Raw genomic sequence first — 72,089 nt, forward strand, 5'->3', positions numbered from 1 at the left:
CTTCAGACGCTGCCACGACCACACATCCCGATAAAATGCGTCCTGCGGCGCGTGTGTAGAAGATGGCGAGAGTTGCCGGGGTGTGGCAGTGGTAGAGAATGAGGTTAACACCCGCGCCAAAAAAACACGATCGAAAAACAATGACATTAAAAAATTAAAAGCAGACCCTTAAATCGGCAATCCCACTTTGAGAGTCGATCATGCTGGACATCTGATGACAATAGACAATAGATAATAGGTGCAGGAGGAGGCCATTCGGCCCTTCGAGCCAGCACCGCCATTCAATGTGATCATGGCTGATCATTCTCAATCAGTACCCCGTTCCTGCCTTCTCCCCATACCCCCTGACTCCGCTATCCTTAAGAGCTCTATCTAGCTCTCTCTTGAATGCATTCAGAGAATTGGCCTCCACTGCCTTCTGAGGCAGAGAATTCCACAGATTCACAACTCTCTGACTGAAAATGTTTTTCCTCATCTCAGTTCTAAATGGCCTACCCCTTATTCTTAAACTGTGGCCTAGTCGCTCCAGTCTTTCAACATATGATAGTCCCGCCATTCCGGGATGTGTGAAATTAAGTCTCCAGTCCGAAGCGTTTTGAATTTGTCCCTCTGCTACCCAGGTTAATGCTGTGAGTTAAGGGCCTGTCCCAGTTACGCGATGTTTAAGGCGACTGTCAAAGTCGTGGCAGATCGCCGAAATTTCCTTTTACCCGACGACAATGACCACGACAATGCCGAGTCAGGTCGATACAAGTCACTTTTCTTTGTGAAACTAGCACCTGGCTAAGAGATTACACCGTCTTCGGAAACATCGCCAAATCCCCACGCTCACCTGACCGTCAAACTGCCACCTCAAATCTACCCGTCAAATGTCCTGACGGTAAATAAATTGGTTAATAGACAATAGACAATAGACAATATGTGCAGGAGTAGGCCATTCAGCCCTTCGAGCCAGCACCGCCATTCAATGCGATCATGGCTGATCACTCTCAATCAGTACCCCGTTCCTGCCTTCTCCCCATACCCCCTAACTCCGCTATCCTTAAGAGCTCTATCCAGCTCTCTCTTGAAAGCATCCAACGAACTGGCCTCCACTGCCTTCTGAGGCAGAGAATTCCACACCTTCACCACCCTCTGACTGAAAAAGTTCTTCCTCATCTCCGTTCTAAATGGCCTACCCCTTATTCTTAAACTGTGGCCCCTTGTTCTGGACTCCCCCAACATTGGGAACATGTTATCTGCCTCTAATGTGTCCAATCCCCTAATTATCTTATATGTTTCAATAAGATCCCCCCTCATCCTTCTAAATTCCAGTGTATACAAGCCCAATCGCTCCAGCCTTTCAACATACGACAGTCCCGCCATTCCGGGAATTAACCTAGTGAACCTACGCTGCACGCCCTCCATAGCAAGAACATCCTTCCTCAAATTTGGAGACCAAAACTGCACACAGTACTCCAGGTGCGGTCTCACCAGGGCCCGGTACAACTGTAGAAGGACCTCTTTGCTCCTATACTCAACTCCTCTTGTTACGAAGGCCAACATTCCATTGGCTTTCTTCACTGCCTGCTATACCTGCATGCTTCCTTTCATTGACTGATGCACTAGGACACCCAGATCTCGTTGAACTCCCCCTCCTCCTAACTTGACACCATTCAGATAATAATCTGCCTTTCTATTCTTGCTTCCAAAGTGAATAACCTCACACTTATCTACATTAAACTGCATCTGCCATGTATCCGCCCACTCACACAACCTGTCCAAGTCACCCTGCAGCCTTATTGCATCTTCCTCACAATTCACACTACCCCCCAACTTAGTATCATCTGCAAATTTGCTAATGGTACTTTTAATCCCTTCGTCTAAGTCATTAATCATATCATATCATATCATATATATACAGCCGGAAACAGGCCTTTTCGGCCCTCCAAGTCCGTGCCGCCCAGTGATCCCCGTATATTAACACTATCCTACACCCACTAGGGACAATTTTTTTAAACATTTTACCCAGCCAATTAACCTACATACCTGTACGTCTTTGGAGTGTGGGAGGAAACCGAAGATCTCGGAGTAAACCCACGCAGGTCACGGGGAGAACGTACAAACTCCTTACAGTGCAGCACCCGTAGTCAGGATCGAACCTGAGTCTCCGGCGCTGCATTCGCTGTAAAGCAGCAACTCTACCGCTGCGCTACCGTGCCGCCCCGTATATCATATTAATGTATATCATAAATAGCTGGGGTCCCAGCACCGAACCTTGCGGTACCCCACTGGTCACTGCCTGCCATTCCGAAAGGGACCCATTTATCCCCACTCTTTGCTTTCTGTCTGTCAACCAATTTTCTATCCATGTCCATGTTAAACAGAACTATCTTCTGGTATCTTCAAATGCCTTTTCTTAATTTAATATTACGTGCTTCTAAACGCATCTGCAACAACCTGGCAAACCTGGGGACAGCGTGCGACAGACAGCGCCCGCAATAAGCTACGATACCTGGCGACAAGCCAGCTGTCGCCCAGAAATTTCTAGCAGGTACTTTTTTCCGCGACGCTCCGAGAGCCGCTTCGATTCATTGAAGACTCCTCACGATCAAGCCTGCGACACCCCGTCTGCCTAGTCACCGGCAGTCGCCTTAATATCGCCGCCATTGGGTGGAGCGGGAGCGCGTGGCTGATCATTCTCAATCAGTACCCCGTTCCTGCCTTCTCCCCATACCCCCTGACTCCGCTATCCTTAAGAGCTCTATCTAGCTCTCTCTTGAATGCATTCAGAGAATTGGCCTCCACTGCCTTCTGAGGCAGAGAATTAATCCCACAGATTCACAACTCTCTCACTGAAAAAGTTTTTCCTCATCTCCATTCTAATTGGCCTTCCCCTTATTCTTAAACTGTGGCCCCTGGTTCTGGACTCCCCCAACATTGGGAACATGTTTCCTGCCTCTAACGTGTCCAACCCCTTAATAATCTTATACGTTTCGATAAGATCATGCCAATATATATTTGTAAAGACAGATTAATAAAGCTATTCATTTCAATCCTGCTGAAGGCTGTTTTATTCCAAGAATTCACCCCTCTGTGTGAATTATATGTTGTGATAACTGCTAATATTAAGGATGGCAGTAGCACACTGACATTTTGACAAGTATTTGCTCAATTTACGAGTGTTTGCTAATTCAGTGGCCTGCCTTCATGAGTTCCTTCTTTGCTACAGTACCTGTACTCTAAACGCACAGTGTCTCTTGCCCAGAGTAGGGGAATCGTGGACCAGAGGACATGGGTTTAAGGTGAAGGGGAAAAGATTTGATCGGAATCCGAGGGGTAACTTTTTCACATAGTATGATGGTGGGTGTGTGGAACGAGCTGCCGGAGGAGGTAGTTGAGGCTGGGACTATCCCAACGCTTAAGGAACAGTTAGACAGGTACATGAATAGGACAGGTTTAATAATAATAATAATAATCCATTTATTTTATATAGCGCCTTATCGCATGCTCAAAGCGCTTTACAAAAACAATTAACATAGAAACAAACAGACAAACTATCCTGACGGAAAAGCGGCGAATACACAACGCCAGCGTCCTCTCACGTCAGGGTCCGGCAGTAGACATTAAAAAGCACAAGACACACAGATATAATTTTTTACACAAAACAGCCATCACAGTGATTGCTCTAGGCATACCCTCACTGTGATGGAAGGCAATGTCTTATCTCCTCCTCATTCTTCTCCCGTGGTGCCACGAGGTGATCGAGGCTCCCAACTTTTTGAAGCCCCCACCGGGCGATGGAGAGTCCCAGGGCCGAGCCGAGCAGGCCGATGAAAGTCCTGAGCCCCCACCGGGCGATGGAAAGTCCCAGGGCTGAGCCGAGCAGGCCGATGAAAGTCCTGAGCCCCCACCGGGCGATGGAAAGTGCTGCGGCCGAGCCACGCAGGGCGATGAAGGGCCTGCGAGCGGGTCGATCGTACCTCGCGCTTCGGGGCGGTCGAAGCTGCTACGGCTGGAGCTCCCAAAAACCGGTCGCCAGCCAGGGACCTGCGAACTCCCGATGTTGCGGTCTGCAGGGCCCACGGCCGAAGCCTCCGAGATGGTAAGTCCAGGCCCTGCGACCGAAGTCTTTGAGGTCGATCCCAGCTGGAGGCCGCCGACTCCACGATGTTAGGCCGTAGCGCGAACGGAGATACGACACGGTAAAGGTCGCATCTCCGTTGAGGAGGAGATTTGAAAAAAGGTTTCCCCCAACCCCCCCACCACCCCCCTACATACACAGAATTAAAAATAAAACAAAACGTACATTTAGCAACGACAATGACAAAAAAACCCCCAAAAAAACAGAGAGACTGCCGGTGAGCCGCAGCTGCAGAACACAGCCACTCTGTGGAGGGGTATGGACCAAACGCAGGCAGGTGGGACTAGTGTAGCTGGAATATGTTGTGGGCAAGTTGGGCCGAAGGGCCTATTTCCATACTGTATCACTCTATGACTCTAAATGGTATATTTTGTGGATTACAAAGGACATTAAGATGTTCCAAAATGATGGTGAAAGCTGCTACAGAAGTGGAAACTATTTTAGTTGAACTTAGTTTAGTTTAGAGATACAGCGCGGAAACAGGCCCTTCGGCCCGTCGAGTCCACACCGACCAGCGATCCCCACACACTAACACTATCCCACACACCCTAGGGACAATATTTACATTTACACCAAGCCGATTAACCTACACACCTGCACGTCTTTGGAGTGTGGGAGGAGACCGAAGATCTCGGAGAAAACCCACGCAGGTCACGGGGAGAACGTGCAAACTCCCGCGTACAGACAGCGCCCGTAGTCGGGATCGAACCCGGGTCTCCGGCGCTGAGAGGTAGCGACTCTACACGCTGCGCCACCCAACACTTACATAGAACACAAATCGCTGGAGGAACTCAGGCAACGTCTCGGTTTATAGAAGATAGACACAGAGTGCCAGAGTAACTCAACGGGTCAGGCAGCATCTCCGGAGAGAAAGGATGGGTGACGTTTCGAGTCGGGACCCTTCTTCAGAGTGCTGAAGTGTCTTCTGAAGAAGGGTCCCGACCCGAAAACGTCACCTGTTCCTTTTCCCCCGAGATGCTGCCTGACCCGCTGAGTTACTCCGGCACTTTGTGACTCTCTCCGGTGTAAAGCAGCACCTGCAGTTCCTTCCTGCACATGGTGGAGATGAAGCGAGTTTGATACCTTGTCCTGAGACACCATCTAGCCCATAAATTACAGCAATTATGCACAGCAATAAAGAAGAAATTTTGAGATAATTAAACTAACGATAAGTGAGTTATGGCAAAAATTAGGATCATCAACATTCCTCAAGGAACAGGTTGATTTAATTACTTTTCCCCCTCGTTTGAGATAACGGAGGTATATCTAGTTCAGTGAAAGTAATTTAAAGAATGTGTCGGAAGGAACTGCAGACGCTGGTTTACACCGAAGATAAACACAAAATGCTGGAGTAACTCAGCGGGACAGGCAGCATCTCTGGAGAGAAGGAATTCTAAGAATAAAGGGGAGGCCATTTAAAACTGAGGCGAGAAAATAAACTTTTCCACCCAGAGAGTTGTGAATTTGTGGAATTCTCTGCCACAGAGGGCAGTGGAGGCTGATTCACTGGGTGAATTTAAAAGAGAGTTGGATAGACCACTAGGGGCTAGCGGAATCAAGGGCTATGGGGTGAAGGCAGGCACGGGTTACTGATTGTGGATGATCAGCCATGATCACAATGAATGGCGGTGCTGGCTCGAAGGGCCAAATGGCCTCCTCCTGCACCTATTTTCTATGTTTTATATGGGTGACGTTTCGGGTCGAGACCCTTCTTCAGACTGAGAGTCGGCAAGGGGGGGAGAGGGAGACTAGGGGTGTGAAGAGGTACACAGAGCAAATTAATGAAAGACAGGTCAAAGCCAGCAATGACGGCCGAGGAAAGCTGGAGCCCACAATGGTGCATTGTTGGCTGCGGGGAAGGTGGTGACGAGTGGATGCAGTGGAACTCAAGAGGGTGACAATGAAACTAGTACGACGACTAGGGATGGGGGAGGGACGGAGAGAGAGAGAGAGAGAGAGAGAGAGAGAGAGAGAGAGAGAGAGAGAGAGAGAGAGAGAGAGAGAGAGAGAGAGAGAGAGAGAGAGAGAGAGAGAGAGAGAGAGAGAGAGAGAGAGAGAGAGAGAGAGAGAGAGAGAGAGAGAGAGAGAGAGAGAGAGAGAGAGAGAGAGAGAGAGAGAGAGAGAGAGAGAGAGAGAGAGAGAGAGAGAGAGAGAGAGAGAGAGAGAGAAAGAGAAAGGGGATGCAAGGGTTACTTGAAGTTAGAGACATTAATATTCATACCGCTGGTCGACACTAATGCTGGAGTAACTCAGCAGGGACAGGCAGCATCGCTGGAGAGAAGGAATGGGTGACGTTTCGGGTCGAGACCTTTCTTCAGACCTCCTCCAACCTCATCTATTGCATCCGCTGCTCTACATGTCAACTTATTTACATCGGCGAAAACAAGCGCAGGCTCGGCGATCGCTTCGCTCAACACCTTCGCTCAGCCCGCCTTAACCAACCTGATCTCCCGGTGGCTGAGCACTTCAACTCCCCCTCCCACTCCCAGTCTGACCTTTCTGTCATGGGCCTCCTCCAGTGCCATAGTGAGGCCCACCGCAAATTGGAGGAACAGCACCTCATATTTCGCCTGGGCAGCTTGCAGCCCAGCGGTATGAACATCGACTTCTCCAACTTTAGATAGTTCCTCTGTCCCTCTCTTCCCCTCCCCCTTCCCAGATCTCCCTCTATCTTCCTGTCTCCACCTATATCCTTCCTTTGTCCCGCCCCCCTGACATCAGTCTGAAGAAGGGTCTCGACCCAAAACGTCACCCATTCCTTCTCTCCTGAGATGCTGCCTGACCTGCTGAGTTACTCCAGCATTTTGCGTCTACCGTCAAATTAAACCAGCACCTGCAGTTCCTTCCTACACGTTCATGCCTCTGGGTTGTAAACCGCCCAATTTGAAGAACGTTTATTGTGGAAAGAAGGGTTTGTGAACTTTGACAAGTTCGTGGACGGATGAAAGACGAGGGAGAGATACAATACAATACGATAGAACTAATTCATCACGGAAGGGAAAGTGTTCTGCCAACAGTCATAGAAACACAAAATACATGAAGCATGATACCAAACATGAGATCAGGGCGGTCACGGTGGCGCAGTGGTAGAGTTGCTGCCTTACACCGAATGCAGCGCCGGAGACCCGGGTTCGATCCCGACTACGGGCGCCGCCTGTACGGAGTTTGTACGTTCTCCCCGTGACCTGCGTGGGCTTTCTCCGAGATCTTCGGTCTCCTCCCACACTCCAAAGACGTGCAGGTTTGTAGGTTAATTGGCTTGGTGTAAATGTAAAAATTGTCCCCAGTGGGTGTAGGATGGCGTTAGTGCACGGGGATCGCTGGTCGGCGCGGACCCGGTGGGCCGAAAGGGCCTGTTTCCGCGCTGTATCTCTAAACTAGGTGCGATAGAAATTAATTTGTCCCAGGAGGGAAATTGGTCTGCCAACAGTCATAAAGCCACAACAAGACACATGAAACGTGAAATGAAACATGAGGTCACCTCCTCTTCACTCAAAGGGAGATGCATGTTCCAGATACCAGTCAACGTGACATCAGCCACAATGGAGGAATCCAACCAAACCCACATAGGACACTATGTGCTGGAGTAACTCAGCGGGTCAGGTATAGGGGTTGCCAACTTCCTCACTCCCAAATAAGGGGCAAAGGGTGGCATCATCGCCCCGTGCCCCACGTGACCTCACCCAGCCAGCGGCCACGTGCTCCCGCTCCACCAATGGCGGCCACCCGGGCCGGGAGGCGGGTTGCTACGCAACTTCCGTTTGGCGGCGCCCGGGCCTACACTGTCCGGGACTACAGCGGCCCCCCGGGCTACAGTGTCCTAACACGGGACAAGGGCGGTCCCGTACGGGACAAACCAATTTAGCCCAAAATACGGGATGTCCCGGCTAATACGGGGCAGTTGGCAACCCTAGTCAGGCGGCATCTCGGGAGAACATGGGCAGCAGAAATTTCAAGTAGGAAACCCTTCTTGAGTCTGAGTTTGAGTTTATGTTTAAGTTCAATTTATTGTCATGTGTACCGAGATACAGTGCAATGATTTAGTTGCGTGCTAACCAGTCAGCGGAAAGACAATACATGATTACAATCGAGCCGTCCACAGTGTACAGACACACGCTCAAGGAATAATGTGAATAACGTTTAGTGCAAGGTAAAGCCAGTAAAGTCCGATCAAAGATAGTCCGAGGGTCTCCAATGAGGTAGATAGTAGTTCAGGACTAGAGTTCAGCTCTAGTTGTTGATAGGATGGTTCAGTTGCCTGAATCTGGAGGTGTGCGTTTTGTCCCCCCCCTCGCCCTTCCAAACTCCAGCGAGTACAGGCCCAGTACCGTCAAATGCTCATCCTACGTTAACCCAGGATCGTTCTCCTCTGGGCGCTCTCCAGAGCCAGCACATCCTTCCTCAGATACGGGGCCCAGAATTGCTCACAATACTCCAAATGCGGACTGACCAGCGCCTTATGGAGCCTCAACGTCACATCTGAAAAAGGGTCTCGACCCGAAACGTCACCCGTTCCTTCTCTCCACAGATGCCGCCTGTCCCGCTGAGTTACTCCAGCACTTGGTGTCTGTCTTGGGTGTAATCCAGCATCTGTAGTTCCTTCCCACGCGTTGTAGTTCTGCGGTCCGACAGGTGATGCCTGCCCTGGACAGCCTGACAATCTATCTGCCTCTTCGCAGCGTTCCCCAAGCAAGCAGCAATCTCCTGCAGACTGATCATTAGGTTTCAATCCCTGTTAACATCGCATGCCCAACAAATTGAAAATCGATCTTTGTTCAAGAGAAAAACCAACGGCAATTTGCGATTAAGGAACCGTGAGCCAGTTTAATTGGAAATTATGGGACTGACAAGCGAAGGTGTGAGAACGTCGGAAGGAGAGTCCCGGCCTGAAATGTCACCTACCCACAGGGCTGCCAACCTTCTCACTCCCAAATAAGGGACAAAAGGTGACGTCACCGACCCATGCCCCACCCAGCCAGCGGCCACGTGCTCCAGTTCCACCAATGGCGGGCGCCCGGGCTGGCAGGTGGGTTGCCATGCAACCACCGTCAGGCTTTGCCCAGGCCTCCGGGCCTACACTGTCCGGGCCTACAGCGGTCCCCAGGCCTACAGTGTCCGGGCCTACAGCGCCCGGGCCTACAGCGCCCGGGCCTACAGTGTCCGGGCCTACAGTGTCCGGGCCTACAGTGTCCGGGCCTACAGCGGTCCCCGGGCCTACAGTGTCCGGGCCTACAGTGTCCGGGCCTACAGTGTCCGGGCCTACAGCGGTCCCCGGGCCTACAGTGTCCGGGCCTACAGTGTCCGGGCCTACAGTGTCCGGGCCTACAGTGTCCGGGCCTACAGTGTCCGGGCCTACAGTGTCCGGGCCTACAGCGGTCCCCGGGCCTACAGTATCCGGGCCTACAGTGTCCGGGCCTACAGTGTCCCGGCCTACAGTGTCCGGGCCTACAGTGTCCGGGCCTACAGTGTCCGGGCCTACAGTGTCCGGGCCTACAGTGTCCGGGCCTACAGCGGTCCCCGGGCCTACAGTATCCGGGCCTACAGTGTCCGGGCCTACAGTGCCCGGGCCTACAGTGTCCCGGCCTACAGTGTCCCCCCGGGCCTAATACAGGACAAGGGCGGTCCCGTACGGGACAAACCAATTTAGCCCAAAATAAGGGATGTCCCGGCTAATACGGGACAGTTGGCAACACTACCTACCCATGTTCTCGAGATGCTGCCTTTAGACATTACGTTAGACTTTAGTGATACAGCGCGGAAACAGGCCCTTCGGCCCACCGAGCCCGCGCTGACCAGCCACACACTTGGGACAATTTACAATTTGACCAAAGCCAGTTAACCTACAAACCTGTAAGTCTTTGGAATGTGGGAGGAAACCGGAGCACCCGGAGAAAAAAAACATGCGGTCACACGGAGAAGGTACAATCAGTCTGAAGAAGGGTCTCGACCCGAAACGTCACCCATTCCTTCTCTCCCAGAGATGCTGCCTGTCCCGCTGAGTTACCCCAGCATTTTGTGGGGCCTGTCTTCGGGGAGAACGTACAATCTCCGTACGGACAGCACCCGTGGTCGGGATCGAACCCGGGTCTCTGGCGCCGTGGGGCAGCAACTCTACCGCTGCGCCACCGTGCTGTGCTATATCTGTGGACCTACACACGGGATTCAGGGACATGGGTTACTGGGGGGGCAGAGGGCCACAGATACGGTACAATGGAGGAGAAAAGAAGATTAGGCAGGGACATGGAACAGGATTTTTAACACGGTGCTGTGCATGAATAATGTAGGCGTGTACAGGCTATCCAACAGACTGTCACCATTACACCAGAGGACATAGCTGCAAAATTAACCAGCTTCGAGCGAGACAAGATATTACAACAAGTCAAATGCAGTCATGCATGGAGCAAGTACAGGAGCAGCAGAATCTCGCAGAAATAGATTTAACTTACAGCTCTCGTGAGGCAAAGGGACAGGCGATATACTGGGACAGGCTGGAGTAACTCAGCGGGTCAGGCAGCATCTCCGGGGATGTGGTTAGTTGGCGTTTCAGGTCGAGACCCTTCTTCAGACTGATTGCAGTATGCGGGGGGGGAGGGGAGGGGGAGAGAAAGCTGGAAGGAAGAGAGGCGGGGGGTGGGTCAAAGCCTGGCGAGTGATGGGTGGACAGGGCGGCACGGTGGTGCAGAGGTAGAGTCGCTGCCCCACAGCGCCGGAAGACCCGGGTTCGATCCCGACCGCGGGCGCTGTCTGTACGGAGTTCGCACGTTCTCCCCGTGACCCGCGTGGGTTTTCTCCGAGATCTCCGGTTTCCTCCCACGCTCCAAAGACGTGCAGGTTTGTAGGATAATTAATTGGCTTGGTATAAATGTAAATTGTCCCTAGTGTGTGTAGGATGGTGTTAGTTTGCGGGGATCGCTGGTCGGCGCGGACCCGGTGGGCCGAAGGGCCTATTTCCTCGCTGTATCTCTAAACGAAACTAAACCAAACCCGCTGCACTCCAGTCTGAATGCGACTTAGAAATGTTTCGCTGTTAACGTTAAGGGGCATCTCGGTGTCAAAGGCAGTTACAATTAAGCTCCTTAGCTTGTGAATGAAACACCACCAAGTTGTGCAGCTGGGCTTACAGAGGGGATATTTAACACTAATAGACAGAACCCGCGAATTGATTGGACATGGGTCAACTTGCACTTGGTATTTTGCACTGCGGATGTGGGAGACACAGTGGAGCAGAACGTTATTTTCTTTTCGTTTCGGAGAGCTCTGGTTGAATGCCATAAGAAGACTCCCTCTCTCCGCCCCCCCCCCCCCCCCCCCCCCTGCCTAGACCCCCAGTGAAATGAGTTTGACCCAGCCCCCTCCCAGTTCCCATCCAGCAACGCTTCGAAGCACAACACATTATTATTATCTGCATATTAAACTCTCGTTTGTTTGTCTGTTTGTTCCTGAACTACAGCCAAAACGGTACACCATAGCGCGACAATTCTAGGCCCATCTTACTCACCGTCATCCCTTTGGTGCTGATGGAAGAAGTTTCATTGAAATCGGTGTGATAATTTTATGGTTATTTAAAGTTTTTCACATTTTAAAATTTAAATCTATCTCCTAGGGAGGGGGGGGGGGGGGGGGGGGGGGGGAGGATAAGGGGGGGTTGAGGGGGATGGAGTGAGGGGGGGAAGGGGGGAAGGGGAAGAGGGTGGAGGGAGGGGGGAGGATGAATATGAATAGAATGAATAGTTCCTTTATTGTCATTGTAACATGAGCCATGTACAACGAAATTGTAAAATGTCAGCCAGTCAGTGCACCATTCAAACATTTCTAAAAGCTAACGATACATACAAGGTAAAATATTTTAAAAAAGATAAACAACTAAAATAAATATCATGAAAATAGCACGCATAAACACCCAACCCTACATCCTTCTGTCGATTTCACAGTCTCTTATTATGTATCGCCCCTGCGTTCCTTGGCGGCTACATTCCTGCACCAATGCAGGAGAGGTTTGGGCCCAACGGGTCCACTTGGTCTAGTTATTATGGAATGTTGGCCTTCATAACAAGAGGAGTTGAGTAAAGGAGCAAAGAGGTCCTTCTGCAGTTGTACAGGGCCCTAGTGAGACCGCACCTGGAGTACTGTGTGCAGTTGTACAGGGCCCTAGTGAGACCGCACCTGGAGTACTGTGTGCAGTTGTACAGGGCCCTAGTGAGACTGCACCTGGAGTACTGTGTGCAGTTGTACAGGGCCCTAGTGAGACTGCACCTGGAGTACTGTGTGCAGTTGTACAGGGCCCTAGTGAGACCGCACCTGGAGTACTGTGTGCAGTTGTACAGGGCCCTAGTGAGACCGCACCTGGAGTGCTGTGTGCAGTTGTACAGGGCCCTAGTGAGACCGCACCTGGAGTACTGTGTGCAGTTGTACAGGGCCCTAGTGAGACCGCACCTGGAGTACTGTGTGCAGTTGTACAGGGCCCTAGTGAGACCGCACCTGGAGTGCTGTGTGCAGTTTTGGCCTCCAAATTTGAGGAAGGATATTCTTGCTATTGAGGGCGTGCAGCGTAGGTTTACTAGGTTAATTCCCGGAATGGCGGGACTGTCGTATGTTGAAAGACTGGAGCGACTAGGCTTGTATACACTGGAATTTAGAAGGATGAGAGGGGATCTTATCGAAACATATAAGATTATTAAGGGGTTGGACACGTTAGAGGCAGGAAACATGTTCCCAATGTTGGGGGAGTCCAGAACAGGGGCCACAGTTTAAGAATAAGGGGTAGGCCATTTTGAATGGAGATGAGGAAAAACTTTTTCAGTCAGAGAGTTGTGAATCTGTGGAATTCTCTGCCTCAGAAGGCAGTGGAGGCCAATTCTCTGAATGCATTCAAGAGAGAGCTAGATAGAGCTCTTAAGGATAGCGGAGTCAGGGGGGTATGGGGAGAAGGCAGGAACGGGCTACTGATTGAGAATGATCAGCCATGATCACATTGAATGGCGGTGCTGGCTCGAAGGGCCGAATGGCCTCCTCCTGCACCTATTGTCTATTGTCTATTATTATTATTCACAGTGTTTTAGGAAGGAACTGCTGATGCTGGTTTAGACGGAAGATAGGCACAAAAACACAGCGGGACAGGCAGCATCTCTGGAGACAAGAAATTCTCTGAAGGGTCTCGACACGAAACGTCACCCATTCCTTCTCTTCGGTGATGCTGCCTGTTCCCGCTGAGTTACTCCAGCATTGTGTGTGTCTACCTTCCATTATTATTCATCGCACAAGTTCACGCTGAGAGTGTCATTCGGAAACCCAGTTTCAGTTTAGTTTCGTTTATCGTCACGCGTACCGAGCGAGGTACAGTGAAAAGCTTTTTGTCGCGTGCTATCCAGCGAGCGGAAAGACAACACGTGATTGCAAACAAGCCATTTGCAGCCTACATTTACATGATAAGGTAATAACGTTCAGTGCAAGGTAAAGCCAGCAGATGTCAAATGTTGGCAAGGAGAGTTAAAATGGTGGAATATTTATCAGTTTAGGGGCATCAATAAATGCTGCTTTAGTTTAGATTAGTTTAGCTTGGAGACACAGCTCGGAAACAGGCCCTTCGGCCCACCGAGTCCGCGCCGGCCAGCGATCCCCGCACGCTAACGCCATCCTACACACACTGGGGACAACTATACCAAGCCAATTAACCTACAAACCCGTGCATCTTTGGAGAGGAAAACGAAGATCTCGGAATAAAACCCCACGCAGGTCAGGGGAAGAACGTACAAACTCCGTACAGCTGTCTCTGTGGGCATGCAAGATGCAAATCTTCCCACCTGCAGGCCAAAAATGGGACTAAGGTTCTGGCCGCCTATTGTCTACTGTAAAGTTCACAAGTTATAGGAGTAGAATTAGGCCGTTCGATCATGGCCGAACTTGTGCCTCCTGATCCCATTCTTCTGCCTCACCTCCTTTCTAAAAGAGCCCCCTTTAACTAGGCCGGCAGAATCCGATCAAGGATAGATAGTCCAAGGTTCACCAATGAGGTAGATTTCCAAGTCAATTGCCCAAGGAGAGGGTGAAGGGGGACATCAAGGGTTAAATGGCGCCATTACACCGACTCATCAGAGTCTGTCATTGAAGATTGCCGGGCGGTGTTAGATGGCCACCTAATCTGACCTGCTTTCATTTGCTCCCCTTTCCCACTGTCTCCATTACCAGACTGAAACAATGAACAATATCTGGAACGCAAATGTGGAGCAGTTTTTGTCTCCGAATTTGAAACGCTCAGTTACATAGCGGATGAAAGATCTCATAGAAACATGGAAAATAGGTGCAGGAGGAGGCCATTCGGCCCTTCGAGCCAGCACCGCCGATCACCCAAAATCAGTACCCCGTTCCTGCTTTCTCCCCACATCCCTTGATTCCGTTAGCTCCAAGAGCTCTATCTAACTCTCTCTTGAAAACATCCGGTGAATTGGCCTCCACTGCCTTCTGAGGCAGAGAATTCCACAGATCCACAACTCTATGACTGAAAAAGTTTTTCCTCATCTCCGTTCTAAATGGCCTACCCCTTATTCTTAAACTGTGGCCCCTGGTCCTGGACTCCCCCAACATCGGGAACATGTTTCCTGCCTCTAACGCGTCCAATCCCTTAATAATCTTTAACGTTTCGATAAGATCTCCTCTCATCCTTCTAAATTCCAGTGTATGCAAGCCTAAGGTCGAGGGGGGGGGGGGGGGGGGAGGACCCTGACAAAGAGCGATCCAACCAAGACCCCAACGGTGGAACAGGCGGAGGATGACGGCTGACTTTAGTGGGAGCGTCACAACGGCTGGGAAGGTGGACGGATGAAGGGTCTCCGGTCGTCTTGGACTCCGTGCCACTGGATCCTGACCCAGATCTGTCAAGGCCCGTGCGGTGGCTGTCTGTGTCCAGTCTCCCCGCGTGAGACCAAGTCACGCACAGGCGTCCGACCCTAAGGAGAGCACGGTCACACTCGCTTCCAGTGACCGCCGATGATCTCTGCTGTCTAAAGTCCCACAAGATCTATGAACGGTCGACTGAGAGCAAGCAGCTGGAGAAATGATAGTGCCCTCAATCCATCTGCAGTTCTTTGCAATGTCAAAGTTATCTCAAGCAGTAATTAACTTCACAAATTAATCACGGTACGTAATTGCGGTTCATTGCCAGTGTCTGTTGCTTGTTGAAACAAGTAGGTCATTGTGTTTCCCCTCCCCCCCCCCCTCTTTGGGGGCCTACAAACACTAAGGCACAAATTGAACGCTGGAACTAAGTTTTACATTTACATTTTGCTGCCTTAACCGTTGAGTTACTTCAGCACTTTGCGTCCTTTCCAACAGAACCAGTGGCTTCAGTTCTTTGTTTCTGAAAGGAAATGTAAACAGATGTGGAAGAGACAATGGGAGGCGGTCACGGTGGCGCAGCGGTAGAGTTGCTGCCTTACAGCAAATGCAGCGCCGGAGACCCGGGTTCCATCCCGACTACGGGCGCCGTCCGTACGGAGTTTGTACGTTCTCCCCGTGACCTGCGTGGGTTTTCTCCGAGATCTTCGGTTTCCTCCCACACTCCAAAGACGTGCAGTTCTGTAGGTTAATTGGCTGGGCAAATGTAAAAATTGTCCCCAGTGTGTGTAGGATAGTGTTAGTGCGCGGGGATCGCTGGGCGGCGCGGACCCGGTGGGCCGAAGGGCCTGTTTCTGCGCTGTATCTCTAAAAAAAGAATTTGTTTCTAAAAGACCCGGGTTCCATCCCGACTACGGGCGCTGTCGGTACGGAGTTTGCACGTTCTCCCCGTGACCCACCCACGTGGGTTTCCTCCGGGCGCTCCGGTTTCCTCCCACACTCCAAAGACGTGCGGGTTTGTGGGTTAATTGGCTTCGGTAAAATTATAAATTGTCCCGAGTGTGTGTCGGATAGGGCTGGTGTACGTACGGAGTGGTCGCCGGTCGGCGCGGACTCGGTGGGCCGAAGCGCCCATTTCCGCGCTGTGTCGCTAAACTCTACCGCTGCGCCAACGTGCCGCCCCGTGTGAAAGGCACATGCACCGGTACATGGATGGGAAAGGTTTTTTCGGGATATGGGCCAAACGTGGGCAAATGAGGCTGGCGTACACGGGCCATCTTGGCTGGTACGGACTCGGTGGGCCGAAGGGCCTGTTTCCACGCTGTATCTCTGAACTAAGCTTAAAAGAGTTACGGGGAGAAGGCAGGAGAATGGGGTTAGGAGGCAGAGATCGGCCATGATTGAATGGCGGAGTGGACTCGACGGGCCGAATGGCCTAATTCTATTCCGATAACTTGTGAACTTAAAACTCAGCGGGTAAGGCAGCATCTCTGGAGAACATGGATGGACGAGGTTTTGGGTTGAGACCCCTCTTCAGACTAAACATTCCTTGCCTATTCCGAAATGTCCTCTTTCATTCTCTCACTGTGCCTTCTCTCTCTATTAAATTTCCCTTTATCCTTCATTTGCTAATTTCCCAGTTTTCAGATCTACCATTCCTTCCCTTAGTTTAGTTTAGAGATTTTAGTTTAGAGATAGAGCGCGGAAACAGGCCCTTTCGGCCCACCGGGTCCGCGCCGACCAGCGATCCCCGCACACTAACACTATCCTACACCCACTAGGGACAATTTTTACATTTACACCAAACCGATTAAACTACAAACCTGCACGTATTTGGAGTGTGGGAGGAAACCGAAGATCTCGGAGAACACCCACGCAGGTCACGGGGAGAACGTACAAACTCCGTACAGACGGCGCCCGTAGTCGTGATGGAACCCGGGTCTCCGGCGCTGCATTCGCTGTAAGGCGGCAACTCTACCGCTGCGCCACCGTGACTGCCCCTCTTTCTATCTAATAGACAATAGGTGCAGGAGGAGGCCATTCGGCCCTTCGAGCCAGCGCCGCCATTCAATGTGATCATGGCTGATCATTCTCAATCAGTACCCCTTTCCTGCCTTCCCCCCGTACCCCCTGACTCCGCTGTCCTTAAGAGCTGAGCCTTGGGTGCCAATACTCTTCACAGACGATGTCTGAACTGCTGAGTTATTTTCAACATGTTGTCTTTTGACTTCAGCTCTTCCTTCCTTTCGGAATTAATAGCCACTTGGAAGATCAAACCAGCTGCACCCACAACCTTTGCTTCGTGCGAGATATATTCCCATTTATAAGAAGAGATGAAAGCATAGGTACTGCCACAGGCGGAGTTAAAAGCTGTATCGCAGTTCAACGACTCAACCATACTTTATTGCCGCATGCACCTGGGTGAAGCGGAATGCTTTGTTTTACACAACGCTGTCAAATGGCGGCAGCGGTAGAGTTGCTGCCTCACAGCGCCGGAGACCCGGGTTCCATCCCGACTACGGGCGCCGTCTGGGCGGAGTTTGCACGTTCTCCCCGTGACCCGCGTGGGTTTTCTCCGGGTGCTCCGGTTTCCTCCCACACTCCAAAGACGTGCGGGTCTGTAGGTTAACCGGCTTGGTGTAAGTGTAAAGTTGTCCCTAGTGGGTGTAGGATAGTGTTAGTGTGCGGGGATCACTGGTCGGCGCGGACTCGGTGGGCCGAAGGGGCCTGTTTCCGCGCTGTATCTCTGAACTAAACTAAACTAAAGTAAATCGTACAGCAGACCGCACCTCGGCAGTTCACAAGAATCGCCATGGTTCTGGCACCAACAAAGTTACAAAGATTTAGCTTTAAGAGAGCCGATAAGTTCAATGGGAGGGGGAGCAATGGGTCAAAATTGGGCATCTTAGTTTAATTTAGTTGACCTTAGAGATACAGCGTGGAAACGCTGGTATGGGGAGAAGGCAGGAACGGGGTACTGATTGAGAATGATCAGCCATGATCACATTGAATGGCGGTGCTGGTTCGAAGAGCCGAATTGCCTACTCCTGCACCTATTGTCTATTGTCTATTGTCTATTGAAACAGGCCCATCGGCCCACCGAGTCCGCGCCGACCAGCGATCACCCCGTACACTAGCACTATCCTACACACACAGGGGACAGCTTACAGAAGCCAATTAACCTACAAACCTGCACGTCTTTAGAGTGTGGGAGGAAACCGGAGATCTCGGAGAAAACCCACGCAGGTCACGGGGAGAACGTGCAAACTCCGTACAGACGGCACCCGTAGTCGGGATCAAACCCGGGTCTCTGGCGCTGTGAGGCAGCAACTCTACCGCTGTGCCACCGTGCCGACCAGAGAGAAAAGAATAGGATAGATACACCGATCAGCCAAAACATTATGCCCACCTGCCTAATATGCTGTTGGTCCTCCGTGTGCAGCCCCATACGCAGCAGGGTGCGATGCACTGTGTATTGTGACACATTCCTCCCGTCACCACCGTTAACATTTTCTGTGACTTGTGCAACAGTCGACCTTCTGTCGGTTCGGACCAGACGGGATAGCCTTCGTTGCCCTCGCGCATCGATGAGCCTTGGGCGCCCAACACCCTGCCTGTCGCCGGTTTGTGGTTTGTCCCTCCTCGGACCACTGTCGGTCGGTACTCACCACTGCTGACCGGGAGCACCCCACAAGCGTTGCCGTTTCAGAGATGCTCTGACCCAGTCGTCTGGCCGTAACAATTTGGCCCCTTGTCAAAGTCGTTCAGGTCTTTACTCCTGCCCATTTCTCCTGCATCCAACACATCAACTTCAAGAACTGACTGTTCACTTGCTGCCTAATATATCCCACCCCTTGACAGGTGCCATTGTAACAAGATCATCAATGTTATTCACTTTGCCTGTCAGTGGTCATAATGTTTTGGCTGATCGTTGTATTCTTGGATATGTTACAAAGTGGCTCATAGATTATTTGAGCCTGGTAATTTAGGGATTCTAATAGTATTGAAGCAACTGAGGTTTGATTTAATGACTTCCTTGCATCTGTGTGCTGGCTACTGTAAAAGATTCACATTTACATAACTCTTCTTACATGCCTCAGGTGCTCCCAGTCAATAAACACTTCCCAGATTCTATTGTGCTGGTGACAAATAAGATGGCCAATTTTTTCAAAGCCTGCTGCTGAAAACATAGCAGTCAGTGCTACCTTAGACATCGGAGATACAGCACGGAAACAGGCCCTTCTGCCCACCGCCGTTCGGCGAACACACTCGGCCCTGCTCTCCGAAAACACTCTGTTAACCTACACTGCCCGGGCATACAGTGTCCAGGTCTACAGTGGCCCCCGGGCCTACAGTGTCCGGGCCTACAGTGTCCGGGCCTACAGTGTCCGGGCCCACAATGGCCGCCGGGCCTACAGTGTCCGGGCCTACAGCGGCCCCCGGGCCTACAGCGACCCCTGGGCCTACAGTGTCCGGGCCTACAATGTCCGGGTCTACAGTGGCCCCCGGGCCTACAGTGTCCAGGCCTACAGCGGCCCCCGGGCCTACAGTGTCCGGGCCTACAGCGGCCCTCGGGCCTACAGCGACCCCCGGGCCTACAGTGTCCGGGCCTACAGTGTCCGGGCCTACAATGTCCGGGTACGCAGCCCCATATGCAGCAGGGTGCGATGCACTGTGTATTGTGACACATTCCTCCCGTCACCACCGTTAACATTTTCTGTGACTTGCGCCACAGTCGACCTTCTGTCGGTTCGGACTAGACGAGATAGCCTTCGTTGCCCTCGCGCATCGATGAGCCTTGGGCGCCCAACACACTGTCTGTCGCCGGTTTGTGGTTTGTCCCTCCTCGGACCACTGTCGGCCGGTACTCACCACTGCTGACCGGGAGCACCCCACAAGCCTTGCCGTTTCACAGATGCTCTGACCCAGTCGTCTGGCCACAACAATTTGGCCCCTTGTCAAAGTCGCTCGGGTCTTTACTCCTGCCCATTTCTCCTGCATCCAACGCGTCAACTTCAAGAACTGACTGTTCACTTGCTGCCTAATATATCCCACCCCTTGACAGGTGCCATTGTAACAAGATAATCAATGTTATTCACTTTGCCTGTCAGTGGTCATAATGTTTTGGCTGATCGTTGTATTCTTGGATATGTTACAAAGTGACTCATAGATTATTTGAGCCTGGTAATTTAGGGATTCTAATAGTATTGAAGCAACTGAGGTTCGATTTAATGACTTCCTTGCATCTCGGTGCTGGCTACTGTAAAAAGATTCACATTTACATAACTCTTCTTACATGCCTCAGGTGCTCCCAATCAATAAACACTTCCCAGATTCTATTGTGCTGGTGACAAATAAGATGGCCAATTTTTTCAAAGCCTGCTGCTGAAAACATAGCAGTCAGTGCTACCTTAGACATCGGAGATACAGCGCGGAAACAGGCCCTTCTGCCCACCGCCGTTCGGCGAACACACTCGGCCCTGCTCTCCGAACACACTCTGTTAGCCTACACTGCCCGGGCATACAGTGTCTGGGCCTACAGTGGCCCCCGGGCCTACAGCGGCTCCCCGGGCCTACAGTGTCCGGGCCTACAGTGGCCCCCGGGCCTACAGTGGCTCCCCGGGCCTACAGTGTCCGGGCCTACAGCGGCCCCCGGGCCTACAGTGGCTCCCCGGGCCTACAGTGTCCGGGCCTACAGTGGCCCCCGGGCCTACAGTGTCCGGGCCTACAGTGGCCCCCGGGCCTACAGTGTCCGGGCCTACAGTGGCCCCCGGGCCTACAGTGGTCCCCGGGCCTACAGTGGCTCCCCGGGCCTACAGTGTCCGGGCCTACAGTGGCCCCCGGGCCTACAGTGTCTGGGCCTACAGTGGCTCCCCGGGCCTACACTGCCCGGGCATACAGTGTCCGGGCCGACAGTGGCCCCCGGGCCTACAGTGTCCGGGTCTACAGTGGCCCCCGGGCCTACAGTGTCCCGGCCTAGAGTGTCCAGGCCCACAGTGTCCGGGCCTACAGTGTCCGGGCCTACAGTGTCCGGGCCTACAGTGTCCGGGCCCACAGTGGCCCCCGAGCCTACAGTGTCCAGGCCTACAGCGGCCCCCGGGCCTACAGTGTCCGGGCCTACAGCGGCCCCCGGGCCTACAGCGACCCAGGGCCTACAGTGTCCGGACCCAAAGCGCCCCCCCAGGGCCTAATACGGGACAAGGGCGGGTCCCGTACGGGACAAACCAATTTAGCCCAAAATACGAGATGTCCCGGCTAATACAGGACAGTTGGCAACCCTACCTGCGTGGATTTTCTCTGGTTGCTCCGGTTTCCTCCCAAACTCCAAAGACGTGCGGGTTAATTGGCTTGGTATGAGTTTAAATTGGCCCTAGTGTGTGTGTGTGGGGTGGGGGGGGGGGGGGGGGGGGGGGGTAGTGTTAATGTGTGGGGATCGCTGGTCGGCGCGGACCCAGTGGGCCGAAGGGCCTGTTTCTCTAAAGTAAGTTAAACTAAATGAACATTGAACAAGCAGCCTCTGTTGACACTGAGCCTCTCAGCTCGACAGCAAATGCAACGAAGGAGTCAAACTGTGGAAAAGTCAGCCACAGTAAGCAGAATTATTTCTCCGGCAAGCTTTGTGTTTGCAAGCTATCCAATCTGCACAGATAATAAAAGGTTTTATTAAATCTCCATGAAGTCATTCCTGTGCCTCTATCACTCCATCCTATGGAGCGGGCGGGCACGGTGGCACAATGGTAGAGTCGCTGCCTTACAGAGCCTGCAGCGCCTGAGACCCGGGTTCGATCCCGGATACGGGTGCTGCCTGGGGTGGGGTGGGACTCGGTGGGGCCGATGGGCCAGTTCCCGCGCTGTATCTCTAATCTAAAACTAAAACTATCGCTGTAGGCCCGGGGACTACTGTAGGCCGGGACACTGTAGGCCCAGGGGTCACTGTAGGCCGGGACACTGTAGGACGGGACACTGTAGGCCCGGGGGGCCACTGTAGGCCGGGACACTGTAGGCCCAGGGGTCACTGTAGGCCCGGGGCCCACTGTAGGCCGGGACACTGTAGGCCCGGGGGCCACTGTAGGCCAGGACACTGTAGGCCCGGACATTGTAGGCCCGGACACTGTAGGCCCGGACACTGTAGACCCGGATGCTGTAGGCCCGGGGCCCACTGTAGGCCTGGACACTGTAGGCCCGGGGGCCACTGTAGGCCCGGACACTGTAGGCCCGGACGCTGTAGGCCCGGATGCTGTAGGCCTGGGGCCCACTGTAGGCTAACAGAGTGTGTTTGGGGGGCGGGGCTGAGTGCGTTTGCCTAACGGAGGTTGCGTAGCAACCCGCCTCCCGGCCCGGGCGGCCGCCATTGGTGGAGCGGGAGCACGTGGCCGCTGGCTGGGCGAGGGTCACGTGGGGCGTGGGGCGGTGACGTCACCTTTTGTCCCTTACTTGGGGGTGAGGAAGTTGGCAACCCCTAGTGCCTGTGTACGGGGTGATCGCTGGTCGGTGCGGACTCGACGGGCCGAAGGGCCTGTTCCACTCTGTGTCTCCAAACTGAACCAAACTAAACAAGTGCTGGAACAAAGATTGTGGATGCAGGAGACAGCAAAGTGAAGCCCTCTCTCTCTCACAGACCCAAATAGGAGAGGACACACTGTGCATATCAATGGAACTCATTTGCATTTTAATAGCACTGAAAAAATATTCAAGGTCTCTTTAGATTTAGCAAGCACTGGAGATTTATGATGAAGTCTTCTGTAAGTTACTTTTATCGTGTCATTTTCAGTCTAGTGTTTTCTAACAAACAGGTAGAACAGCCCAGAGGTATGAATATTGATTTCTCTAACTTCAATTAACCCTTTGTATCCCCTCTCTCTCCGTCCCTCTCCCAACCCAAGTCTTTGCACCAGGTTCAGTCGTCTTGTTGAGTCTCGTTGTCTGTGACTCGTTTTCACCTCGCCCACAGCTAACGACGGCCTCCTTCCTTTATCATCGTTTTTCTTTTGCCTACCTTTCATTCATCACTTCCAGATCTCTGCACTTCACCGTCTAAGGTGCCACAATAAGCTGGAGTAACTCAGCGGCTCAGGCAGCATCTCGGGAGAGAAGGAATGGGTGACGTTTCAGGTCGAGTCCCCATCAGTCTGAAGAAGGGACTCGACCTAATCTGAAGAAAGACATTCTTGCCATAGAGGGAGTACAGAGAAGGTTCACCAGATTGATCCCTGGGATGGCAGGACTTTCATACGAAGAAAGACTGGATAGACTCGGCTTGTACTCGCTGGAATTTAGAAGATTGAGGGGGGATCTTATAGAAACTCACAAAATTCTTAAGGGGTTGGACAGGCTAGATGCAGGAAGATTGTTCCCGATGTTGGGGAAGTCCAGAACAAAGGGTCACAGTTTAAGGATAAGGGGGAAGTCTTTTAGGACCGAGATGAGAAAGTTTTTTTTCACACAGAGAGTGGTGAATCTGTGGAATTCTCTGCCACAGAAGGTAGTTGAGGCCAGTTCATTGGCTATATTTAAGAGGGAGTTAGATGTGGCCCTTGTGGCTAAAGGGATCAGGGGGTACGGAGAGAAGGCAGGTACGGGATACTGAGCTGGATGATCAGCCATGATCATATTGAATGGCGGTGCATACAGGCTCGAAGGGCCGAATGGCCTACTCCTGCACCTATTTTCTATGTTTCTATGTTTCTATGTTTCTAAGATCTCTAATTACTTGGTATCTGTAGACTTCAATACATCGCCAACTATTGGAAGTCCTGACTCTGCTACATTTACTTACATTAAATAATGTGTGCGGTGGATATTTTCTACACCTCAGATCAATGCTGGCTGGAGTAGATTGCAATTGTCGATAATTTAGATTTGAAATACATGGCCGATTATTAATCACAGTGGCAGCACATTTTTTGCACATACCAATGGAGCGAGAAATCTATGCGCCTGAAATTTGTCACGGGGAGGGGGGGGGAGGGATGGGGGGGAGGGATGGGGGGGAGGTGTCTAATTTGGGTTCAAATGCAAAATCATTGAACGTAAAATGTAAAATCAAATGTTAAGTCCTCACCAGCAACGGAGACGGACACAGAATGCTGGAGCAACTCAGCGGGTCAGGTAGCGTCTCTGGAGGGAAGGAACGGGTGACGCTTCGGGTCGAGACCCTTCTTCAGACTATGAGGGTCAGGGGAGAGATGTGGAAGGGTAAGGTGTGAAAACACAGATCAAAGGGGAGGGTGGTTGAGAAAAATGTGCAATGGTTCATTTTTAGCTGAGGGGAAGGTGACTATAGATAATAGACAATAGACAATAGGTGCTGGAGGAGGCCATTCGGCCCTTCGAGCCAGCACCGCCATTCAATGTGATCATGGCTGATCGTTCTCAATCAGTACCCCGTTCCTGCCTTCTCCCCATACCCCCTGACTCCGCTATCCTTAAGAGCTCTATCTAGCTCTCTCTTGAATGCTTTCAGAGAATTGGCCTCCACTGCCTTCTGAGGCAGAGAATTCCACAGATTTACAACTCTCTGACTGAAAAAGGCACACAATCAGTAGCATTAAATCAGGAGGACAGTGAAACTAGCCGGAGAACTAGGGTGGGGGAGGGACGGAGAGAGAGGGAAAGCAAGGGTAACTTGAAGTTAGAGGAATCAACGTTCATACCGCTGGGTTGCAAGCTGCCCAAGCGAAATATGAGGTGCTGTTCCTCCAATTTACATTGGGCCACCCTCAGGCTAGAACTCTAAAGAGCAAAGTGCATTCAGAGTCATAGAGTTATTGAGTCATAGAAACATAGAAAATAGGTGCAGGAGGAGGCCATTTGGTCCTTCGAGCCAGCACCGCCATTCATTGTGATCATGGCTGATCATCCACAATCAGTAACCCGTGCCTGCCTTCTCCCCATATCCCTTGATTCCACCAGCCCCTAGAGCTCTATCTAACGCTCTCTTAAATCCATCCAATGATTTGGCCTCCACTGCCCTCTGTGGCAGAGAATTCCACAAATTCACAACTCTCTTTGGCGAAAAAGTTTTTTCTTATCTGAGTTTTAAATGGCCTCCCCTTTATTCTTAGACTGTGGCACCTGGTTCTGGAGTCATAGAGTGATACAGCGTGGAAACGGGCCCTTCGGCCCAACTTGCCCACACCGGCCAACATGCCCCAGCTACACTAGTCCCACCTGCCAGCGTTTGGTCCATATCCCTCCAAACCTGTCCGATCATGTACCTATCTAACTGCTTCTTAAACGTTGGGATAGTCCCTGCCCGAACTACCTCTTCTGGCAGCTTGTTCCATACACCCACCACCCTTTGTGTGAAAAAGGTACCCCCCCAGATTCCTATTAAATCTTTTCCCCCTTCACCTTAAGCCTGTGAGTCATAGAGTCATGAAGTTGGATGCAAGGAGGATCATAAGATCATAAGGGATAGTAGCGGATGAGGCCATTTAGCCCATCGAGTCTACTCCACCATTCAATCATGGCTGATCTATCTCTCCCTCCTAACCCCATTCTCCTGCCTTCTCCCCATAACCCCCGACACCCGCACTGATCAAGAATCTATCTATCCAGGAAGGAACTGCAGATGCTGGTTTAAACCGAAGATAGACACAAAATGCTGGAGTAACTCCGTGGGACAGGCAGCATCTTTGGAGAGAAGGAATGGGTGACGTTTCGGGTCGAGACCCTTCTTCAGGTCTGAAGAAGAATCTATCTACCTCTGCCTTAAATATATCCACTGAATTGGCCTCCGCAACCTTCTGTGGCAAAGAATTCTACGGCACGGTGGCGCAGCGGTAGAGTTGCTGCCTTACAGCGAATGCAGCGCCGGAGACCCGGGTTCCATCCCGACTACGGGCGCCGTCTGTACGGAGTTTGTACGTTCTCCCCGTGGGTTTTCTCCGAGATCTTCGGTTTCCTCCCACACTCCAAAAGACGTACAGGCTTGCAGGTTAATTGGCTTGGTGCACGTGTGAATAAAATGTCCCCACTGCGTGTAGGATAGCGTCGGTGTGCGGGGATTGCCGGTCGGCGCGGACCCGGTGGGCCTGTTTCCGCGCTGTATCTCCGAACTGAACTAAACTAAACTGAACTCTATGGATTGACAGGTTGGCACAGATTGCACGCGAGAGAGCCGTGCCGTGCGTAGATGGCGTTAGGAACCGTGTGCCCGTGAGCTGCCCAAATGGAGAGATCAACCGTGCAATGTTCCGAGAGGTTGTGAAGCGGAACTCTGTTCATCTCCCCTAAATTGCCGGTGTTACAGACGCGCAGAGCCATCCACCTATTCAATCTTATCAACTGGTTTGTCCGTGTCAGGGGAAATCAACTGCGCCGGAGTGATTTCTGGATTGAAGTGGAAAAGAAATTGAAGGGTTATTGCAACGGCCTCGGGCATCAAGCATCATCTCAGGGACAGCTTCTGGCCAGATTGTGCCTCTGACATAACGTGACACCCATTTTAGCTGGCTGCCTTCGAAAGCCAACGTTTATCTTTTCTTATCCAGATACTATTTCTTCCGCCTCGTGACTTTCCCCTTATTTTTACTTCTTGCTTTCTGCACGTCTAAAAACCTCCGCTTTTTAAGTTCAGTTTTCGTTTCGTTTATTATTGACGCGTGTGTACCGAGAGTTTGGAAGGATGAGAGGGGGGGTCTTGCAGAGACGCATAAAATTATAAAAAGGACTGGACAAGCTGGATGCAGGAAAAATGTTCCCAATGTTCGGGGGGAGTCCAGAACCAGGGGCCACACACACACAGTCTAAGAATAAAGGTGGCAGCCATTTAAAACCGAGGTGAGAAAAAAAAACTTTTTCACCCAGAGAGTTGTGAATTTGTGGAATTCTCTGGCACAGAGGGCAGTGGAGGCCGATTCACTGGATGGATTTAAAAGATAGTTAGATAGAGCTGTAGGGGTTAGTGGAATCAAAAGAGAAGGGATGGGTGACATTTCGGGTCGAGACCCTTCTTCAGACTGAAGGTATCACAAAACGCTGGAGTAACTCAGCAGGTCAGGCAGCATCTAGAGAGGAAAGAACTGGGTAGGAATGGGTGATTTTTTGGGGGTCATAGAAACATAGACATAGAAAATAGGTGCAGGAGTAGCCCCTTAGACCACATCTTGACCTCAGTACCCTTTTAGTTTAGTTTCTGTTTCTGTTTCTGTTTCTGTTTTCCGCTGCACATCCGCCAACAGCAGGGCTAATCTCGTGCAGGTTTTGCCGGCGTGGGTATTGGTTGCAAAAGGGTCGTTTAGATTTTTTATGTGGGCACGTTTGGTGAGATGATCCGTGTCCAAGTTGTCGAGCCGTGACTTGAAGAGTTGACAAGGTTGGTGCACACCTGGCGGTGTCGGGAGGTTTCGAGATACGGCGCGGAAAAACAGGCCCTTCGGCCCACCGAGTCCGTGCCGACCAGCGATCCACCCTGCACCAACACTACCCTACACAAACCGGGGACCATTCACAATCACACCAGAATAATTGGGCGGTCACGGTGGCGCAGCGGTAGAGTTGCTGCCTGACAGCGAATGCAGCGCCAGAGACCCGGGTTCCATCCCGACTGTGGGCGCCGTCTGTATGGAGTTTGTACGTTCTCCCCGTGACCTGCGTGGGTTTTCTCCGAGATCTTCGGTTTCCTCCCACGCTCCAAAGACGTGCAGGTATGTAGGTTAATTGGCTTGGTAAATGTAAACAATGTCCCTAGTGGGTGTAGGATAGTGTTAATGCGTGCAGGGATCGCTGGTCGGCGCAGACCCGGTGGGCCGAAAGGGCCTGTTTCCGCGCTGTGTCTCTAAACTAAACCAAGCTAAATTAATCTACGAACCTCCACGCCTTTGGAGTGTGGGAGGAAACCGGAGCACCCGGAGAATACCCACGCAGGTCACGGGGAGAACGTACAAACTCCGTACAGACGGCGCCCGTAGTCGGGATCGAACCCGAGTCTCTGGCGCTGTGAGGCAAAAACTAAAATTGGATGCTGAAAAAAAGCCCCTAAAATGAACTCAAAGTGCTGCAGTAACTCAGCAGGTCAGGCAGCATCTCTGCATAACGTGGATGGGTGATGTTTTGGGCGAGAGGAGTTGTGAATGGAATTAGTTTGAGTCGTCAATCCACGTTCCTCAGAGATGCTGCCTGGCTGGAGTTACTCCAGCACTTTGTGTCTTTTTCTTTCCGGAAACCAGCATCTGCAGTTCAATAGACAATAGACAATAGGTGCAGGAGTAGGCCATTCGGCCCTTCGAGCCAGCACCGCCATTCAATGTGATCATGGCTGATCATTCTCAATCAGTACCCCATTCCTGCCTTCTCCCCATACCCCCTGACTCCGCTATCCTTAAGAGCTCTATCTAGCTCTCTCTTGAATGCATCCAGAGAATTGGCCTCCACTGCCTTCTGAGGCAGAGAATTAATCCCACAGATTCACAACTCTCTGAGTGAAAAAGTTCCTCATTACTACATATCCCTCTTAACCTTTTCTATCTATATATCTGTCCAAGGTGTCACAACATGCTGGAGTAACTCAGCAGGTCAGGCAGCATCTCTGGAGAGAAGGAATGGGTGACGTTTTGGGTCGAGACCCTTCTTCAGACTGATGTCGTTCGATTTGTACCAGCAGCTGCAGTTATTTTCCTATCTCTATCTTAGAAATGCCGTTAAAGTCCCTGCCTCAACTACCTCCTCTGGCAGCTTGTTCCACACACCCACCACCCTTTGTGTGAGAAAGTTACCCCTCAGATTCCTATTAAATCTTCCCCCCCCCCCCCTCACCTTAAATCTGGCAACATCCTCTTGTTGAGAAGATTTAGATTTTTTTTTATTCCTCTAAAATCGTCTTTAGATTTGCCTCCAACCAAATATTTAGTCATCATCTTGCTGTGAGGAGCCTCAGGATATGTTCCTGTGTTAAAGCACATCTTAAATGCAAGCTGTGATCGGGAGTCGAGAGTCAAGAGTGTTTAATAGTCATCTGTACTGAGAAATGAGCAGTGCAGATAGCCACAAAATGCTGGAGTAACTCAGCGGGTCAGGCGTCATCTCTGGAGAGGAGGAATGGCCGACGTTTCGGGTTGAGTCCCTGCTTCAGACCCGAAACGTCACCCGTTCCTTCTCTCCAGAGATGCTGCCTGTCCCGCTGAGTTTAGTTTAGTTTAATTTAGTTTAGTTTAGTGATACAGCCCGGAAACAGGCCCACCGACTCCGCACCGACCAGCGATCCCCACACACTAACACTATCCTACACACACACTAGAGAGAGAGAGAGAGAGAGAGAGAGAGAGAGAGAGAGAGAGAGAGAGAGAGAGAGAGAGAGAGAGAGAGAGAGAGAGAGAGAGAGAGAGAGAGAGAGAGAAAATGTGGGAGAGAGAGAGAGAGAGAGAGAGAGAGAGAGAGAGAGAGAGAGAGAGAGAGAGAGAGAGAGAGAGAGAGAGGACGAGGTCACAGACATGGAGAGGCGATCCTCTCATTTTTACTTTACATCCTTTAAGATTAAGAATGAATTTGTATTGATTTCAGGCAAACAGAACTGTAAATTACAGGCGCTGGCAGCTTATGTTGTAGGGAGAAGTGGTGGGATATTGATTGGAGGTAGACATAAAAAAGGTGAGGTAACAAACGAGAGAGCAAAGCCTGCAAGGGCCCATAAATAATCAAGGTCGAAGCCACCACATTTCACTCAAGGAGTGAAGATTAAAACACACCGACCATCGGAGAGTTAGGGGGAGTTTAAAGCCCAGGTGACAAAAGAGAGTGAACTCCCTCAATAAAAGCAGATACGGAGTTTCAGAATCTGTCATTATGGGGAGAAGGCAGGGGGGAATGGGGTTGAGAGGGGAAGGTAGACCAGCCCTGGGTAGTCGCCAACAGTTGACAGTTGCCAACTGTCCCGTATTAGCCGGGACATCCCGATATTTTGGGCTAAGTTAGTTTGTCCCCGTACGGGACCCCGTATTAGTATGTGGTTGCCAACTTCCTCGCTCCCAAATAAGGGACAAGGGGTCACGTCACCGACCCCGCGCCCCCACGTGACCCTCACCCAGCCAGCGGCCACGTGCTCCCGCTCCACCAATGGCGGCCGCTCATCCTCCTGCGCTCCATGGAATGGAGACCCGGCCTACTCAACCTCTCCCTGTAGCTCACACAATACACAATAGACAATAGGTGCAGGAGGAGGCCATTCGGCCCTTCGAGCCAGCACCGCCATTCAATGTGATCATGGCTGATCATTCTCAATCAGTACCCCGTTCCTGCCTTCTCCCCATACCCCCTGACTCCGCTATCCTTAAGAGCTCTATCTAGCTCTCTCTTGAATGTATTCAGAGAATTGGCCTCCACTGCCTTCTGAGGCAGAGAATTCCACACCCTCTAGTCCTGGCAACATGGGGGTATGGGGAGAAGGCAGGAACGGGGTACTGATTGAGAATGATCAGCCATGATCACATTGAATGGCGGTGCTGGCTCGAAGGGCCAAATGGCCTCCTCCTGCACATATTGTCTATTGTCTATAACATCCTCGTAAATCTTCCTCTGAACCCTTTCAAGCTTGATTTCGTTCAATTTAGTTTAAGTTTAGTTTAGAGATACCAGTGTTGGAATAGACCCTTTGGCCCACCGAGCCCGTGCCTACCAGTGTTCACTCGCGCCCTAACGTTGTCCTGCATACAACAGGGCCAATTTACAATTATTACCGAAGCCAATCAACCGACCAAACTGCACGTCTCTGGAGTGTGGGAGGAAACCGGAGCGCCCGGAGAAAACCCACGCAGGTCACGGGGAGAACGTGCAAACTCCGTACAGACAACACCCGTAGTCGGGATCGAACCCGGGTCTCCGGCGCTGTGAGGCAGCGACTCTACCCGCTGCGACTCTACCCACTGCGCCACCGCGCCGCCCAGATTTGATCCACCCCTGACACCCATAATAATCAAGAATCCATCTATCTCCATTAGACTTGGACTCCACAGCCTGGTGTGGCAATGAATTCCACAGTGTGCAGGATATCAGTGTCAGTTTAGTCTATTGTCACGTGTACCGAGGTACAGCGAAAAGCTTTTGTTGCGTGCTGACCAGTCAGCGGAAAGACAACACGTGATTATTGTATCGGCGCGGACTCGATGGGCCGAAGGGCCTGTTTCCACGCTGTACTTCAAAACGAAACGAAACTGAACTAATCTAAACTAATCTAATCTAAACTAAACTAAACCATTCTATGTTACATGAGTTCATAAGCTCTAGGAGTAGAATTAGGCCATTCGGCCCATCATGTCTACTTCGCCGTTCTATCACGGCTGATCTATCTCTCCCTCCTACCCCCGTCCTCCCGCCTTCTCCCCGTACCCTCTGACGCCTGCACTGATCGAGAACCCGTCGGTCGCTGCTTGCTTCTGTTTCCGCACGGTGTTTAGATTTAGAGATACAGCGCGGAAACAGGCCCTTCGGCCCACCGAGTCCGCGCCGCCCAGCGATCCCCGCCCACTAACACAACCCTACACACCCTAGGGACAATTTTTACATTTGCCCAGCCAATTAACCTACATACCTGCACGTCTTTGGAGCGTGGGAGGAAAACGAAGATCTCGGAGAAAACCCACGCAGTTCACGGGGAGAACGTACAAACTCCGTACAGACGGCGCCCGTGGTCGGGATCGAACCTGAGTCTCCGGCGCTGCATTCGCTGTAAGGCAGCAACTCTACCGCTGCGCCACCGTGCCGGTGAAGCCTAAAGTTTAAAGTGGTCAGATTATTAACTTGCGAAAAGTTTTCCAGGAGAGGCAGCAAACACTCAGTGTAGTCAGGGGTCACGGTGGAAGTGGCTGGGGAAGTCACAAAAGAGTCGCACACATTTGGAGCTGTCAGACCTCCTTATTTCTGCTTGAAGCAAAGTAGACCAGTGGCCCGGAAAGTGAAGAGACGAGATCGTGCATTTACTTACTACACGTAGGGACTCCATTCATCCCTGGAGATGGCGTGACGCACGACAGGGCGCGGAAAGTGCCGTGTGAAAAGCACACAGTGACGTCAGGAAACCCCCACGCCGACAATCTTAGGACCGAGATGAGGGAAAGACTTCTCCACCCAGAGAGTTGTGAACTTGGAGAGAGTTACAGTAGATATAGCTCTTTGGGGGTTAACGGAATCAAGGGATACGGGGAAATGTTCCCCGATGTTGGGGGGGGGGGGGGGGGGAGTCCAGAACCGGGGGGGTCACACAGTTTAAGAATTAGGGGGGTAGGCCATTTAGGACTGAGATGAGGAAAAACGTTTTTCTACATTCCAAAGACGTGCACGTGTGTAGGTTAGATGTGGTCTGAGGAGGGGTCTTGACCCAAAACGTCGCCTGTTCCTTTTCTCCAGAGATGCTGCCTGTCCCGCTGAGTTACTCCAGCATTTTTGTACCTATCTTCAGTGAAAACCAGCATCTGCAGTTCCTTCCTGCAGGTTTGTAGACTAATTGCCTCCGGTACAATTGTAAATTGTCCCTCGTGTGCAGGATAGTGCTAGTGTACGGGGTGATCGCAGGATCGGTGGGCCGAAGGGCCTGTTACCACACAGTATCTCTGAAGTCTAAAGTCTAACCTTCTCCAATCCAGGCACCATTCCTGTAATGGTGTAGGAAGGAACTGCAGACACTAGTTTACACCGAAGACAGACACAAAATGCTGGAGTAACTCAGTGGGACAGGCAGCATCTCTGGAGAGAAGGAATGGGAAGGGTCTCAACCCGAAACGTCACCCATTCCTTCTATCCCGAGATGCTGCCTGTCCCGCTGAGTTTAGTTTTTTAGTTCAGTTTAGTTTTAGTTTAGAGATACAGCGCGGAAACAGGCCCTTCTGCCCACCGGGTTCGCGCCGACCAGCGATCCCCGCACACTAACACCATCCTACACCCACTAGGGACAATTTTTACATTTACCAAACCAATTAACCTACAAACCCGCACTTCTTTGGAGTGTGGGAGGAAACCGGAGCACCCGGAGAAAACCCACGCAGGTCACGGGGAGAACGTGCAAACTCCGTACAGACAGCAGCCGGAGTCAGGATGGAACCCGGGTCTCTGGCGCTGTGAGGCAGCAACTCTACCGCTGCGCCACCGTGCCACATTTTGATCTATGTAGAGTAGTGAAGTGCGGCTTTTTGCTTACACAAGCTAATGTATAATTAAATCAGGGCTGCTATTTCATTCCCCAGCAGAATATTATTAAGATTATCCCTCCGGCCCCAATGAAGTTACTGCCTGGTGCAGTGTGAATGAGGGGCAGCCATTGTGTACGCGGTCAGCCCAGACCATCACACAACCTCCCTTCCATCGACTCCATCTACACATCGCGCTGCCTCGGCAAGGCCAGCAGCATCATCAAGGACCAGTCTCACCCCGGCCACTCCCTCTTCTCCCCTCTCCCATCAGGCAAAAAGTACAGAAACGCACACCTCCAGATTCAGGGGCAGTTTCTTCCCGGCTGTTATCAGGCAACTGAACCATCCTACCACAACCAGAGAGCAGTGCTGAACTACTATCTACCTCATTGGTGACCCTCGGACTATCTTTGATCGGACATTGCTGGCTTTACCTTGCACTGAATGTTATTGCATGTATCTGTACACTGTGAACGGCTCGATTGTAATCATGTATTGTCTTTCTGGTTAGCACGCAACAAAAGCTTTTCACTGTACCTCGGTACACGTGACAATAAACTAAACTGTACTGTAACAGTCGCAGCTACTGGGAAGTCTTTGCCTCCACTCGTGAGGTGTTTAGTTTTGTTTAGTGTCGAGATACAGCGCGGAAACAGGCCCTTCGGCCCACCAACTCCACGACGACCAGCGATCCCCGCACACTGACACTATCTTGGGAGTTTTGGTCTCCAAATTTGAGGAAGGATATTCTTGCTATTGAGGGCGTGCAGCGTAGGTTCACCAGGTTAATTCTCGGAATGACGGGACAGTCGTATGTTGAAAGACTGGAGCGACTGGGCTTGTATGCACTGGAATTTAGAAGTATGAGAGGAGATCTTATTGAAATATATAAGATTATTGAGGCCTACAGTGTCCGGGCTGACAGTCCGAGCCAACAGTGTCCGGGCCTACAGCGTCCAGGCCTACAACGTCTGGGCCTACAGCATCCGGGCCTACAGCGTCCGGGCCTACAGCATCCGGGCCTACAGCGTCCGGGCCTACAGCGTCCGGGCCTATAGCGTCCGGGCCTACAGCATCTGGGCCTACAGCGTCCGGGCCTACAGCGTCCGGGCCTACAGCGTCCGGGCCTACAGCGTCCGGGCCTACAGCGTCCGGGCCTACAGCGTCCGGGCCTACAGCGTCCGGGCCTACAGCGTCCGGGCCTACAGCGTCCTGGCCTACAGCATCCGGGCCTACTGTGTAATACGGGACAAGGGCGGTCCCGTACGGGGACAAACCAATTTAACCCAAAATACAGGATGTCCCGGCTAATACGGGACAGTTGGCAACTCAACCTTCTTGCGACCTGCCCATTTCAAAGCATCATCAGTGTGAAAATTGCTCCATTTGCGTTAAGTGGCAGCGTTGGGTGAGAGAGCAAGTGGAGGTGACAGTGTTTCATTGGGTCGCTGCAGCCTGGAATCATCTGGCAAATTGGTCCTGAGTGTGCAGCCATCTCCAGTTCATTACTGAACCTGACTTCACTCATCTCCCTCTGTTACCCCTCTAATTTCTCCCAGAGCTTGTTGGTGTAAAGGAGACCCGAGTCGGCTTTGTGTAGGAAGGAACTGCAGATGCCGGTGGTTCAAAGCCGAAGGCGGACACAAAACGCTGGAGGAACGCAGCGGGACAGGCAGCATCTCTGGAGAGAAGGAACGGGCGACGTTTCGGGTCGAGACGTTTTGTACGAAGAAGGGTCTCGGCCCGAAACACCACCCATCCCTTCTCTCCAGAGATGCTGCTAGTCCCACTGAGTTCCTCCAGCGTTTTGTGTCTACCCCTCGTCTGTACTTGCAGCATTTGGAAGCATGGAAGTCATCCATTTAACTTAGCCTCTGCTTACAACCCAACGGAACAATCATTGAAGTTTAATTTAGAGATACAGCGCGGAAACAGGCCCTTCGGCCCACCGAGTCCGCGCCGACCAGCGATCCCCGCACACTCACACTATCCCACACACACTGGGGACAATTTACACTTACACCAAGCCGATTAACCTACAAACCTAAGGTATTTATTCACAAAATGCTGGAGTAACTCAGCGGGTCAGGCAGCATCTCAGGAGAGAAGGAATGGGTGACGTTTTGGGTCGAGACCCTTCTTCAGACTGATGTCAGGGGGGCGGGACAAAGGAAGGATATAGGTGGAGACGGGAAGATAGAGGGAGATCTGGGAAGGGGGAGGGGAAGAGAGGGACAGAGGAACTATCTAAAGTTGGAGAAGTCGATGTTCATACCACTGGGCTGCAAGCTGCCCAAGCGAAATATGAGGGGCTGTTCCTCCAATTTCCGGTGGGCCTCACAATGGCACTGGAGGAGGCCCATGACAGAAAGGTTAGACTGGGAGTGGGAGGGGGAGTTGAAGTGCTCAGCCACCGGGAGATCAGTTTGGTCAAGGCGGACCGAGTGCAGGTGTTGAGCGAAGCGATCGCCGAGCCTGCGCTTGGTTTCGCCGATGTAAATAAGTTGACATCTAGAGCAGCGGATACAATACATGAGGTTGGAGGAGGTGCAGGTGAACCTCTGTCTCACCTGGACAAGACTGTTTGGGTCCTTGGATGGAGTTGAGGGGGGAGGTAAAGGGACAGGTGTTGCATCTCCTGCGGTTGCAGGGGAAAGTGCCCAGGGATGGGGTGGTGCAGGGGAAAAACCTGCACGTCTTTGGAGTGTGGGGGGAAACCGAAGATCTCTGAGAAAACCCAGGTGGGTCACGGGGGGAGAAGGTGCAAACTCCATACAGACGGCGCCCGTAGTCGGGATCGAACCCGGGTCTCCGGCGCTGTAAGCGCTGTAAGGCAGCAACTCTACCGCTGCGCCACCGTGCTGTCTGTATTGCATATAAAAGCAGGGTAGCCATGCTAAACCTTCATTGAACTTAGCCTCAGCTTAGAACCCAACGGTGGGATCATTGAAGATAGACGCTGGGGAAACTCGGTGGGTCAGGCAGCATCTCTGGAGAAAAAGGATGGGTGACTTTGAATCCTCCAATTTTAGTTGCTAACCAACAACCGTGGAACCGAACTGTTAAATTGAGATCAGTTTAACTTGGGCATCGTGGTTGGCACAAGCATTGTGGGCCGAAGGGCCTGTTCCCGTGCTGTGCTTTTCCATGTTCTATGTTCCGTGTTCGAACAGAAGAAGGGTCCTGACCGGAATAGTCAGCTGTACATCTGTCCTCCTGACCCGCTGAGTTACTCCAGCACTTTCGTGTCGATCGTCAGTGTAAACCAGCACCTGCGGTTCCTTCCTCAGCCACAGCCAAGCAGGTTTCACGCGGGTCACGGGGAGAACGTGCAAACTCCGCACAGACAGCGCCCGTAGTCGGGATGGAACCCGGGTCTCCGGCGCTGTGAGGCGGCGACTCTACCCACCGTGCCACCGTGGCCATAACAGGGCCGGTTTTCTTCCGGTGATAACATCTCGTAAGAAGATTCTACCAAAATGGTCGCAGTAAAATCTCCACCTCCCATTCAGAGAGGAACAGACAGAAACGGCGGGGGTGGGGGGAGGCGGGGGGGGGGAAACGCGGGGGACATTTTAATTTATTGACGTCTCTTTTGAATGCATAAATGCCACTGATTTCTGAACATAACAGCGGGGATAATGAATAGCTTCAGCCAGTACAAGTCACGATCTTGTTTCCCGAGCGTGCCGAATCATTTGTGCATCTGGCTGTAGCGTGCGTGGGCGGCACGGCGGTAGAGTCGCTGCCTCACGGCGCCAGAGACCCCCGGGTTCAATCCCGACCGCGGGTGCTGTCTGTCACGGAGTTCCTTCCTCGGCCACAGCCAAGCGGGTTTCACGGCTGAGTGATTTGACAAGGGGCCTGGAAGTGCGGTGCGATCCAAGACCTTGGACCCATTAAGGAGCGTGAGGCCTCATCTTCCCACATCGTCCGGACACGATTACCGCACCAAATTATTCACAGGTTGGCTTTTACGAGATGCTCCATCACACTATCAGTTTTATGGCATAATTGCTGTCAAATTGCAGATCAGAAATCTATTACAAAATGCTGGAGTAATTCAGCAGGTCAGGCAGCATCTCAGGAGAGAAGGAATGGGTGACGTTTCGGGTCGAGACCCTTCTTCAGACCCGAAACGTCACCCATTCCATTGGAGATACAGCATGGAAACAGGCCCTTCGGCCCACCGAGTCCGCGCCAACTAGGGTGCCATCTGTCCCGTATTAGCCGGGACATCCCGTATTTTGGGCTAAATTAGTATGACCGCCCTTGTCCCGCATTACTAGGGGTTGCCAACTTCCTCACTCCCAAACACGGGACAAAGGGTGGCGTCACCGTCCCCATGCCCCACGTGACCTCACCCAGCCAGCGGCCACGTGCTCCCGCTCCACCAATGGCAGCCGCCCGGTCTCACACACTTGAGGCAATTTGCAGAGGGCCAATTAACCCGCACGTCTTTGGGATGTGGGTGGAAACCGGAGCACCCGGAGGAAACCCACGAGGGCCGCAGGGAGAAACATGCAAACTCCACGCACACACACACACACACACACGCACACGCACAGACACACACACACACACGCACAGACACACACAGACATACACACACACACACACACACATACACACACACACACAGACACACACACAGACATACACACGCACACACACACACAGAGACACACACACACACACACACACACACACACACACGCACACACACACACGCACAGACACACACACAGACATACACACGGACACACACACACACAGACACACACACACACACACACACACACACACACACACACACACACACACACACACACACACACACACACACATACACACACACACACACACACACACACACACACAGACAGCACCCGTCCCGCCCCCCTGACATCAGTCTGAAGGGTCTCGATCCGAAACGTCGCCCATTCCTTCTCTCCTGAGATGCTGCCTGACCTGCTGAGTTACTCCAGCATTTTGTGAATAAATACCTCCGATTTGTACCAGCATCTGCAGTTATTTCCTTATACGATAGAAATCTATTACAAATCATTTCCCTTTTCGCCTCTTTTCTCCGATCCGTTTGCCTCACAAAATATATATAAACACACTTGGCCGCCCAGATATTGAAGGGTTTGATCCAGGAACGCGTAAATCCAGCGCCTGTCCCATCGGTCTTTCGCTGGCTTAAACACCAGCGGGTACTGACAGACATTAAGTTTCACGTCCCGCCCCTAAAGCCAGCCCTTACACAATGTGATTGGAATTGAATGGGATTGAACTGAGTACTTTATTGCCGCACGTGACAAGCCACAGCGAAATTCTTGGCCTGCGCTCCTTGCCGAGGTATACAAATGGCCGCCACCTAAAGGGCGTTGACAAAGTTAAGCAGTATCCCACCTACGCTGGGTCCCCCTTTGTTCTCCCCCCCCCCCAGTTGTCCCCTCCCCCCCCCCTCCCCCATGGTGGTCCCCGCACTACGGGTCCCCATTGTCCATTGTTCTCCCCCCCCCCTCCCCCAGGGCGGTCCGTCCCCCCACGGTGGTCCACCGCACTCTGGGTCCCCATTGTCCATTGTTCTCTCCCCCCACCTCCCCCACGGCGGGCCCCTCCCCCCCCCCCTACCATGGCGGTCCACCACACTCCGGGTCCCCATTGTCCATTGTTCTCCCCCCCCCCACGGCGGTCCCCTCCCCCCCCCCCCCCCCCCCCACGGCAGTCCCCTCCTCCCCCCCCCACCCCACACCGGCTCCTCCTCTCTTCCTTCCGCCCGGCAGCGGCGTCCTCACTTCCCACGTGGTCCGTTCCTCGTCAGTCGGTCGGCGTCGTCATCGACCGCCTCGCCGACCTCTCCACTATCGCCGCCGGGTCCTCTCTCCGGGCGCCTCTCGCGGCGCCGACGCGGTCCCCAGGGGCCGATGGGCCCTGACATCTCCGCGGCCCGACGGTGAAGGGTTAAACTCTTCAGGCAGAGCATCAAATTGCGCGTCAATGTGCCCGAAGAAGGGGGGGTCTCGACCCGAAACGTCTCCCATTCCTTCTCTCTCGGAGATGCTGCCCGTCCCGCTGAGTTACTCCAGCACTTTGAGTCCATCGTCGGTGTAAACCAGCATCTGCAGTTCCTTTATCTCATAGAAGTATTCCGTTTGGTTTATTAATGTCACGTGTACCGAGGTACAGTGAAAAGCTTTTCTCGTTGCGCGCTATCCAGTCAGCGGAAATAATATACACGGTTGCAATTTCTCCGGGCGCTCCGGTTTCCTCCCACATTCCCAAAGACGAGCAGGTTTGTAGGTTGATCGTCTTCTGTAAACATTGTCCCTGGCCTGCTGGACGTAGAACAAGCGTGAACAAGTGATCAATGGTCAGCGTGGACTCGGTGGGCCGAAGGGCCTGTTTCCGCACTTCATCTCCAAACTAAAAATAAATAGTGCTCAGCCATTTCGTCTAATATCCTTGATCTCCACCCCCTTTGATGTCTCGTTCTCACACCTTACACTTCCTTACCTCTGCATCTCACCCTCTCCTGACCCGCAGTCTGAATGTCCTGGGATGGCAGGACTTTCATATGAAGAAAGACTGGATAGACTCGGCTTGTACTCGCTGGAATTTAGAAGATTGAGGGGGGATCTTGTAGAAACTTACAAAATTTTTAAGGGGTTGGACAGGCTAGATGCAGGAAGATTGTTCCCGATGTTGGGGAAGTCCAGAACAAGGGGTCACAGTTTAAGGATAAGGGGGAAGTCTTTTAGGACCGAGATGAGAAAGTTTTTTTTCACACAGAGAGTGGTGAATCTGTGGAATTCTCTGCCACAGAAGGTAGTTGAGGCCAGTTCAGTGGCTATATTTAAGAGGGAGTTAGATGTGGCCCTTGTGGCTAAAGGGATCAGGGGGTATGGAGAGAAGGCAGGTACGGGGTACTGAGTTGGATGATCAGCCATGATCATATTGAATGGCGGTGCATACAGGCTCGAAGGGCCGAATGGCCTACTCCTGCACCTATTTTCTATGTTTCTATGACCCGAAACGTCACCCATTCCTTCTCTCCAGAGACGCTGCCTGACCTCGCTGAGTTACTCCAGCATTTTTGTGTCTCTTTCGCTTTAAACCGGCATCTGCAGCTCCTTCCTAAATGAAAAAAAGACCTGTTTGGCTTTCCCCAATAATATAATCAACGTTAAAAGGCAAAATGTTGCTCCACAATTATTTATAAATCGAGCGTTTTTCATAAGACCTGTTGCCTGGCTGCTTTGTGTGATTATCGAACAAAAAGGAAGAACGTTTACTAAGTGTTCTGACTCATCTCCCCACGAGAAGCTTTAGATGAAGCGTGAACATGTGAATTGAACAGATAGATGTGTTTTGTGGCAAAAATCACTGGTCCATTGGAAAAGAGAACGAACTAATTATACAGAGGCATCAAAGTGTATGTATTGGACCACTCAGGAACCTGACTACCAACATAGTTTAGGAATGGGTGACGTTTCGGGTCGAGACCCTTCTTCAATCTGACCCGAAACGTCACCCATTCCTTCTCTCCAGAGATGCTGCCTGTCCCGCTGAGTTACTCCAGCTTTTTGTGCCTATCTTCGGTTTAAACCGGCATCTGCAGTTCCTTGCCACGCCAGCACAGTCTAGTTTAATTTGGAGATACGACGCGGAAACAGACCCTTCGGCCCACCGGGTCCACACCGACCAGCGATCCCCGCACACTAACACTATCCTACACACATTTGGGACAATCTTTACATTTACCAAGCCAGTTAACCTACAAACCTGCACGTCTTTGGATCGTGGGAGGAAACCGAAGATCTCGGAGAAAACCCACGCAGGTCACTGGGAGAACGTGCAAACTCCGCACAGACGGCGCCCGTAGTCACGATCGAACCCTGGTCACCGGCGCTGCATTCGCTGTAAGGCGGCATACATTAATGACTTAGATGAAGGGATTAAAAGTACCATTAGCAAATTTGCAGATGATACTAAGCTGGGGGGTAGTGTGAATTGTGAGGAAGATGCAATAAGGCTGCAGGGTGACTTGGACAGGTTGTGTGAGTGGGCGGATACATGGCAGATTCAGTTTAATGTAGATAAGTGTGAGGTTATTCACTTTGGAAGTAAGAATAGAAAGGCAGATTATTATCTGAATGGTGTCAAGTTAGGAAGAGGGGGTGTTCAACGAGATCTGGGTGTCCTAGTGCATCAGTCACTGAAAGGAAGCATGCAGGTACAGCAGGCAGTGAAGAAAGCCAATGGAATGTTGGCCTTCGTAACAAGAGGAGTTGAGTATAGGAGCAAAGAGGTCCTTCTACAGTTGTACCGGGCCCTGGTGAGACCGCACCTGGAGTACTGTGTGCAGTTTTGGTCTCCAAATTTGAGGAAGGATATTCTTGCTATTGAGGGCGTGCAGCATAGGTTCACTAGGTTGATTCCCGGAATGGCGGGACTGTATGTTGAAAGGCTGGAGCAATTAGGCTTGTATACACTGGAATTTAGAAGGATGAGGGGGGATCTTATTGAAACATATAAGATAATTAGGGGATTGGACACATTAGAGGCAGGAAACATGTTCCCAATGTTGGGGGAGTCCAGAACAAGGGGCCACAGTTTAAGAATAAGGGGTAGGCCATTTAGAACGGAGATGAGGAAGAACGTTTTCAGTCAGAGAGTGGTGAAGGTGTGGAATTCTCTGCCTCAGAAGGCAGTGGAGGCCAGTGCGTTGGATGCTTTCAAGAGAGAGCTGGATAGAGCTCTTAAGGATAGCGGAGTGAGGGGGTATGGGGAGAAGGCAGGAACGGGGTACTGATTGAGAGTGATCAGCCATGATCGCATTGAATGGCGGTGCTGGCTCGAAGGGCTGAATGGCCTACTCCTGCACCTATTGTCTATTGTCTATAACTCTACCGCTGCGCCACCGTGCTGGCCTGTGCCACACTGTGCGTGGATCGCTGGTCGGTGCGGACTCGGTGGGCCGAAGGGCCTGTTTCCGCGCTGTATCTCTAAACTAAACTAAATTAAATTTCAGCTGGGAGATGGGGAGAACACTGCACTACTCTGACAGACTGCGGTTGAAGATTGACACGTTTGAAGTGTTACACACAGCAGGAATAGTCTTCATCTATGCTCAGCTCCATCAAATATTCAGCAGGCCAGGGACTCCTTTTTGACAGGAAAGAATGAAGGGGAAGGAATTATGTGAACTGATTAGTTTAGTTTAGAGATACAGCGTGGAAACAGGCCCTTCGGCCCACCGGGTCCGCGCCGACCAGCGATCCCCGCACACTAACACTATCCTACACGCACACCAGGGACAATTTTACATTTATACCAAGCCAATTAACCTACAAACCTGCACGTCTTTGGAGTGTGGGAGGAAACCGGAGATCTTGGAGAAAACCCACGCAGGTCACGGGGAGAACGTACAAACTCCGTACAGACAGCGCCCGTGGTCGGGATGGAACCCGAGTCTCTGGCGCTGCGCCACCGTGCCGCCCTGAATCACTCCTCCCGTACCATCTCCAACCGTCAATAAGTTCATGTTGTAAGAGCAGAAATAGGCCATTCGGCCCATCAAGTCTACTCTGCCATTCAATCATGGCTGATCTATCTCTCCCTCCTAACCCCATTCTCCTGCCTTCTCCCCATAACCTCTGACACCCGTACTAATCTAGAATCTGTTCATCTAAACCTTAAAATGTCTGACTGTGGGGTCGGGAGGCGGGTTGCTACGTAATCTCCGCGAGGCGGTGCCCGGGTCTCCGGACCTAGACTCCGGAGCTAAAATGTCGGAAACCAAGAGTGTCAGGACCTAAACTGTCCGGGCCTACAGCGTCCGGGCCTACAGCGCCAGGCCTACAGCATCCGGGCCTGCAGAGTCCAGGCCTACACATCCAGGGATGCAGCATCCGGGCCTACTATATCGGGGCCTACAGCATCTGGGCCTACAACATCGGGGCCTACAGCGTCCGGGCCTACAGTGTCCCGGCCTACAGCATAGGGGCCTACAGCATCGGGGCCTACAGCATCGGGGCCTACTGCATCGGGGCCTACAGTGTCCGGGCCTACAGCGTCAGGGCCTACAGCATCCAGGCCTACAACATCGGGGTCTACAGCGTCCGGGCCTACAGTGTCCCGGCCTACAGCATAGGGGCCTACAGCATCGGGGCCTACAGCATCTGGGCCTACAGCGTCGGGGCCTACAGTGTCCGGGCCTACAGCATCGGGGCCTACAGCATCGGGGCCTACAGTGTCTGGGCCTACAGCGTCAGGGCCTACAGCATCCAGGCCTACAACATCGGGGCCTACAGCGTCGGGGCCTACAGTGTCCCGGCCTACAGCATAGGGGCCTACAGCATCGGGGCCTACAGTGTCAGGGCCTACAGTGTCCAGGCCTACAGCATCCGGGCCTACAGTGCCCCCCCACGGGCCTAATACGGGACAAGGGCGGTCCCGTACGGGACAAACCAATTTAGCCCAAAGTACAGGATGTCCCGGCCAATACGGGACGGTTGGCAACCCTAGCCTTGGCGCTCGTGACAACAAACGAGACTGAACTGCAGACTAGAGTGCTCCCAGCTGAGTCAGACGCGGGGAAAGGTCTCATCTCCGACGTCAAGAAGATAAGAGCATTCACTCGACCGGTCATCGTCTCGCTTGGAGCCAGCGGATGTTAAAACGCCCGCTGCCGCTCAGACAGCCCCGGAGATCACACATCATCTCTTGTTCGTAAAAGACTGGCAACATATTCCTCACAAGAGCTCGAGCTTGTCCCACCGACATGTACCAGAGAATCACATGTCCCAATTAAATCTGAAGCATTGCGGTCGAGGCTGAAATTTATGCCAAAATACTCCTGTCGGTTCTACAAAGAGGCGAAATTGCTTTCCCAATCTCAGGGTTTTATATCCTGGCTGTGTTCTCCTTGTTACAACTTCTGTTGAATAATTCAAACTGAGACGCTGGGCTTGTGAAACAGGGCAGGCCATTATCTAGCGAAGGATCGTTCCTTCCTCGCTCAGACGACTGTGATATACTGCACCAATGTCCTTTTAGTTTTAACACGTAGGGAGGGAACCACAGATGACGGCTCGAACCGAAGAAAAAGGACACAGAATACTGGAGGAACTCAGCAGGAACAGGCGGCGAGCGGGGTCTCTGGAGGGCAGGAATGGGTGACGTTTCGGGGTCGAAACCCTTCTTCAAAACAAAACATCACCCATTCCTTCTCTCCAGAGCTGCTGCCTGTCCCCGCTGAGTTACTCCAGCTGCTTTTAGTTTTAGTTTAGTTTAGAGACACAGGCCCTTCGGCCCACCGAATCCACGCCAACCAGCTATCCCCGCACACTAACGCCGTCCTACACACAGGCACACACGCACACACACACACACGCACACACACACGCACGCACACACACGCACACACACACACGCACACACACACACACACACACACACACACACGCACGCACACACACGCACACACACACACACACACACACACACACACGCACACACACGCACAAGGGACAATTTACATTTACACCAAGCCAATTAACCTACAAATCTGCACGTCTTTTGGAGTGTGGGAGGGAACTAAAGATCCCGGAGAAAACCCACGCAGGTCACGGGGGAAGAGGATAAGACTTTATTGCCTTCCATCACAAACTCCGTACAAACAATAGACAATAGACAATAGGTGCAGAAGGAGGCCATTCGGCCCTTCGAGTCAGCGCCGCCATTCAATGCGATCATGGCTGATCATTCTCAATCAGTACCCCGTTCCTGCCTTCTCCCCATACCCCCTGACTCCGCTATCCCTAAGAGCTCCATCTAACTCTCTCTTGAATGCATTCAGAGAATTGGCCTCCACTGCCTTCTGAGGCAGAGAATTCCACAGATTCACAACTCTCTGACTGAAAAAGTTTTTCCTCATCTCCGTTCTAAATGGCCTACCCCTTATTCTGTGGCCCCTTGTTCTGGACTCCCCCAACATGTTTCCTGCCTCTAACGTGTCCAACCCCTTAATAATCTTGTACGTTTCGATAAGATCTCCTCTCATCCTTCCAAATTCCAGTGGTCGGGTTGGAGCCCGGGTCACTGGCGCTGTGAGGCAGCAACTTTACCGCTGCGCCACCGTGCCGCCCTGTAGAGGCAGGACAAAGTGAGACAAAGTGGACGCAAGTGATGGTTTCTTTTTCGGAAAGGCAGATAGTTGGAACAAAGGCCAGAGATAAAAGCAGAAGGCATGAGACAGGCTTGATTGATTTAAATGAAAATGAGGTGAGTTTGGGTGTCTTACAGTTAATATCCCCCAGGACCATTCCTAATTCTCCAATCCTCTCGAAAATCAATAAGCAATTATGCTGTACTAAAGCACAGGAACTCATTAGTGTTAATGAGCCTTACTGCTGAATTGTAACATTGGGTGACAGCATTTCATCGCTTAATGCCAAGTTTATTGTGTAGGAAGGAACTGCAGACGCTGGTTTACACCGAAGACAGGCACAAAATGCCGGAGTAACTCAGCGGGACAGGCGGCATCTCTGGAGAGAAGGAACGGGTGACGTTTCGGGCCGAGACCCTTCTTCAGGGGGTCACGGGGCATGGGGAGAAGGCAGGCATGGGTTATTGATTGTGGATGATCAGCCATGGCCACAATGAATGGCGGTGCTGGCTCGAAGGGCCGAATGGCCTCCTCCTGCACCTATTTTCTGTTTCTATGTTTTTCTCTGCGTATCATGACATCAGTAATACAACTAACCCACCAGGTATCACCCCATCATTACTACACACAGTGTGACATTCCATCACGGTCGCCTCACAGTGTGTCACTCCATCACTACTACCCCAAGGTGTGTCTCTCCATCACTACTAACCCAAGGTGTGTCTCTCCATCACTACTAACCCAAGGTGTGTCTCTCCATCACTACTACCCCAAGGTGTGTCTCTCCATCACTACTAACCCAAGGTGTGTCTCTCCATCACTACTACCCCAAGGTGTGTCTCTCCATCAGTACTTCACACAGAGAGTGGTGAGTCTGTGGAATTCTCTGCCACAGAAGGTAGTTGAGGCCAGTTTATTGGCTATATTTAAGAGGGAGTTAGATGTGGCCCTTGTGGCTAAAGGGATCAGGGGGTATGGAGAGAAGGCAGGTACAGGTTACTGAGCTGGATGATCAGCCATGATCATATTGAATGGCGGTGCAGGCTCGAAGGGCCGAATGGCCTACTCCTGCACCTATTTTCTATATTTCTATGTTTCTACCCCAAGGTGTGTCTCTCCACCAGTACTACCACAAGGTATGTCACTGCGTCAGTCGTACGCTGGCAGTGTGCCACTCCAAACTTGAGGAATGGAGAGGAACAAAGAACAAAGCAGAGCCTGCATCGATGACTCAGGGGGGAAAGGTGGAGCCCACAATGGTCCATTGTTGGCTGGGGACCAGGTGATAATGAGGGAATACAAGTGGTGAAATTAGCAAAAGGACGAGGATCGGGGAGGGGCGGAGAGAGAGGGGATGCAAGGGTTCCCGCGTGCGGCGCCGCGCGAGGGCAGCCTCGCCAACAGCCTGCCTCGTCCTTTTCTTCTCTCGTTGTTTTTAGTCGGTAGTTAAATGTACGTTTTAGTTTATCTGTAGTTTTGTATTATGTGGGGGGGGGGTTGGGGGGGGGGGGCTGGGGGAAACTTTTTAAAATCAGTTTCCTCGACAGAGATGCGACTTTTTTCCGTGTGTTGTATCTCCGTCCGCACTGCGGCCTAACATCGTGGAGCTAGCGGCCTCTTAGTGGGATCGACCTCGGGAGCTCCAGGTCGAGGGAGCTTCGATCGCCGTGACTGTGGATGGTTCGACTGCCCCGACCGCTGGAGAATAAAGAGGGAAGACGATAAGACTTTAGTGCCTTCAATCACAGTGAGGAATGTGGTGGATGCTTATGTTAAATCTTATGTAGTTGGGCGCCTTGTCACTTTTTTGTCGGTGCTTAGAAACACACAAAACAGGTGCAGGAGGAGGCCATTCGGCCCTTCGAGCCAGCACCGCCATTCATTGTGATCATGGCTGATCATCCACAATCAGTAACCCGTGCCTGCCTTCTCCCCATACCCCTTGATTCCACTAGCCCCTAGAGCTCTATCCAACTCTCTTTTAAATTCATCCAGTGAATCGGCCTCCACTGCCCTCTGCGGCAGAGAATTCCACAAATTCAGAACTCTCTGGGTGGAAAAGTTTTTTTTTTCACCTCAGGTTTAAATGGCCTCCCCTTTATTCTAAGACTGTGTGTGTGGCCCCTGGTTCTGGACTCCCCCAACATCGGGAACATTTTTCCTGCATCTAGCTAGTCCAGTCCTTTTATAATTTTATACCCTTTCTATAAGATTGAAAATGGCGAATCAAATTCTTGGTGTGTTCTTCTTACGCACTTGGCTAATAAATTTCCTTGGTAATCCTTGTAATCCTTGAAGTTAGAGAAATCAATACTCAAAACCGCTGGGTTGTAAACTGCCCAAGCGAACTATGAAGATAGACACAAAATGCTGGAGTAACTCAGCGGGTCGGGCAGCATCTGGGGAGAGAAGGAATGGGTGACGTTTCGGGTCGAGACCCTTCTTCAGACAGAGAGTCACCCACTCCTTCTCTCCAGAGACGTTACCTGCCCCGCTAACTTACTCCAGCTTTTTGTGCTCCAGCTTTTTGTTCCTTCCTGCCCAAGCGAAATATGAGGCCATTCGGCCCTTCGAGCCAGCACCGCCATTCAATGTGATCATGGCTGATCATCCACAATCAGTAACCCGTGCCTGGATAGAGCTCTTAAGGATAGCGGAGTCAGGGGGTATGGGGAGAAGGCAGGAACGGGGTACGGATTGAGAATGATCAGCCATGATCATATTAAATGGCGGTGCTGGCTCGAAGGGCCGAATGGCCTCCTCCTGCACCTATTGTCTATTGTCTATTGTCTATGAGGTGCTGTTCTTGTTATTGAGGGAGTGCAGCGTAGGTTTACTAGGTTAATTCCCGGAATGGCGGGACTATCATATGTTGAAAGACTGGAGCGACTAGGCTTGTATACACTGGAATTTAGAAGAATGAGAGGAGATCTTATCAAAACGTATAAGATTATTAAGGGGTTGGACACGTTAGAGGCAGTAAACATGTTCCCAATGTTGGGGGAGTCCAGAACAAGGGGCCACAGTTTAAGAATAAGGGGTAGGCCATTTAGAACGGAGATGAGGAAAAACTTTTTCAGTCAGAGAGTTGTGAATCTGTGGAATTCTCTGCCTCAGAAGGCAGTGGAGGCCAATTCTCTGAATGCATTCAAGAGAGAGCTGGGTAGAGCTCTTAAGGATAGCGGAGTCAGGCGGTATGGGGAGAAGGCAGGAACGGGGTACTGATTGAGAACGATCAGCCATGATCACATTGAATGGCGGTGCTGGCTCGAAGGGACGAATGGCCTCCTCCTGCACCTATTGTTTATTGTCTATTGTTCCTCCAATTGACTCACTCTGACGGATGAAGGAGGCCCAGGACAGGAAGGTTCAGGGTCCCGACCCAAAACGTCACCTGTTGCTTCTCTCCGGAGTCGCTGCCTGTCCCGCGCTGAGTTACTCCCAGCATCTTTTGTGTCTCTTTTCGATGTAAACCAGCACCTGCAGTTCCTTCTTCCGACAACATCTGATTGGGGAAACACTGCTCTCCGGTGGTGGGGTTTGGTAATGCCGCAGACTAAGATCTTAGGAGCGGGTGGCAGATGCTGTAATACAATACAATATATTGTTATTGTCATTATACTGGGCACAACGAGATTGGGAATGCACCTCCCATACGATGCAATAAATTAATTAGCTAGTCAGTATTAATTTAAACAACCCAATAAAACAAATTAGAACAGTTTTAAAACAGAATAAAGTGCAACTAGATCTGTGCCGGTTCACTGTGCGATGTGACCATCCGGCTCAGCAGGACCGGTTCATAGCAGCTATGGCCCTGGGGATGAAGCTGTTCCTGAGTCTGGAGGTGCGGGCGTAGAAGGCCTTGTAGCGTCTGCCCGATGGTAGAAGTTCGAACAGACTGTTGCAAGGGTGTGAAGAGTCTTTGTGGATGCTGGTGGCTTTTCTGAGGCATCGTGTGTTGTAGATGCCCTCCAAGGCTGGTAACTGTGTTCCGATGGTCCTCTGAGCTCTATGGACTTCATCTTCATCATCTTTAAATATGTAACTCTGTTTCAACGGATGTGTTCTCTGGAAGTACCTTCTCCTTGGGAGTGGAAGCGCGGTGGCGCAGCGGTAGAGTTGCTGCCTTACAGCGAATGCAGCGCCGGAGACTCAGGTTCGATCCTGACTACGGGCGCCGTCTGTACGGAGTTTGTACGTTCTCCCCGTGACCTGCGTGGGTTTTCTCCGAGATCTTCGGTTTCCTCCCACACTCCAAAGACGTACAGGTTTGTAGGTTAATTGGCTGGGCAAAAGTTTTTTTTAAATTGTCCCTAGTGGGTGTAGGATAGTGTTAGTGTGCGGGGATCGCTGGGCGGCGCGGACTCGGTGGGCCGAAGGGCCTGTTTCTGCGCTGTATCTCTAAATCTAAAAAATCTAAACCCCATTCTCCTGCCTTCTCCCCATAACCCTTGACACCCGTTCTAATTAAGAATCTGTCCATCTCTGCCTTAAAAATATCCACTGAGTTGGCCTCCACAGGCCTCTGTGGCGATGAATCCCACAGATTCACCACCCTCTGACTGAAGAAGTTCCACCTCACCTCCTTTCCAAAAGAGCACCCTTTAACTAGGCCGGCAGAGTCCGATCAAGGATAGATAGTCCAAGGTTCACCAATGAGGTAGATTTCCAAGTCAATTGCCCAAGGAGAGGGTGAAGGGGGACATCAAGGGTTAAATGGTGCCATTACACCGACTCATCAGAGTCTGTCATTGAAGATTGCCGGGCGGTGTTAGATGGCCACCTAATCTGACCTGCTTTCACTTGCTCCCCTTTCCCACTGTCTCCATTACCAGACTGAAACAATGAACAATATCTGGAACGCAAATGTGGAGCAGTTTTTGTCTGCGAATTTGAAACGCTCAGTTACATAGCGGATGAAAGATCTCATAGAAACATGGAAAATAGGTGCAGGAGGAGGCCATTCGGCCCTTCGAGCCAGCACCGCCATTCAATGTGGTCACGGCTGATCATCCAGAATCAGTGCCCCGTTCCTGCTTTCTCCCCACACCCCTTGATTCCCTGAGCTTGCTATTGAGGGCTTGCAGCATAGATTTACTAGGTTAATTCCCGGAATGGCGGGACTGTCGTATGTTGAAAGACTGGATCGACTAGGCTTATACACACTGGAATTTAGAAGGATGAGAGGAGATCTTATCGAAACGTATAAGATTATTAAAGGGTTGGACACGTTAGAGGCAGGAAACATGTTCCCAATGTTGGGGGAGTCCAGAACCAGGGGCCACAGTTTAAGAATAAGGGGTAGGCCATTTAGAACGGAGATGAGGAAAAACTTTTGCAGTCAGAGAGTTGTGAATCTGTGGAATTCTCTGCCTCAGAAGGCAGTGGAGGCCAATTCTCTGAATGCATTCAAGAGAGAGCTGGATAGAGCTCTTAATGATAGCAGAGTCAGGGGGGTATGGGGAGAAGGCAGGAACGGGGTACTGATTGAGAGTGATCAGCCATGATCACATTGAATGGCGGTGCTGGCTCGAAGGGCCGAATGGCCTCCTCCTGCACCTATTGTCTATTGTCTATTGACTATTGTCTAAATCTAATATATCTAACATAATCTATCATTATCATCGCAGGTTTTATAGTCAACTACCACTGTTGTATTCTCCCATTGCTGCCTTGCAGGGATAATATTCAGTGGCCAGACCAAAGCCTCACAAAAATGACAGACGATAACAATTTTGATCAATCTCTGAGGGAAGAAACCAGATCTTGATAAATCTCCGCACAGAAGCAAGAGCTTGTGGTGGTAAGCTTCATCGGAAGATAAGCTATCCAGAAATGAGAAATTCTCGTTTAAGCTTCCAAGCTTCTGTCATCTGAAGGATAACTCTTTAAATCCTCTCCTCCCCTGACCATCACACAAACAAACCAGCCTCCCTTCCATCAACTCCATCTGCACCTCGCGCTGCCTCGGCAAGGCCAGCAGCATCATCAAGGACCAGTCTCACCCCGATCACTCCCTCTCCTCCCCTCTCCCATCACGTATGAGGTACAGAAGTGTGAAAACGCACACCTCCAGATTCGGGGACAGTTGCTTCCCAGCTGTTATCAGGCAACTTGTATACACTGGAATTTGGAATTTAGAAGGATGAGGGGGGATCTTATTGAAACATATAAGATAATTAGGGGATTGGACACATTAGAGGCAGGAAACATGTTCTCAATGTTGGGGGAGTCCAGAACAAGGGGCCACAGTTTAAGAATAAGGGGTAGGCCATTGTCTATTGTCTAACTGAACCGTCCTACCACAACCAGAGAGCAGTGCTGAACTACCATCTACCTCAATAGACAATAGACAATAGACAATAGGTGCAGGAGGAGGCCATTCGGCCCTTCGAGCCAGCACCACCATTCAATGTGATCATGGCTGATCATTCTCAATCAGTACCCCATTCCTGCCTTCTCCCCATACCCCCTGACTCCGCTATCCTTAAGAGCTCTATCCAGCTCTCTCTTGAATGCATTGAATGACCCTCGGACTATCCTCGATCGGACTTTGCTGGCTTTACCTCGCACTAAACGTTATCCCCTTATTATGTATCTGTACACTGTGAATGACTCAGTAGTAATCACGTATTGTCTTTCCGCTGACTGGTTAGCACGCAACAAAAGCTTTTTACTGTACCTCGGTACACGTGACAATAAACTAAAGTGAAACTGAGCTTAAAAGCTCATTACTGCCCCCCCCCCCCAACACTGGAATTCTAAGAAGCAATCAACATCTTTTTCACTATAGAGTCATAGAGTGATACAGCGTGGAAACAGGCCCTTCGGCCCAACTTGCCCACACCGGCCAACATGCCCCATCTACACTAGTCCCACCTGCCCACACCGGCCAACATGCCCCATCTACACTAGTCCCACCTGCCCACACTGACCAACATGCCCCATCTACACTAGTCCCACCTGCCCACACCGGCCAACATGCCCCATCTACACTAGTCCCACCTGCCCACACTGACCAACATGCCCCATCTACACTAGTCCCACCTGCCCACACCGGCCAACATGCCCCATCTACACTAGTCCCACCTGCCCACACCAACCAACATGCCCCATCTACACTAGTCCCACCCGCCCACACCGACCAACATGCCCCATCTACACTAGTCCCACCTGCCCACACCGGCCAACATGCCCCATCTACACTAGTCCCACCTGCCCACACCGGCCAACATGCCCCATCTACACTAGTCCCACCTGCCCACACCGACCAACATGCCCCATCTACACTAGTCCCACCTGCCCACACCGGCCAACATGCCCCATCTACACTAGTCCCACCTGCCCACACCGACCAACATGCCCCATCTACACTAGTCCCACCTGCCCACACTGGCCAACATGCCCCATCTACACTAGTCCCACCTGCCCACACCGACCAACATGCCCCATCTACACTAGTCCCACCTGCCCACACCGACCAACATGCCCCATCTACACTAGTCCCACCTGCCCACACTGGCCAACATGCCCCATCTACACTAGTCCCACCTGCCCACACCGACCAACATGCCCCATCTACACTAGTCCCACCTGCCCACACCGGCCAACATGCCCCATCTACACTAGTCCCACCTGCCCACACTGGCCAACATGCCCCATCTACACTAGTCCCACCTGCCCACACTGGCCAACATGCCCCATCTACACTAGTCCCACCTGCCGGCATTTGTCCCCTATCCCTCTAACCAATCCTATCCATGTACCTGTCTGACTGTTTAGTTGAGTTTAGTTTATCATATCATCATATCATATATATACAGCCGGAAACAGGCCTTTTCGGCCCACCAAGTCCGTGCCGCCCAGCGATCCCAGTACATTAACACTATCCTACACCCACTAGGGACAATTTTTACATTTACCCAGCCAATTAACCTACATACAGTTGAGTTTAGTTTAGAGATACAGTGCGGAAACAGTCCCATCATCCAACCAAATCCACGCCGACCAACCTACAGACCTGCACGTCTCTGGAGTGTGGGAGGAAACCGGAGCACCCGGAGAAAACCCACGCAGGTCACGGGAAGAACGTGCGAACTCCGTACAGACAGTCGGGATCGAACCCGGGTCTCTGACGCTGTGAGGCAGTAACGTTAGTTGGGAGTTTGCACGTTCTCCCCGTGACTTGTGTGGGTTTTCTCCGGGCGCTCCGGTTTCCTCCCACACTCCAAAGACGTGCAGGTCTGTAGGTTAATCGGCCCTCTGTAAATTGTACCAAGCGTGTAGGGTAGAAGTAGGGGCGATCGCTGGTCGGCCCGGACTCGAAGGGCCAGTTTCCTCGCTGTATCTCTAAACCAAACATTGCTGCCACAAAGATAGAAAGCAATTCTCTGTTCCCAAGTTCTGCTAAATGAGCTACGCTGAGAATTTCTTTGTTAAATTATTAATAATAGGAATCAAAGATACAATCAATATTTCAGGCTCCACAGCCAAACAGTTTAGCAGCGATTGATTAATCCTTAGTTAGTTGGCAGTGCAGCTCATTGTATCAATGTATCGACGTTTCCACGTTCACCATCAATAATTCAGCACCTTCTTCGCCAGAGAGAAACAGGAACATGGACTACATGTTGCAGTTGTATAAGACGGTGTCACAAAATGCTGGAGTAACTCAGCGGGTCAGGCGGCATCTCTAGAGAGAAGGAATGGGTGACGTTTCGGGTCGAGACCCTTCTTCATACTGATGTATAAGACGTTGGTGAGGCCGCATTTAGAGTATTGTGTTCAGTTCTGGGAAAGATGTTGTCAAGCCGGAAAGGGTGCAGAGAAGATTTACGAGGATGTTGCCAGGACTAGAGGGTGTGAGCTACAGGGAGAGGTTGAGCAGGCTGGGTCTCTATTCCTTGGAGCGCAGGAGGATGAGGGGTGATCTTATAGAGGTGTACAAAATCATGAGAGAAATAGATCGGGTAGATGCACAGAATCTCTTGACCAGAGTAGGGGAATTGAGGACCAGAGGACACCGGCTTCAAGGTGAAGGGGAAAAGATTTAATAGGAATCTGAGGGGTAACTTTTTCACACAAAGGGTGGTGGGTGTGTGGAACGAGCTGCCGGAGGAGGTAGTTGAGGCTGGGACTATCCCAACGTTTAAGAAGCAGTTGGACAGGTACACGGATGGGACAGGTTTGGAGGGATATGGACCAAGCGCAGGCAGGTGGGGCGAGTGTAGCTGGTGCATGTTGGGAGGTGTGGGCAAGGTGGGCCGATGGGCCTGTTTCCACGCTGTATCACTCTATGACTCTATGAGCCCCTGCATTCCACAGTTGCAGTCATTGTACACCAGCGGGCCTTAAAGCAGTGAGGGGATTGAGGTGTGTGGAGGCACAGTGGTTCAACTTGAGGCGGCACGGTGGGGCAGCAGTAGAGTCACTGCCTCGCAGCGCCAGAGACCCCGGTTCGATCCCGACTACGGGTGCTTGTCTGTGCGGAGTTTGCACGTTCTCCCCGTCGTTTCTCTCCGGGTGCTCCGGTTTCCCCATGCACTCCAAAGACGTACGGGTTTGTAAGTTCATTGGCTTTGGTAAAGATTATAAAGATTATACCCAGTGTGTGTAGGATCGTGCAAGTGTGCGGGGATCACTGGTCGGCGCGGACTCGGTGGGCCGAAGGGCCTGTTTCCGCGCTGTATCTCTATAAACTAAACAAAACTTTTGGTTTAGAAATTCGTGCGGGCAGCATCCGTTGGCAGGATCGAACCGGGCCTCTGGCGTTTATTGCAGTAACTCTACCGCTGCGCCACCATGCCACCCCTTAGTTTAGTTTTGAGATACAGTGCAGGAACAGGCCCTTCGGCCCACCGAGTCCGTGCCGCCCAGCGATCCCCGCACACTAACACTATCCTACACACACTAGGGACAATTTTTACATTTACACCGAGCCAATTAGCCTACAAACCTGCACGTCTTTGGAGTGTGGGAGGAAACCGGAGATCTCGGAGAAAACCCACGCAGGTCACGGGGAGAACGTACAAACTCCGTACAGACAGCGCCCGTGGTCGGGATCGAACCCGGGTCCCTGGCGCTGCAAGCGCTGCGAGGCAGCAACTCTACCGCCGCGCCTCCGTGCACCTCGACAATGGTACCAAGCGTGGAGAGACCTGACAGTGATTTATGTTCTGTGGAACAGGGAAGGCTTTCTAGATACCCAAAGGACTGCTGTAAAGGTACCGACAGAGATGACCGATCTCACCATCACTTCTGCTGCCAACACCTCTGGAGGGCCAATGAACCCAGGCAGCAGATGTTTTAAAAATAAGTTCCATTAAAGCAACACGACTGGTCTCTTTAAAATAAGACGGATTCTTGATTAGTGCGGGTGTCAGGGGTGGATTTTAGTTTGGTTTAGAGATACAGCGCGGAAACAGGCCCTTTCGGCCCACCGGGTCCGCGCCGACCAGCGATCCCCGCACACATTAACACCGTCCTACACACACGAGGCCCGATTTGTACGTTTACATTTACACCAAGCCAATTAACCTACAAACCTGCACGTCTTTGGAGTGTGGGAGGAAACCGGAGATCCCGGAGAAAACCCACGCAGGTCACGGGGAGAACGTACAAACTCCGTACAGACAGCGCCCGTGGTCAGGATGGAACCCGGGACTCCGGCGCTGCATTCACTGTAAGGCAGCAACTCTACCGCTGCACCACCCAAATGTGGATGTGGAGAGGATGTTTCCACTAGTGGGAGAGTCTAGGACTAGAGGTCACAGCCTCAGAATTAAAGGATGTTCTTTTCGCAATGAGATGAGGAGGAATTTCTTTAGCCAGAGGGTGGTGAATCTGTGGGATTCTTTGCCACTGACGGCTGTGGAGGCCACGTCAGTGGATATTTTTAAGGCAGAGATAGATAGATTCTTGATCAGTACGGGTGTCAGGGGTTACGGGGAGAAGGCAGGAGAATGGGGTTAGGTGGGAGAGAGAGATCAGCCATGATTGAATGGCGGAGTAGACTCGATGAGCCGAATGGCCTAATCCTGTTCCTATCACATATAACCTTATGAATTAAGAATGTCCCCCAGCCGAGGATAGGTCAGATGTAGACCCTTCCACCCGAAACGTCACCTATTGATTTTCTCCAGAGATGGTGCCTGTTCCCGCTGAGTTACTCCAGCTCTTTGTGTCGATGTTCAGTTTAAACCAGCGTCTGCAGTTCCTACCTTCACATGTATCGGGATTTGATGAAGGAAGATCATCAAATGCACCCTCTGTCACGGTGGCGCGGCGGTAGAGTTGCTGCCTCACACGCTTGCGGCGCCCGGGTTCGATCCCGACCGCGGGCGCTGTCTATACGGAGTTTGCACGTTCTCCCCGTGACCCGCGTTGGCTTTCCCTCCGAGATCTTCGGCTTCCCCCCACACTCCAAAAGGCGTGCAGGTTTGTAGGTTAATCGGCTTGGTGTAAGTGTAAATTGCCCCCTAGTGTGTGTGTGGGATAGTGTTGGTGTGCGGGGATTGCTGGTCGGCCCGGACTCGGTGGGCCGAAGGGCCTGTTTCCGCGCTGTATCTCTAAAACTAAAAACTAAACGAACAAAACACAGGCAGAATCTATCTCTCCTTCTGCTGTTGCTTATAAAAAGAGACCGACAAGTGTCTGATTTGTGCAAATGGGCCTCGGTAACACAGTTGGTTAGCAGCTGGTGTTATAAATAGTGTTTGCAATCTATCGATTTGTTAAGGGCTTTTTGTCTATTATTGCTTCAGAGGGCTTTCTATTTACTAATCCGCATGTATATCTCTTGTATGTTAAAACATCAATAACTTTTCAATTAATACTAATAAGGTATCCCAGTTGAATGAATAGTGGTAGCTTCATAGAAACATAGAAACATAGAAAATAGGTGCAGGAGTAGGCCATTCGGCCCTTCGAGCCTGCACCGCCATTCAATATGATCATGGCTGATCATCCAACTCAGTATCCCATACCTGCCTTCTCTCCTTACCCCCTGATCCCTTTAGCCACAAGGGCCACATCTAACTCCCTCTTAAATATAGCCAATGAACTGGCCTCAACTACCTTCTGTGGCAGAGAATTCCACAGATTCACCACTCTGTGTGAAAAAAATCTTTTTCATCTCGGTCCTAAAAGACTTCCCCCTTATCCTTAAACTGTGATCCCTTGTTCTGGACTTCCCCAACATCGGGAACAATCTTCCTGCATCTAGCCTGTCCAACCCCTTAAGAATTGTGTAAGTTTCTATAAGATCCCCCCTCAATCTTCTAAATTCCAGCGAGTACAAGCCGAGTCTATCCAGTCTTTCTTCGTATGAAAGTCCTGCCATCCCAGTTGTGACAAACATAATGAGACAATAGGTGAAGGAGGAGGGCATTCGGCCCTTCGAGCCAGCACCGCCATTCAATGTGATCATGGCTGATCATTCTCAATCAGTACCCCGTTCCTGCCTTCTCCCCATACCCCCTGACTCCGCGATCCTTAAGAGCTCTATCTAGCTCTCTCTTGAATGCATTCAGAGAATTGGCCTCCACAGCCTTCTGAGGCAGATAATTCCACAGATTCACAACTCTCTGACTGAAAAAGCTTTTTCCTCGCCTCAGTTCTAAATGGCCTACCCCTTATTCTTAAACTGTGGCCCCTTGTTCTGGACTCCCCCAACATTGGGAACATGTTTCCTGCCTCTAACGTGTCCAATCCCTTAATAATCTTATACGTTTCGATAAGATCCCCTCTCATCCTTCTAAATTCCAGTGTGTACAAGCCTAGTCGCTCCAGTCTTTCAACATACGACAGTCCCGCCATTCCGAGAATTAACCTAGAAAACCTACGCTGCATGCCCTCAATAGCATGAATATCCTTCCTCAAATTTGGAGACCAAAACTGCACACAGTACTCCAGGTGCGGTCTCACTAGGGCCCTGTACAACTGCAAAAGGACCTCTTTGCTCCTACGGGACAAAGGGTGACGTCACTGCCCTGCGCCCCATGTGACCTCGCCCAGCCAGCGGCCACGTGCTTCCGCTCTACCGATGGCGGCCATCCAAACTAAACTAGTGTACGCCACCGAGTCCGCACCGACCTGCGATCCCCGCACACTAACACTATCCTACACGCACCAGGAACAATTTACAATGATACCAAGCCAATTAGCCTGCAAACCTGTGCGTCTTTGGAGTGTGGGAGGAAACCGGAGCACCCGGGGAAAACCCACGCAGGTCCCGGGGGTAACGTACAAACTCCGTACAGACAGCGCCCGCGGTCAGGATCGAATCGTGGGTCTCTGGCGCCGCGAGGCAGCAACTCCTGGGAGAAAAGGAACAGGTAATGTTTCAGGTCAAGACACTTCCGAAGAACTTTCTTTCAGACAGTGTATTGCCTTGTGTTGCACAACGCCAGTTCAGTTTAGAGACACAGCGCGGAAACTGGCCCCTTCGGCCCACCGAGCTGTGAAGGACACTGAGCTTGGAGAGGCTTCTGGCGAGAGGCTGAGAGCTCTAACAAGTGTTCTGTTGCGATAATAGATCAGACGCGGTAGACTCGAGGATGAAGCTGTCAGCTTGAAGCACTCCACTGGTGAGGCTCGGAGACCTGAAACTGAGCTGTGTGACCCCAGCTCAGCCTGAGAAACTTGCCTTCATACACATGGGTGGTGCAGCGGTAGAGTTGCTGCCTCGCGGCGCCGGAGACCCGGGTTCGATCCTGACTACGGGCACCGTCTATACAGAGTTTGTACGTTCTCCCCGTGACCTGCGTGGGTTTTCTCCGAGATCTCCGGTTTCCTCCCACACTCCAAAGACGTGCAGGTTTGTAGGTTAATTGGCTTCGGTAACATGGCTTCGGTTAATTGGCTTCGGTAAAGTGTCCCTAGTGCGTGCGGGACAGTGCTAGTACGTGGGGTGGTCTCTGGTCAGCATGGGCACGGTGGGCCGAAGGGCTTGTTTTAGCGCTGTATCTCTGTTAGCGCTGTATCTCTGAAGTCTAAAGTGCACGCCGACCATCGATCGCCCGTCCACACCAGTTCTATGTTATCCCACTTTCTCATCCACTCCCAACACACCAGGAGCATTTTACAGCAGCCAATAAACTGATAAACTTGTACGGCTTTGGAGTGTGGGAGGAAACCGGAGCACCCGGAGAAAACCCACGCGGTCACTGAGAGAACGTACAAACTCCATACAGACAGCACCCGTAGTCAGGATCGAACCCCGGTCCCTGGCGCTGTGAGGCAGCAACTCTGCCACTTTAGTTTAGTTTAGTTCAGAGATTCAGCACGGAAACAGGCCCTTCGGCCCACCGAGTCCGTGCCAACCAGCGATCCCCGCACATCAACACTACCCTACACACACACTAGGGACAATTTTACATTTACACCGAGCCAATTAACCTACAAACCTGTACGTCTTTGGAGTGTGGGAGGAAACCGGAGCACCCGGAGAAAATGTGCCCCCCGGTAGAGTTGCTGCTTTACAGCGAATGCAGCGTCGGAGACTCAGGTTCGATCCTGACTACGGGTGCTGCACTGTAAGGAGTTTGTACGTTCTCCCCGTGACCTGCGTGGGTTTTCTCCGAGATCTTCGGTTTCCTCCCACACTCCAAAGACGTACAGGTATGTAGGTTAATTGACTGGGTAAATGTAAAAATTGTCCCTAGTGTGTGTAGGATAGTGTTAGTGTGCGGCGATCGCTGGGCGGCGCGGACTTGGTGGGCCGAAAAGGCCTGTTTCCGGCTGTATCTGAAATATGAAAAAAATATGAAAAACCCACACAGGTCACGGGGACAACGTAGAAACTCTGTACAGACAGCGCCCGTAGTCGGGATGGAACCCGGGTCTGTGGCACTGTGAGGCAGCAGCTCTACCCGCTGCGCCACCGTGCCACCCCTATGATCTTATGATATCATCTACTGACTGCTGTGTTTACAAAGCTGTTGTGCTGCTGCAAGTAAGAATTTCATTGTTCCGTTTTGGGACACATGACAGTAGAAACATAGAAATATAGATAATAGGTGCAGGAAGAGGCCATTCAGCCCTTCGAGCCTGCACTGCCATTCAATATCCACAATCAGTACCACATTCCTGCTTTCTCCCCACATCCCTTGATTCCGTTAGCCCTAAGAGCTAAATCTAGCTCTCTCTTGAAAGCATCCAGTGAATTGGCCTCCACTGCCTTCTGTGGCAGAGAATTCCACAGATTCACAACTCTCTGAGTGAAAATGTTTGTCCTCATCTCAGTCCTAAATGGCCGACCACTTATTCTGAAACTGTGACCCCTGGTTCTGGACTCCCCCCAACATCTAGCCTGTCCAAGGATGAGATGGGATCTTATTGAAACGTATAAGATTATTAAGGGGTTGGACACGTTAGAGGCAGGAAACATGTTCCCAATGTTGGGGGAGTCCAGAACCAGGGGCCACAGTTTAAGAATAAGGGATAGGCCATTTAGAACGGAGAAACACTTTTTCAGTCAGAGAGTTGTAAATCTGTGGAATTCTCTGCCTCAGAAGGCAGTGGAGGCCAATTCTCTGAATGCATTCAAGAGAGAGCTAGATAGGGCTCTTAAGGATAGCGGAGTCAGGGGGTATGGGGAGAAGGCAGGAACGGGGTACTGATTGAGAATGATCAGCCATGATCATATTGAATGGCGGTGCTGGCTCGAAGGGCCGAATGGCCTACTCCTGCACCTATTGTCTATTGTCCATAATCCTTTAAGAATTTTATATGTTTCTATAAGATCCGGTCGTTCGTGCTATTGAGGGAGTGCAGCGTAGGTTCACCAGGTTAATTCCCGGGATGGCGGGACTGACATATGACGAAAGAGTGGATCGACTGGGCTTGTATTCACCGGAATCTAGAAGAAAGAGAGGGGATCTTATGGAAACATAGAAAAGAGGTCTCCTTCTCTCGCGAGATGCTGCCTGACCCGCTGAGTTACTCCAGCATCTTGTGTCTACCTCCAATCCCTAAAGAGAGAGCTGATTCGCCATAATAAACAGAAGACCACGAAGCACATTTGCATTGTACGTATCAGCCTTTGGCCTGCGTTACATTATGACGCATGGCTGCTTTAAAACAGCGCAGGAAGAATCTTAGACAGAGCCTCGATGGGACTCCAGGTAATGAGAGCAATCTAAATTCCCAGTGTCAGGTTAACAGCCCCGATAATGTTTCCTTGGGTCCATTGATCATTGTGTTTCATCCGCATTTGCAACAGAGGAACTCATTTGAACCCTGTGCAAGGGATGAGAGACAGATTTTTCCACTGAGTTAACAGCTCTGCCCTGCAGATTTAAAGATGCAGTTTGCATCTGAAAGCATCCATCTGAACACAAGGAGGTGATCTGTTTTATTTATGTCTCTCGGCTGTGCCACAGTGAATACTTTAGTGTGGCTCAGTCCGGAGAGACAGCGCGGAAACAGGCCCTTCGGCCCCACCGAGGCCTTGCCGACCGGCGATCGCTAGGCCCCCGTCCTACGTACACACTGGGGACAAAGTTACAATCTTTACCCGAAGCCGATCGGGCTGCGGACCAACACGACTTTGGAGCGTGGGAGGAAACCGGAGCACCGGGAGACAACCCACGCAGTCGCTGGGAGAACGTGCAAACTCCGCACAGACAAGCACCCGCGGTTGGGATCGAACCCTGGTCTCTGGCGCTGTCAGGCAGCTTCTCTGGAGAAAAGGAATAGGTGACGTTTTTCGGGTCGAGACCTTTCTTCAGACAGGTAGAGGTGCTGCCCCACAGCGCCAGAGACCCGGGTTCGACGATCACTATCTGTGTGGAGTTTGTACGGTTCTCACCGTGACCTGCGTGGGTTTTCTCCAGGCGCTCCGGTTCCCGGCCACACTCCGAAGACGAGAAGGTTTGTAGGTTAATCAACAGTCAACAACAGTCAACAGAGCTTTATTTGTCATTCGGTACCGAGGTACCGAGCGAAATTACATAGCAGTCACACACAAAAAAAAAAGAACACAAGGCACATGACCCCAACACAAACATCCATCACAGTGACTCCAAACACCCCCTCACTGTGATGGAGGCAACAAAACTTCCACTCTCTTCCCCACGCCCACGGACAGACAGCTCGTCCCCGACCAACCTGCACAGTCCCCGCAAGGGGATGGAAGTCCCCGCGGCCGTGCCGCACCGGGCGCTGAAACGTCTCGCGGCCGAGCCGGGCGGTGGAAGGCCCCGCGGCCGAGCCGTGCACAGCTAAGTCCCGCGGCTGAGCGATGGAAGGCCCCGCGGCCAAGCCGCACCGGGCGATGTTAGGTCCCGCGGCCGAGCCGCACCGGGCGATGTTAGGCCCCGCGGCCGAGCCACACCCCGCGCCGCGAGGAAGAGACCTAAAAGAGAAAGGTTTCCCTCACCCCCCCCCACCCACACCACCACCCCCCCACCCACACCACCACCCCCCACACATACACAACCAAAAAAAAAAAAAAACCATCCCAACACCGACACACAACAAAAAAAAAAGGAAAAAAGACGAACAGACTGCTAGCGAGCCGCAGCCGTTAGGCGCCGCCACTTCCGCCATTGGCTTTGTTAAAATAGTAAATTGTCCCCAGTGTGTGTAGGATGGTGCTAGCGTGCGGGGATCGCCGGTCGGCCTGGACTCAGTGGGCCGAAGGGCCTGTTTCCGCGCTGTATCTCGAAACTCCAAAGTCCATGCCAACCACCGTTCTAAAGTCTGAAGTCCACCGTTCACATTAGTTCCATGTTATCCCACTTTCTCACCCACTCCCTGCACACCAGGGGCAACCTAAAGCAGCCAATAAACCGACAAACTTGTACGTCTTGGAGGACTTCAGAGCACCCAGACCAGGATTGTACCCGGGTCTCTGGCGCTCTAAATAGTCCCTAGAACGCAGGACAGGGCTAGTGTACAGGGGGGATCGCTGGTCGGCGCTGACTCGGTGGGCCGAAGGGCCTGTTTCCCAGCTGCTTCTTTAAAGTCCAATGCTTAGTTTAGTTTCGTTTAGAGATACAGCGCGGAAACAGGCCCTTCGGCCCACCGGGTCCGCGCCGACCAGCGATCCCCGCATACTAGCACTATCCCACACACACACACTGGGGACAATTTTACGCATACACCAAGCCAATTAACCTACGTCTTTGGAGTGTCGGAGAAAACCCACGCAGGTCACGGGGAGAACGTACAAACTCCGTACAGACGGCGCCCGTAGTTGGGATCGAACCCGGGTCTCTGGCGCTGCACAGCGCTGTTAAAAGGCAGCAACTCTACCGCCAAGGTGTAAGGTCTAAAGATATCATTTCCTGGTAAACAAATCACGAGGTTATCAGATTCTGACTTGTAAATATTTAAACATCCACAAATTATTTATTTCGTCATTATCTCAGCTGCTATTTTAGGAGCCATTAATTAACCACCCGATTTGGACTGCAATGTGGCGCACAATTGAAGTCTATGATTTCTCCTTTTTCAGAGATTGGCGTCCACACTAGTTTAGTTTAGCTGAGAGATACAGCCTGGAAACAGGCCCTTCGGCCCACCGAGTCCGCGCCGACCAGCGATCCCCCCCTTTACACTAGTACTATCCTACACACACTTAGGGACAATTTACCAAAGCTAATTAACCTACAAACCTTCAGGTCTTTGGAGTGCGAGAGGAAACCGGAGCACCCGGAGAAAACCCACGCGGTCTCAGGGAGAACGTGCAAACTCCGCACACAGACAGCACCCGCGGTCAGGATCGAACTGATGGTTGTAAGCTGCGTAAACAAAACATGGTCACATTGAATGGCGGTGCTGGCTCCAAGGACCGAATGGCCTCCTCCTGCACCTATTGTCTATTGTCTAAACTAAACTAAACTAAACTAAACTAAGCTAAACCAAATCAGTCTGAAGAAGGGTCTCGACCCAAAACGTCACCCGTTCCTTCTCTTCAGAGATGCTGCCTGACCCGCTGAGTTACTCCAGCATTTTGTGTCTATCTTAAACTAAACTAAACTTGGATAGGTGACGTTTCGGGTCCAGACCCCTCTTCAGGATTCAGGTCAGGTGGGCATCTCCTTTCACTGGTGTTTCCTTGAGTTCAGCCCACAGCATAATAATATTATTACGTGCTCAGTACAGCTTTTGATTTTGTTCGAAGTTATTTTCTTGCACATTTGACCGTTTCCCCTGAGACCAGCAAGGACCAGCCTCACCACATCACATTAGATGGTCTGAAGAAGGGTCTCGACCCGAAACGTCGCCCATTCCTTCTCTCCAGGGATGCTGCCTGACCCGCTGAGTTACTCCAGCATTTTGTGCCTATCTCTTCCCCTATCGGGTGAAAGGTACAGAAATGTGAAAACGCACACCTCCAGATTCAGGGGCAGTTTCTTCCCGGCTGTTATCAGGCAACTGAACCATCCTACCACAACCAGAGAGCAGTGCTGAACTACCATCTACCTCATTGGTGACCCTCGGACTATCCTTGATCGGACTTTGCTGGCTTTACCTTGCACTAAACGTTATTCCCTTATCATGTATCTGTTCACTGTGGACGGCTCGATTGTAATCATGTATTGTCTTTCCGCTGACTGGTTAGATTAGTTTAGTTTAGTTTAGTTTAGTTTAGTTTAGTTTAGTTTAGTTTAGTTTAGTTTAGTTTAGTTTAGTTTAGTTAAGAGATGCAGTGTAGGAACAGGCTTGGTGTAAATAGTGTAGGAAAATAACTGCAGATGCTGGTACAAATCGAAGGTATCACAAAATGCTGGAGTAACTCAGCGGGTCAGGCAGCGTCTCTGGAGAGAAGGAATGGGTGACGTTTCATCCGTTCCCTCTCTCCTAGATACTGCCTGACCCGCTGAGTTACTCCAGCATTTTGTGATACCTTCGGCTTGGTGTAAATGTAACACAGTCCCTAGTGTGTGTGAGTAGGGTAGTGTTCGTGTGCGGGGAACGCTGGTCGGCGCGGACTCGGTGGGCCGAAGGGCCTGTTTCTACACTGTATCTCTAAACTAAAAACTATATTAAACTGGACAAAACGAAACCAAACCACACCAAACCAAACTGGTTAGTTTTAGTATAAGAAAATAACTGCAGATGCTGGTACAAATCGATTTATTCACAAAATGCCGGAGTAACTCAGCGGGTCAGGCAGCATCTCGGGAGAGAAGAAAATGGGTGACGTTTCGGGTCGAGACCCTTCTTCAGACTGAAGTCAGTGACCGCGCGTGGTGGCCGGAAGCGAGCGGCGGCTGGCTACGGGTCTTCTGCCGTTTACAACCCAGTCGCAAAGCCGAAACATCGTAAGCCGAAGCATTGATCGGGGAGCATCTGTACATGATTACATGGACACATGGAGGCAATACAATACATGATCACAATCAATCAAACCGAGCAGCCTTGTATCTCTGAACTTGTGCGACACGGTGGCGCAGCATTAGAGTTGCTGCCTTACAGCGAATGCAGCTCCGGAGACTCAGGTTCGACCCCGACTACGGGCGCCGTCTGTACGTAGTTTGTACGTTCTCCCCGTGACCTGCGTGGGTTTTTCTCCGAGATCTTCGGTTTCCTCCCACACTCCAAAGACGTGCGGGTTTGTAGGTTAATTGGCTGGGCAAATGTTAAAAAAAAATTTTTTGTCCCTAGTGTGTGTAGGATAGTGTTAAGTGTGCGGGGATCGCTGGGCGGCGTGGACCCGGTGGGCCGAAGGGCCTGTTTCCGCGCTGTATCTCTAAATCTAAATCTAAAATTAAAAACTAAAAACGGAATAAACCAGCTTCTGCCGTTTCTTTCCCGCACGTCCAGAGGGAGTGTGTGATGTTCTCTCAAAGATGTGAGACGCCCAGCGATTCCAAGCATGCAGGACAACTGGTAATGATTCATTACCAGGAGCTAGGGCTTCAAACAGCTGCTCCTGACGCCGCGGAATCTCCGAGCTGATTTATCTTCTCTCGTCTTGCAAGTTTTCTTTTTTGGAATCAGACTGTTACGTGTTATAACCATATAACCATATAACAACTACAGCACGGAAACAGGCCCATCCGGCCCTACCAGTCCACGCCGACCACTCTCCCTGACCTAGTCTCATCTACCTGCTCTCAGACCATAACCCCCCAATCCCCTCTTATCCATATACCTATCCAATTTACTCTTAAATAATAAAATCGAGCCAGCCTCCACCACTTCCACCGGAAGCCCATTCCATACAGCCACCACCCTCTGAGTAAAGAAGTTACCCCTCATGTTACCCCTAAACTTTTGTCCCTCAATTCTGAAGCTATGTCCCCTTGTTGGAATCTTCCCCACTCTCAAAGGGAAAAGCCTATCCACATCAACTCTGTCCGTCCCTCTCAAAATTTTAAAAACCTCTATCAAGTCCCCCCTCAACCTTCTACGCTCCAAAGAATAAAGACCCAACCTGTTCAACCTCTCTCTCTGTAGCTTAAGTGCTGAAACCCAGGCAACATTCTAGTAAATCTCCTCTGTAGCCTCTCCATTTTGTTGACAATGTTGATTCGCTGGAGGATGGGGTTTAGACATGATCCCGGGAATGAGCAGGCTAACCTGTGGACGAGCGTCTGTCGGCTCTGGGCCTGTGCTCGCTGGAGTTTAGAAGGACGAGAGGGAGAGGGGACATCATTGAAACGTAACAGAACGGTGAAAGGCTCGGATAGAGTGGGTGTGGAGAGGATGTTTCCACTGGTGGGAGAGTCCAGGACCAGAGGGCACAGCCTCAGAATTAAAGGACGTTCCATTAGGAAGGAGATGAGGAGAAATTTCTTCAGTCAGAGGGTGGTGGTGAATCTGTGGAATTCTTTGTCACAGAAGACTATGGAGGCCAAGTCAGTGGATATTTTTAAGGCAGAGATAGATAAGATAGATTCTTGGTTAGTACGGGTGTCAGGGGTTACGGGGAGAAGGCAGGAGAATGGGGTTAGGAGGGAGAGATAGATCAGCCATGATTGAATGGCGGAGTAGACTTGCTGGGCCGAGTGGCCTAATTCTGCTCCTATCCCTTATGACCTTATGAAATTACCAGCTGACAATAGACAGACAATAGATACAGGAGGAGGCCATTCGGCCCTTCGGCCCTTCGAGCCAGCACCGCCATTCAATGTGATCATGGCTGATCATTCTCAATCAGTACCCCGTTCCTGCCTTCTCCCCATACCCCCTGACCGCTATCCTTAAGAGCTCTATCCAGCTCTCTCTTAAATGCTTTCAGGGAATTAGCCTCCACTGCCTTCTGAGGCAGAGAATTCCACAGATTCACAACTCTCTGACTGAAAAAGTTTTTCCTCATCTCAGTTCTAAATGGCCTACCCCTTATTCTTAAACTGTGGCCCCTTGTTCTGGACTCCCCCAACATTGGGAACATGTTTCCTGCCTCTAACGTGTCCAACCCCTTAATAATCTTATACGTTTCGATAAGATCTCCTCTCATCCTTCTAAACTTCTGACTGTCGATACCATCTCACGTCTGGTCCCTGTGGCTACCCAGGGTTTCTGAGACATCACACAATGTGGACAGGAAGCATAAGATGGAGTCTTTAGACTGAAGAAGGGTCCCGTCCCAAAGAGTCACCCATTCCTTCACTCTGGAGATGCTCCAGCACCTTGCGACCAGCGGTCCCTGCATATTAACACTGTCCTGTACACACTGGGGACAACGTACATTTATACCAAGCCAATTAAACAAGCATGGGTTTTCTCCGGGTGCTCTGGTTTCCACCCACACCCCAAAGACGGACAGGTCCGAAGCAAGTAAGCTTCGGTAAAAATTGCAAATTGGCTTCGGTAAAAATTGCAAATTGTCGCCAGTGTGTAGGATAATGCTAGTGTGTGGGGATCGCTCACCAGTGCAGACTCAGCGGGCCAAAGGGCCTGTTACCACACAGTATCTCTGAACCAAATCAAACTGAAACCAAACCAAACCAAACCAAACCAAACCAAACCAAACCAAACCAAACCAAACCAAACCAAACCAAACCAAACCAAACCAAACCAAACCAAACCATACCAAACCAAACCAAACCAAACCAAACCAAACCAAACCAAACCAAACCAAACCAAACCAAACCAAACCGAACCAAACCAAACCAAACCAAACTAAACTAAACTAAACTAAACTAAACTAAACTAAACTAAACTAAACTAAACTAAACTGAACTAAACTAAACTGGCATATTGCCCGTGGCACATCGGTTTGCTCATTAAACCTAAATCCACATCAGTGCGGAGTCCTTATCTTTCCTTCATCAGAGCCAAACTCTGTGAATAGTTGATCGATGAAACATGTTATCCCCAGCAGGTCTGGCACGGGAACAGCAGCTGTGGCCCCGACGTTTCCTTGCAACCCTCATGAACCTTCCACATGGATTAAATTCCTTTTTTTTAATCATCAATCTACACACAATACCCCATAATCAAAAAAGCGAAAACAGGTGTTTAGAAATGTTTGCAAAGTAATTAAAAAGAAATAACTGTAACGTAGCAAAATGTGGAAAAAGTGAATGGGTCTGAATACTTTCTGAATGCACTGTAGAACTAGTGTGAACGGGCGATCGACGGTCGGTATGGACTCGGTGGGCCGAAGGGCCTGTTTCCGTGCTGTACCTCTATGCGAAACAGAAATCATGGCTGATCTATCTCTCCCCTCCCAACCCCATTCTCCTGTCTTCTCCCCATAACCCCTGACACCTGTACTAATCAAGAATCTATCTATCTCCGCCTTTAAAAATATCCACTGGCTCGGCCTCCACAGCCTCCTGTGGCAAGGAATTCCACAGATTCGCCACCCTTGGGCCCATTGCGTGCAAGAAAATGGGTCACATCATCAGCGTGGCACCTCAGGTTTGTTTCACTGCTCAATCCCACTTTCCAGAGAGTTGTGTACGCAGTCAGCCCGGACCATCACGCAAACCAACCTCCCTTCCACCGACTCCATCTACACCTCACGCTGCCTCGGCAAGGCCAGCAGCATCATCAAGGACCAGTCTCACCCTTGGCCACTCCCTCTTCTCCCCTCTCCCATCGGGGCAAGAGGTACAGAAGTGTGAGAACGCACAGCTCCAGATTCAGGGACAGTTTCTTCCCGGCTGTTATCAGGCAACTGAACCGTCCTACCACAACCAGAGAGCAGTGCTGAACTACCATCTACTTCATCGGTGACCTTGGAACGATATTTAATTGGACTTTACTGGGCTTTAGATTTTTTTTAGATTTAGAGATACCGCGCGGACACAGGCCCTTCGGCCCACCGAGTCCGCGCCGCCCAGCGATCCCCACACATTAACATTATCCTACACACACTAGGGACAATTTTTACCTTTACCCAGTCAATTAACCTACATACCTGTACGTCTTTGGAGTGTGGGAGGAAACCGAAGATCTCGGAGAAAACCCACGCAGGTCACGGGGAGAACGTACAAACTCCGTACAGACGGCGCCCGTAGTCGGGATCGAACCTGAGTCTCCGGCGCTGCATTCGCTGTAAGGCAGCAACTCTACCGCTGCGCCACCGTGCGGTAATCTTTATCTTGCCCTAAACGTTATTCCCTGAATCCTGTATCTGTACACTGTGGACAACGTGATTGTAATCATGTCTCGTCTTTCCGCTAACTGGATAACACACAACAAAACTGCTTTTCACTGTACCTCGGTACACCTGACAAGAATAAACTGAACTAAATTTGTTAGGTCGTATCATGGGTTAACACTGTAGGACCAATCCACTGATAATAGCAAACTAAACTAAACTAAACTACGTTTCTTATAGAAACGTACAGAATTATAAAAGGACTGGACAAGCTAGATGCAGGAAAAATATTCCCGATGTTGGGGGAGTCCAGAACCAGGGGCCACACACAGTTTAAGAATAAAGAGGAGGCCATTTAAAACTGAGGTGAGAAAAAAACTTTAGTTGTGAATTTGTGGAATTCTCTGCCACGGAGGGCAGTGGAGGCCAATTCACTGGATGAATTTAAAAGAGAGTTAGATAGAGCTCTAGGGGCTAGTGGAATCAAGGGATATGGGGAGAAGGCAGGCACGGGTTACTGGTTGTGGATGATCAGCCATGATCACGATGAATGGCGGTGCTGGCACGAAGGGCCAAATGGCCTCCTCCTGCACCTATTGTCTATGTTTCTATGTTAATCTACTCTGGGTCTCTGGCGCTGTGAGGCAGCAGCTCTACCTGCTACACCTCTGTGCCACCCCATTGTAGCGCATCAGTTCTATAGATAAAGTCCAATGTCCGCAATGGGGTAGAGGTGAATCGGACAGTACCCTAGCTTTGGTTCATTTTAGTTTCGAGATACGATACAGGGCAGTAACAGGCCCTTCGGCCCACCGAGACCGCGCCGACCAGCGATCCCCGCACACTGTCACTATCCCACACACACACCAGGGATGACTTTACATTGATACCGAGCCAATTAACCGACGAACATGCGCGTCTTTGGAGTGCGGGAGGAAACCGGAGCAGCCGGAGGAAACCCACGGGGGGTACGCACGAACTGCGTACAGACAGCGCCCGTGGACAGGATCGTACCCGGGTCTCTGGCGCTGTGAGGCAGCGACTCTACACGCTGTGCCAGCAGGCCGCCCCCATGGAAAGTCTGTTCAGAAGCCTGAGAACAGAGGGGCAGCAGCTGTGAGCCAATTGAAGTTCGGGATGAATAATTACTTAAATCACGAGCCAAAGGAATATTGTTTGCAAGATGTGCACTGGAATGCCACTGCGAGTGAAAATGTTGGGCACCAATCCATAATCACACAGCAGGGCAGTGTTTGACTACTTTTGGTTTAGTTTAGTTTAGAGATACAGCGCGGAAACAGGCCCTTCGGCCCACCGGGTCCGCGCCGACCAGCGATCCCCGCACACTGACACTATCCCACACACGCTAGGGACAACATTTGCACCAAGCCAATTACCCTACAAGCCTGCACGTCTTTGGAGCGCGGGAGGAAACCGAAGTTCTTGAAGAAAACCCACGCGGGTCACGGGGAGAACGTGCAAACTCCACACAGACATCGCCCGCGGCCAGGATCGAACGTGCGTCTCTGGCCCTGCAAGGCGGTAGCTCTACCACTGCGCCACCGTGCCGCTGAAAGTCATTCCCAAACCAGAGTTTTTGGAGGGATGTAGGCCAAACGCGGGCAGGAGGGACACCATGCCCAGCATGGGCAAGATGGGCCGAAGGGCCTAATTCCACGCTGTACAACTCTATGACCAAACCAAGCTGGAATGCAACCCTAAAGTGTGCTTTCTACAGTTCTCCTGTAGCAGTCAGAGTCACTGAATGTGGGCCAAACGCAGGCAGGTGGGAATAGTGTAGATGGGGCATGTTGGTCGGTGTGGGCAGGTTAGGCCGAAGGACCTGTCTCCACTCTGTGTATCACTCTGTGACTCTATGACAGGCAATTCAGTTTAGTTTAGTTTAGTTTAGTTTAGAGATACAGCACGGAAACAGGCCCTTCGGCCCACCGAGTCTAACCCGACCAGCGATCCCCACACATTAGTACTATCCTACACACTAGGAACAATTTACAATTGTTTTAACCGAAGCCGTACACTGACCTGCACGCACTAGCCCACAGTTTTACACCTGTTAACCTACAAACCTGTACGTCTTTGGAGTGTGGGAGGAAACCCGAGCACCCGGCGAAAACCCACGCAGGTCACGGGGAGAACATACAAACTCCGTGCAGACAGCGCCCGTAGTCAGGGTTGAACCCGGGTCTCCGGCGCTGTGAGGCAGCAACTCTACCGCTGCGCCACCGTGCCACTCTGCCACCATGTTATCTACTCCGGGACTTCGTGGAGGAGTTTTCTGGAAATGGATGACTAATGTTTGTGATAACG

This window comes from Rhinoraja longicauda, chromosome 25 (assembly GCF_053455715.1).
Source record: "Rhinoraja longicauda isolate Sanriku21f chromosome 25, sRhiLon1.1, whole genome shotgun sequence".
Lineage (NCBI taxonomy): Eukaryota > Metazoa > Chordata > Chondrichthyes > Rajiformes > Arhynchobatidae > Rhinoraja > Rhinoraja longicauda.